At 38.4% G+C, this 72,089-nt stretch overlaps 2 protein-coding genes and 1 long non-coding RNA gene across 4 annotated transcripts in view; 1 reads left to right on the top strand and 2 right to left on the bottom strand.

Moving 5' to 3' along the window:
- LOC310642767 overlaps positions 1-4,644 on the top strand; it is a 6,224-nt gene extending 1,580 nt beyond the window's left edge. Inside the window, exons 2-3 of the long non-coding RNA XR_014492959.1 lie at positions 3,586-4,100; positions 4,529-4,644. This is a non-coding gene — a long non-coding RNA (uncharacterized lncRNA). The remainder of the gene's footprint in view (positions 1-3,585; positions 4,101-4,528) is intronic.
- A 21,538-nt stretch (positions 4,645-26,182) lies between these two features.
- Positions 26,183-42,954, bottom strand: ERP27 (endoplasmic reticulum protein 27; the record flags this gene model as incomplete). The annotated part of the gene is made up of 7 exons (XM_083366558.1): positions 26,183-26,230; positions 29,364-29,561; positions 31,194-31,319; positions 34,195-34,311; positions 37,957-38,094; positions 41,800-41,900; positions 42,870-42,954. 7 exons carry the CDS (start codon positions 42,952-42,954, stop codon positions 26,183-26,185), a joined length of 813 nt encoding a protein of 270 aa, XP_083222684.1.
- A 1,938-nt stretch (positions 42,955-44,892) lies between these two features.
- Positions 44,893-60,143, bottom strand: ARHGDIB (Rho GDP dissociation inhibitor beta). 2 transcript variants are annotated; one of them, XM_083366832.1, is made up of 6 exons: positions 60,105-60,143; positions 54,907-55,093; positions 52,568-52,651; positions 48,061-48,137; positions 46,585-46,648; positions 44,893-45,600 (listed from the first exon to the last, which is right to left on the bottom strand). In XM_083366832.1, the coding sequence occupies exons 2-6, from the start codon at positions 55,082-55,084 to the stop codon at positions 45,401-45,403; spliced, it is 603 nt and encodes a 200-aa protein (XP_083222958.1). In that variant the 5' UTR covers positions 55,085-55,093; positions 60,105-60,143; the 3' UTR covers positions 44,893-45,400. The 2 variants fall into 2 exon arrangements, with proteins under 2 accessions (XP_083222958.1, XP_083222957.1); XM_083366831.1 differs by lacking the exon at positions 60,105-60,143 and adding an exon at positions 59,976-60,084.
- Positions 60,144-72,089: the final 11,946 nt, after the last annotated feature.

Here is a 72,089-nt window from a genome sequence, read left to right as displayed (position 1 = left end):
GGCTAACTCCCACTTATGCGTACGAGTGTGTTGCTGCTCAGGCCTAGAACGTTGGCACAAATAGCAATTAGTAACGCATTCCTCAATGTCATTGTCTAGTCCTGGCCACCACAAGTGGCTCCTAGCCAATGCCTTCATACGTACTATTCCCGGGTGTCCCTCATGTAACTCTACTAAAATTGCGGGTCTGTGGATTTCGGGAATGACCACACGGTTCCCCCACAGTATGCATCCCAAATGAACTGACAGTTCATCTTTCCTTCTAAAATAAGGGATGTACTTGGCATCCGGGTTAGTATTTGGCCACCCACTAAGGACCCAGGCCATGATTCTCTTTAGAGTATGGTCATTATTTGTTGCCACAGCTATGTCTTTAGCGGTTAAAGGCCAGTCAGGAATGTCCAGTAGGGACATTATTTGTCCCACAGGGGCAGGGTCATCCTCAGTGATATTTAATGGCAGTCTGCTGAGGGCGTCAGCATGTCCCATGTCTTTGCCCGGTCTGTGTTGGAGAGAAAATGAATATGCTGAGAGGAAAATGGACCACCTCAGCATTCTAGGTGACATGATTTGGGGTGTCTGTTTATCCGTAGTAAACAGTCCCAATAGGGGCTTGTGGTCAGTGAGTATGGTAAAGTTCCTACCATAAAGGTAATCATGGAACTTTTTTACTCCTGCCATGATTGCTAATGCTTCCTTGTCTATCTGAGCATAATTCCGCTCTGCTTTGGTTAGCGTCCTTGAATAATATGCGATTGGTCTTTGGATACCTTGGCTGTCTAAGTGGCTGATAACAGCCCCCACACCATAAGGTGAAGCATCGCATGCTAAATAAATTGGTTTATTTTCAATAAAATGGGTTACTGTTGATTGGCTGGAAAGTATGTCTTTTAAAGTTTGGAAACTCACTCTATGTTTATTAAGCCACTGCCAAGGGGTCTTTTTATCTAAAAGTCTATGGAGGGGTTCTGCGATAGCAGCTTTGTGTGGCACAAATGTATGGTAGAAGTTTACTAAGCCAAGGAAGGCTTGTAGTTCAGCCTTGTTTTTAGGCTCAGGAGCCAATTTAATTGCTTTGATTTTATCAGGGGTAGGATGAATTCCATTTTTGTCAATTCTGAATCCAAGGAATTCAGTGGACTTGACCCCAATGCAACATTTTTCCTTTTTTAATTTCAATCCAGCCCTCCTAAATCTTTGCAATACCTGTTCTAGTCGCTCTGCTAATATTTCTTCATTTTTCCCAGCTATAAAGACATCATCAAAGTAAGGGCATACACCAGGTATGCCCTTTAAAGTCCTCTCCATCACTTCTTGAAAGATGCCTGGAGCTGCTGCAATACCAAATTGCAGTCTGTGGACTCGGAACGCCCCCTTGTGGGTAACTATCGTCTGAGCTTCTGCAGCCTCTTCAGAAACAGTTAATTGCAAGTACGCCTGCGCCAAGTCTAACTTGGCAAACATGGCGCCGTCCTGTATCGTGGCGAGGACCTGCTTCACCGTCGGGACCGGGTAAGCGTGTTTTTTCATTCCCAGGTTCAGGGTGGCTTTGTAGTCAGCGCAGATCCTCACATCCCCATTAGGTTTGAGGGGTGTGACAATCGGCGTTTCCCACAAACCTCCCTCGACTGGTTCTAAGACGCCTTGGCCTACAAGCTTGTCGAGCTCGGCCTCGATTTTTTGCTTCAGGGCGAAAGGCACCCTTCGGGCCTTAAGCCTGATAGGTTTGACTGATGGGTCTAGATTAAATTTAATTGGGGGCCCTTTGTATTTACCAAGAGACCCATCGAATACGTCTGCAAATTCATTGCAGACTGATTCGAGGGTCTTATTTTTAATAATTGAATTTATTTCCCCAATCCAAATGCCCAGGGCCGGGAACCAATTAAGGCCAATTAAACTAGTCCTTTGTCCCTCAGTAACAATTAAATCTAAGACCCCCTTAAACCCCTTAAATTTAACGCTAATGGTAATTTTTCCTTTTATTTTAATTGGGGTTTTTTGAAAATCAGTTAATTGGATTTTTGTTGAACTAAGTGGAATTTTTCTTCCACTTATTTGTTCAATCCTTTCAAGGGTTTCACTGGATATTATTGACACTGAAGCCCCTGAGTCTATTTCCATTTTGCAAGGAACCCCTTGCAAATGGACTATGATTTTTAATTTTCCTTCTGGAAAATTGTTATTTTTCCCCTTCCTACTGCGATTGACACGCACCACCACCCCTCGGTTTGGACTTCTAACCCTCGGTCTAGGGGTCTCTTTGCCACTAAAGTAAGGGGTTACCTTACCTTCGGGCCACACATCGACTTCATGAAGGCGGTTGTCGCGTGCACGACTCCTGCAGATGGCCTGGATGTGGCCGGTCTTCCCACACGCTCTACATCTGGCGGTACGGAATCGGCATGAGGCACGGGGATGGTTGCCCCCGCAGCTGCCGCACCGGTTGTCATTGTCGCGCGGTCTTGTTGTGGAGTCTCTCCATGGTCGTTGGGCCCCTGTCGCTTGTCGTTGCGGTGTTGCGGTTTGGTGACGGCAGTTTGGTTCAGGCCCCTCACTTCGGGATGGTTTTGGCGCCAATTTTCCGAATCGTCTGGAGACTTCGGCGATGTCTTCCTCCCATTGCTGGTCCACCTCCCCGCAGTCCACATAGCCTTCTTGGTTGATCTCGGTAGACACTACCATGCTACTGCGGGGGGGTCGCGATACCCGGTGGATTCGTATGTTAAAAGTTCATCCAGCACTTCTTGCAAATCGCCAGTGGGTTTGGCGATTATTCTGTTTTGCAGCTGCTTGTCTCGCAAGCCCAGTACTACTCGGTCCCGAATTCTTATTTCTAAATTGTCATATTTACATCTTACTGCGGCTTCCCTGACGGCAGCAACGAATTTTTGTATTGATTCGCCCGGTCTCTGGTTCCTTTTCTCAAAAATACGACGCCAAAAGAGTTCGGATCTCCTAGGCGTGAAGTGAACCTTTAGTTTGGCTAATAGGTCAGCATACGGCACACTTGAGACCGGCTGTGGTTGACACAGTCCTACAGCGATCCGATAAACTGGTGTGCCGCAAATTGTCAGTAACGCTGCCGCCTTTTTCCGATCGTCCGTAATTCCATTCACAAGCAGGAACCCTTCGACCTGTCCGATGTATTCTTCCCAATCCTCTGGGAAGTTTGGGTCGAACTCTTTCAATGACCCGATTTGCGCCATTCGGAGAATTTTTCTTTATTCCGCCGCGGCCGCTTGGTTGACTGTGACACCTTTTGAATTTGCCGCCTTTGCGCAGCTATTTCGCCAATCTTCTCTGGTCTACCGTCTATCTCACCTTCGTCGCCAATTTGTTTAGTTCTGATAGACGAGGACTCAGAGTGATTCACAATGAAAGAGTTTATTGAATACACATAAGTCAACTGTCAACTGTCAAATGTTGCAAGCTTATATAGTGGAACTGTTTGAACTGTAACCAATCATCAAACACTCTTTTCCCGCTTCTTGTTACTTTAACCAATGATTGCACCGGAATCTCCCGCTCTAAACCCTGCTTTTTGCAACCTGCAGATTTTCCCTGTTTGCAAACTATTTACAGACACAACAAGAAATGTGTATTTATCTACCATAGTAGAGAAAGAACATGTATGTTTCTGCCTTTTCATCTGCTGCTGGGTGCCCCTTGTTGTCAGGAAACTCCTAGGCCCAATATTCCCTTTTGGTTTTCAATCATTAAAGCATACTTTAGAAGAAGACTTTTTTATATAATTTATTAAAGACTGCATAGTATGGATAAAACTGATATAAAGTATGAAAAGGTGCAAAGAAAAAAATAAAAAATAAAAACAGAAAGAAACAAAAAAAAATAACTTCCCCCTTCATTCCAGCAAGTGTAAATAATGCTAACATTTTATCACTGTCTGTAGGCTCTTGGTGCTCTCTCAGCTTGGTTGTTTTCCTGCAGATATTTCATTACCAAACTAGGTAACATCATCAGTGCTAGAAAGGAATGGGGTTTGCCCTCATTTTATACATTAGCAGCTTGCCCTGTCAGTGTTAGTGGGAGTGGTCTTGAGGGTATTAAATCGTAGCCATTAAATTAGGGTAGTATAGGTGAAAGCTGGACCATAAGAAAGGCTGAGCGCCAAAGAATTGAAGCCTTTGAACTATGGTGCTGGAGAAGACTCCTGCGAGTTCTTTGGACTGCAAGGCGATCAAACCGGTCAGTCCTAGAGGAGATCAACCCTGACTGCTCTTTAGAAGGCCAGATCCTGAAGCTAAAACTCAAATACTTTGGCCACCTAATGAGAAGGAAGGACTCACTGGAGAAGAGCCTAATGCTGGGAAAGATTGAGGGCAATAGAAGAAGGGGACGACAGAGAATGAGGTGGCTGGATGGAGTCATTGAAGCAGTAGGCGTGAGCTTAGATGGACTCCAGAAGATGGTAGAGGACAGGAAGGCCTGGAGGAACATTGTCCATAGGGTCGCGATGGGTCGGACACGACTTCACAACTAACAACAACAACAACAACAAGTATAGGTTTAGCTTGGGTAGATTCTGTCTATATGGTATAAGCAAATAAAGAACTGAAGTTTAGCTGGATTGTATTGTCATTCTTGGACTAAGCCTAAAGATGGAATCCCTCAACTCCCAGCTGCTTATTGCCAAAACATTGGTTCCTGCAGTCAGTTCACACTATGCCCTTGTCCAGAATAGATTTGGGTGATCCCATGGTCTCTCCTTTTGCTGGCCCAGATCTTGCATCCAGCCACCAATTTCACCCATAATGACTCTGCTTCTTCACAGATATCTTCAGCTTCCATGTCCTCACTGGAAGCCCTAAGAAGAAGATTTTTAGATAAAATATCAGGGCTGGAGGCAAGAATGGGATGGTAGAAAAAGAAAATCTCCAAAGAAGTCAGTGGCAACGTCTTTAAAATACTACTTTTAGTATTTCTACCGAGGAAACATCATGTAAATGATGTCAACTTGGCTTGAAAGAAACTTCATCAAACTAAGCTATAATGTGCGATTTTAGTTTGGGTTTGGTTATTGTTTGAAATCAGTCATTATGTTTTATAATATTGTGCAACGTATTATGTAAACCTAGTCAGGCATAATATGTATGATATGGTCTTCTTACCATTTCCTCTACTTTTTTTCTTTTTTCAAAAAAATTACTAAGGAAAAAATACTTTTAAAAAATAGTTGCCAATATCTTCTTATTAGCAGGACATTACTCATTTGTCTGAAATTAGCCTTAGAAGGAGAGAACTTTCCACAAAGGACAACTTCAAACAAAGGTTTTCCACTGATAGCCCTTCAAAGTACAAATGCCAGACAAAAAGGCTCCTTAGTTCAAGATAATATAAGCAAAGACATATTTCATCAGTATATCAAACTATTGATCTTGGAAAGAAGAACATTAGATGGAGTAAGTGCTTCTAGTCCCTTCACCTGATAAATGGAATTAATTTATATTAGTTTAAAATCAGATACATGCTTAGGCATAAAAGCAGAATGCATCTTATTTGTAATATGTGGTGATGATGAATGCATTTACTATGTAGAGTGCTTTAGGGTAGTCATACCTCTCTACAGATCAAGAATATAGAACAAGGTGGAGTAATGCAATCCATAAAATGCACTTAATCAATTTTGCATTTTTAAGTGTGAGAAGCAATAACATCCCTGGATCCTGAATTTCAGTTAGCTTTATTTTCCTATGTATTACTGCAGACGATAATAAAAATTTAAACACTAAACAAAGTGTTTGGGTAGTTTCTTCAGAAAACTCTTTTTGCTTACTATAAAAGATATAATTCTTATTTGTATTCAGTTTACTAATCCTCATTAAAGCTCCCACATCTGGGTTGCAAAAGTCCAAACAACTGATTTTCTATATTTGTTTGCCTCCATCTAATGGCCATCCAAATTTTTAAAGCCTACATGTGGTAGGCTTTAACAAAAATTCTGATAATGTGGCAAAGATAAGTCATGTGGTAGTTTGGTGTAGTGATTAAGGACTATGATTGAGCAACAGAAGTCTATCTTTAGCCATGGAAATTCAGTGGATAACATTTGGCCAGTTATTGTCTCCCAGTCTAACTTCCTTCACAGGGTTGAATTTAAAATAAAGTGAGATCTACTTGCAAGAGTTCCTTAAGCTGGTGAAGGAACAGCAGGATATGTAAGTAATATATGCACACATACATATATTGCCCAAACTGTAAGCAGTTTTAATCTGTAACAGTAGCATTATACCTGTGGATGGAGAAACAGCATTTCAAGGCAATGCTGTTCAAAAACAGCAGCATATTTCTTCTCGTGTTTGAAGGAACAGCCTGTGCTCTTCCTGGACAGAATTCCTGGAATCCATCACAACAGCATGATAGAACAATTAGTTGAAAGAACCCAAATGCTGGATTGTTAGCAAAGTTTGGAAGGCAATAGACAGCAGGATGAAACAATCAGTTACCAGACAATAATCAGACACTGATTGGCTGACAGATCTGGGTGCTGAGCAACCATCTAATTGCCAGAATGGGAAATTGCTGATTAGCTGATAATACTGTTTTCTCAAGTATATAAACATTCCAACGTAGGTAGCAGAATGATATCCAGATGGATCTGAAAATAGTCAGAACATCCAGAACAGATTTGATTCTAGATTCTAGCTAGATTCAGAAAAATGGGGGCGGGAGAACGGGGAAGCTGGGTCATCTGAAAGAGCTTTTGTGTATTTGGGAAAACTGTCATTAGGAATAATAAACTATTTTTTCAGGCAACAGATTTTGGGTGAAGAGAAAGAAAATAGATGATGTAGGAATTACACTAAGAATTGAAGTTTCAGAGCAGGAATCACTAATTACAGTAGGTCGACAGCCAACTGCCACTTTGTACCATTTCTGAAAATCACAAGGAAAGGTGTCTGTTAAGCCAGGGGAAAGATGGGGAAAAGAACGGTTGGGTTTCAATTTCATTTCATATAGGAGAGCACCACAATCCCTGAATGACAGAAGGAATGAGTTACATAAGTGGCTTCATTCTAGCATGCATTAAAGATTCTTATCTAATAGTCCTATGATCTGTTCAGCTTTTAAGTAGCTTTTGTTCAGGTAAGCTGGGAATCCTGAGTAATATGACAAGTTGGCAGACAAGCTGTATATGTGCCCTGAGCAGTATATAGACCCTGTGTACGTATCCTTAGGCTAACCAGCTGCCTTCAAGTATGGAGCAGCCAGCCAATGACTGAAGGCAGACTCAACAGCCTGTCTGGCCAACTTCTAAATGAGGGAGGGTAGTGCCTTTTTTATTTGCTTTAGGCAGCAAAACATTTTTTTTGTTAGCCAAAGCTAGGAAGAGGAAAACAGGCAAGAACAAGGCATCAGCTGCAAAGCAACAAATTCACATCATCTGACTTGCCCAGCTTAAGGTGCAAAGTAACCAAGGCCACCCAAGTTCTGGCATCTGAGATGGAACATTCCAAGCTCATTTCTCTCTCTCCCTGATGTTAAAAATGTGTTGGTATGTAATAAGTAAGTTTGTTGACTTTCCAAGACACCCCAAAACTGATAGCTCTCCCTTGGGGTAGACCCAGATGACCAGATTGTTGTCTTTCAGTCCACAAGCTACAAAGTATACACAAATTTGTTCTGCTTACATACCTGATTTCTACCCCATTATGGTTCCTGGTCATTGCTTCTTTAATGAAGCCAGTGAATGGCATTGTTCTATCACTTTTGTTGTTGTTGTTGTTAGCTGCGAAGTCGTGTCTGACCCATCACGACCCCATGGACAATGTTCCTCCAGGTCTTCCTGTCCCCTACCATCTTCTCTATCACTTTATTATGGGGCAAATTAAGGTACGATGATTGATGGCTTTCCTAGGGCTAGAAAAGCATCTACCAATTTCTCTCCTTAATATGCTGGAGACTAAGGCTGGAGAAGTGAAATTTGATAGCTAGCTAGAGCACTGGGTTTAGCTTTGTCAAAGGCAAATCCATTGAGGCATTTGTGGGGTTCAATCCTCCTCTCCCAGGATACTCTGTAGATTCTGCCTGATGCAGAGGGATGGGATGGCAGAAGCTTAACCGGCTTCACTTAATAGAGCAACCAACTGTGAGTTCATGGCCTTTGGCCTGGACAGCTGTGCAAAGCAAACGTGTCTGTCAAGGATCACTCTGTGAGATAATGCAAACTCAAGTGTCTGCACCATCCCACTGCGTAAATGATCAGCAATGTGAAACGCTAAACGGCACAGGCCCTTTAATCTGCTACTTCCCATTAAATGATCTGATGGTCAGTTGGGGCACTTCTTTCTAATCAACTGGGTTAGGGGGGAAAAATGTCTTTAGAGCCCCACCATGCTCCCTGGCAAAAGCAGCCAAAAATCCAAAGAAAATATACATTTCTTTCTTTGTTTTCTTTGTTTCCATCTGGATTTGTTATCTCTGTTTTCTTTGTTTCTTTTTTGTTTTGGGTTGTTTTCTTGTTTTTAACATTTTAATCATTAATGAACTACCTAGAGTCACTAGGAGTTGAGCAGCACATAAATGTAATAAAATATTATTCATTAGATTTATATGCCCTTCATCCAAAATGGCACTCAAAAGATCTAGGAAATTCTTGATTTTTCCTTTAATAGATTGAGAGCATTTTGTCTCATCTAGATTAAGAATCAATGTACTTACTTCAGTGCAGTATATTATTGATACATCTTTTCAAACTCTCTTGGATAAATCTGTTGCTCCCAGAACAAGTGTGTAGATTTAAGAATATCTGCATGGTATAAAATTAAAGGAATGTAAAAATTGGATTTTTTAGCTGTTGGAAAAAAAGTAGCTTCTCATCAATTCATATCTAAACCAATGGAAAAAAGCACTGCACAAAAAGCCTCTGTTGCTACTCTTTACAAAATAACCAGCATCCTTTTCAAGAAAAAGACAGCTATAGAGTCTCTCCTCTGTGTGAAAAGGTTTCCAGAATCCATTTCCGACCTCTTCAGATAGGACCAAGAAAGATTCCCATTTGCTACTCTGAGGTGCCAGGGTGTTTCTATACGTCATCTGAATTAGTGGAAATAAAAAGGGAAACTCATAAGGTAGCTATAGGTTTTTCAGTGTTGCAAGAATGTCACAAGTGTGGTACATCAAGAGTCAGATTTGAGGAATTTTTGAAAATTGCTCCCAGGTCATTTTTGCTTCATGGAACAAAATATCCTGTTGCCACTGCTGAGCCTTTTATGATCTTAATCTGTATTGCAGAGTTTCTCCGCCTTGGTGACTTTTAGATGCCTAGACAACTCAACTCTTCAAATTCCTCAGCCAGTTTAGTACTGCACTAAACTGCACGGTGCTATCGACATTGACACTGACTAGATTGATCCTGTGTTAACCAACCATATTAAATGTGAAACTATCAAGATGAAATACAACCAGAATGGTCTTTTTCAACCAGGTTTGTACCCTTACAGCTGAAAAAAGGCAGTCCTGTGACTTGAATATACAACAGGATTTGTGCATGGTGCATTGACATGATTTGGGAGTCACGCCTGCATCAATGCCCTTTTGCATATAGCATATTCTGTATGCTGTTCGACTCACTCTGTAGGAAGTATGGTGTTCAGAACAGAATCCCAGATGATGCTGACCTTTTCTAATCTATTCCTTGAAGAGGAAAGGTTACCTGAGATAGTCATCCCAGCCCCCAGAAAAGTCACCAGATTGCTTAACCTTTGAGTTCCATGGTTGACAGGGGGGAAAAAATCACAGGCATGTCAAAACAATGCATGGATCTTATTTTTCAGTAAATACTGACATGTATACAGAACGAGGGTGAAATTATGCCAGCCTGAGGCTAAGTAAGAAGGGATGAAAGGGGGAAAAAAATCTCAGCTTCTCCTCTGCTTTACATCTGCTCATAAAGATTTCCTTAATATTTTGACTTCACTTTTTTCCCCATCATCTTAGCTCATTCAGCAATAAGGTATGAAAACTGTTTGCCAGATGCTTCTGGAAAAAATGTAGGCCAGGGAGTGACAAGAATTTGTATTATTTCTTTTCTGGGTTGCCAGTTATGAAATAATTCTTATCTTCTTGTGATTCCTTGCACTTGGGAACTATAGGTAGTCCTCAACTTACAACCATTTGTTTAGTGACTGTTCGAAGTTACCACAGCACTGAAAAAAGTGAGTTATGACTGTTTTTCACACCTACAACCATTGCAGCACCTTCCATGGTCACATGATCAAATTCTGGATGCCTGGCAACTGACTCATATTTATGACGGTTGCAGTGTCCCGGGCTCATGTGATCACCTTTTGTGACCTTCTGACAAGCAAAGTCAAAGGGAAAGCTAGATTCACTTAACCGTGTTAATAACTTAATTGCTGTGATTCACTTAACTGTGGAAGAAAAGTCATAAAATGGGGCAAAACTCACTTGACTACCTCACTTAGCAACAGAAATGTTGGGCTCAATTGTGATGTAAGTCAAGGACTACCTCTATATTTGAATGTTCATGCCTCCTGAACTGTCTCTTGGATTAAAACAGTCTTTCAGAAAAATGGAATCAAGGTCAGAAAAGAGAAGAATATGTACAGATAATCTAAAACTTTTCAACTATATCAATAGGAAAAGATACGATTTTTATTTATAATAATAAATGTATTTACAGCCAAAGGATCCATGTAGGAAATTACAAATATAAACTAAAATTTGGCATTAGATAAAACAGTTTAACAAAATAAGTAAGAAACACTACACAAAACATTTAAAACTCTAGGTTGTTGATGCATTAAAAAAGACCTTGTTTTTATAGCTATAGTTAAAAATCTGTTGCCTCTATAATTATAGGAATTTCATCTGCAAGCAAAATTTTAGCATACTGAGAAATATCTCTTCTTGTCTTGGTTTTAAAATAGGCCAGATAATAGCCTGCCTAAAATTCTTGTAAAATTCGCAGTACAATGAGTGTACTGACCAGCTGGCCACTGTTCTCACAGACATCTTCAATCTCTCGTTGCATCAGGCTATGGTTCCACCATGTTTTAAGACTGCAATCATTGTACCAATGCTCCAAAAACTAAAATCACATGCCTTAATGATTACTGTCCGGTTGCACTCACTTTCGTTATGATGTTTTGAGAGATTGGTAAAGGACTACATGGTTTCATGCCTTCCCCCTACATCGGACTCTAGAAGATGCACTTTCCTGTGTGCTTCATCTTAGCCTGGCGTACCTGGAGGGGAAGAATACTCATGTGCAAAGGCTATTTGTGGATTTTAGTTCAGCATTCAACACAATCATCCCTCAGCATCTGGTGAGCAAACTGGGCTTATTAGGTTTTAATACTCCTTTATGTAATTGGATACTTGATTTCCTTATTGATAAGCCCCAGGTTGTGCAAGTTGGAAAGAAAGTTTCCAGTTCCACCTCCTTGAGTACAGGTTCTCCACAGGGCTGTGTCCTGAGGCTACTACTGTTCACCTTGATGACCCATGATTGCTTCAAATCATATTGTGAAGTATGCAGATGACATGGCAGTGGTGGATCTTATCCGGGATGACAATGAAGATGCTTATAGGGAAGAGGTGAAGACTCTGATGGACTGGTGCAATAAAAGTAACCTGGTTCTAAATGTTGATAAAAACAAAGGAGATCATTGTAGAATTCAGAAAGAGCTGGAATAGTCATACTCCACTCAGTATCAAGGATGCAGCTACAGAGATGGTAAACAATATTAAGTATCTGGGCATGCAGATAACTAACAATCTGAATTGGTCTCTCCACATGTCATCCTTAGTGAAGCTTGTAAACCAGCATCTGCATTTCCTGTGTCAGATGAGGAGAGCACATTTTTCTCCTTCTGTCCTGGCCATTTTTTACAGAGGGATGATTGAAAGCATTTTAACAAACTGCATCACTGTCTGGTTTGATGGCAGCAGTGCCTCAGATAGAAAGTCCATACAGAGAATGGTAAGGACAGTTGAGAAGATCATAGGAAATTCACTTCTTCATATCCAGGATGCTGCTTATAAGTGCTATATTCTTAGAGATCAAAGCATTGTTATAGATCCCACAGACCCACTTTACGGCCTGTTTCTGTTGCTCCCCCCCCCCCCGGGAGGAGGTTTCAAAGTATTTCTAGCAGAACTACCCAATTCTGTAATAGCTTTGTTCCCTATGCTATCTGTCTGGTAAACTCACAAGATTTGTTTTTCTCTCCATGCACATGTATACATAATCTAAACTAGAGCATTGTTGCTCTGTGTCGTATAATATATCTGGGTATGAGTATAATTCTGTATTTGTTTATTTTTGTCATATTTATGTAGTGTATATTGGAGGTGGTGACCCTTTGAGAGCTGAATGCAATAAATGTATTATTCTATTCTATTCTATTCTATTCTATTCTATTCTATTCTATTCTATTCTATTCTATTCTATTAATTGACTGTTCCAAAATGAATACCACTACAGGGACAACATCTTTGAGAGAGAGGAATCTTTTGAAATCTATCATGTATCATATGTTTTTTAAGACTTATTGTGTCCTGCCTTTATTATTTTTATAAATCTCAAGGAGGTAAACATTCTTAATACTTCTTCTTCCTAATTTTCCCACAACAAAAACCGTGTGAGTTGGGTTAAGCTGAGAGAGAGAGCTCCAAGTCATCCAACTGGCTTTCTTGACTATGGCAGGACTAGAACTCAAAGTCTCCTGACTTCCAGCCTGGTGTCTTAACCACTGGACCAAATCGGCTTTATTTATCTATTTAATGGCAACACATTTAATCTGGCTTTTGAAAAGGCTGTTCTGTATTTACTTACATGTAAACTAAAGATAAATATGGAGCTGAACAATGTATTTGCAATTAATTCCAAAAGTAGATGTGAGGGTGATTTGGTTGCAACATCAGCCACCTGATTGAATGCCAGTGATTTTTACTTATTATTTGTTTTCTTTTATTAAGGAATCTTCATGCTTCACTTAAGAATATCATTTGTACTAACAATTGTTGGATTTTATATTTTCAAAAATGTGCATCAACCATTGCTTACTTGTTTCCAAACAAGAAATGTTTTACCAAGCTAGTTTTCAGCATCTGTATCCTTTCACATACTCTATAAATAAATGCAGATTATGTGATTTCAGCAGCATCATTTGGCTGTTTGTTATGTTTTTTTAAGCAACTTGTCTGATTGATATTTCTGGGTAATCTGGAAGTTTCCATACTTTATCATGATCTTTGAGCTGCTAAGTGACTGGCTTCAAAATAGTTCTTGGATAAGGAGTTGTCCCAGAATCTGAGGGCTGGAGACTAGATTGGAAAGTTAAAAAAAAAATCCCTGAAGAAGGCAAAAATGAACCATTTCTGATGTATTGCCAAGGGAAAAAATGTGTTCATGAAATCATTAGGAGTTGAGCCCAGTATATTCTAATACAAAATAAGCACAACAAACTTTGCATTCTTAAACTAATTTAAGAAACTTGCATTTTCAGATAGTAAAGCCAAAACTGAAGACTTCATGATTGTTCTGAGCTTCCTAAAGATATCTGTGCTAATGGGAGAGTTTGTTCTGTGAATGAAAACTCTTTGTATTCCTCCACTTTTGACTAGGATATAGCAGGAACTGAGTTTGCCTTCTGAATATTTTTTTATGTGTACAAATAACAACTCATCTTGGCATTAGAAAATACATGTTAGTAGAACAATGGAAAACTTATGCTGATGAGTTGCATCCCATAATGAGGTTATCATTGCAATGATAATCAATATGTCGTATTTTAATATCATGCTGTACCTTAACTGCAAACTAGTATGGGAAACATTGGAAATGCTTTATCCAAGAGAGGCCCAAGTGCGACAAATATCTGAGGTTTTTCATTGATAATCATTTGAGGCCCTAGAAATTAAGTGATGCATTGGTGGCTCTATTTGAAAGCATGAACCAGAACAAAACAAAAACTAAATTTAATATAATTTAAATTTATTGTACTTATCCATTCCTAGCATTTAATAATTTTCCCCTTCTATAACATTAACATTTACAGTTCACTGACAATTTTTGAGCTGCCTTGCCTGGTCTTATTTCTAGATCCTGCTATTATGCTAACCCGGAAATCTACTCAGTCTCTAAGCCCAACAATTGGGTTCGTTGTTCATTAAACCACTTTCTCACAGTTAGAGTTGTACAAACTAGAAATCCAAATACTTCTAAGTCACTGGCCTTGCGCTGCCATTTAAGAAATGAGACCCTAGGTAAAAAGCAGCTGAAATTCTGTTGTCATGCCATTACATGATGTACTGCAAAGGCTAAGGAGCCATAGAAATGTTTCCCAAATATTGATTAGTTGCAGCTTTCAAATCATTCTCACTACTCTCAAAGGTGCTTTTTCAAAAGACAACTGGACTTTCTTGTTTTTCCTTGAAGACATTTCACTTCTCATCCAAAAAGCTTCTTCAATTCTGTCTGTCAGAATAGAAGCTTCTTGAATGAGAAACTAAATGTCTTCAAGAAAGAACAAAGGAAGTCTTTGAAAGCCTTTTGAAAAAACACCTTTGGGACAACCATGACCTTGTTGACCGAGAATATCCATAGACATTCTCACTACTGGCTGCCTGACCATTTTGGAAGGGTGTGTTGATAAAATGAAGGCCTACTTGTACTTTCTGGCACAAAGGCCTGTGGGATACCAGGCCAGGCTATTTCCTAAAATTGTAATCCTTGAGGCAGTCCACATTATTGTGTGCTGCTAGAGCTAATATAAAGGAGTTTATACTGAGTAAATAGCTGTGGGTTAAGCATATTGTGTATTTGTGTGTGTGTTTGACTGGTCTTAGATTAATTCTTGGAACTGTACCCAAGCTCTGCAGTCAGATTTATACACCCTTATGTAAGTATATTTTATTCCCTATAGAGTTAATATCAGAAATACTGAGAAAATACTTAACAGGTAGGAATACACATTTGTATGGTTACTGCTGCAGTACTTTAGAAGGATCTTTTGCATCACTAATGCCAGCTGTGTTTGCACAAAAGGTGAAGTGGAAAGATGGAAAACAACAAGAAGTTGTGGTCCTGCTATTTGACAACAAACCAAAACAAGTGAGTCAGAACATATATACGGAAATAAGGCAGGTTGAATTTTATGAGCAACTTCACCCAAATCTGGCATCAACATTGCTGATTCTCAGCAGGGTTCAGTTAGGCAGAACATATACTTCATGTTACATTATGCATCAATATGTGCTTATTTTGAAAAGCACACAGCTGGGTTAAAATGTAAAACTGGATTAGATTTGCCTCTTTCAAATTTTTCCATTTTTGTGTTTTCAAATGCTTAAGAAAATATGAGCTCCACAAATATTTTCAAAGTCATGGGTGTTGTAATCTGTATTTGTAACTGATTTAATGAAGAAATAATATATTGACTATTTTAAATTTAGGTTGTTTTAAACTATAGGATAAAGCAAAAATATAGCCCAAGTTGATAGTATGAACCAGCTGATTTCTGTGAGGATTTGTGGCAGAATATGGCAAAATGGTGACAGAGAGGAACAGATATAATGACTTCATCAACTCTCAGCCCTTCTGTTTTTCCAGCCTTTACACTGCATATTAAATATAATGGGAATTCTTTGAGAGATCTAAGCTAACATTCATAGCTTATAGAGCATGTCATCTAACAAGTCTTTGTTCTTGCCATTTTTAGACTGCTCAGTAGGGAAGTCCCCTTTCTTCCAATCTGCAGATCCTGCCCACTGTGCATTTGAACTTTTACAATTACTTTTTACAAGCAAAAAAAAGCCTTAATCCCCCACTTCAGAAAAGTAAAACAATTTAGTTTTTCTTCCCCCTTTTAACTGCTAATCCATATATTTGTATGGATCTATTTTGTTTAGTGTTTGCAAGAGGGAAGAAAAAAAACCCTTCTGAGAGGCTCTTGATGGAGAAGGGAAATAATTACAACATGTAAACAAATACCTCTGGATGGAGCAGCAGGGTGGCAATATAGTATATGAAAACGTCCTGGAGAAGCTGTAATGTATTGGGCTTTGTCTTGCTTTGGAATATCACGTGGGGTTAATTGCTGGAAGGTTGCTTAAGCAGAGAAGCTGGCTAATGGCTCCTAGCTCCTCAGACAACCCGTCTCCAGCACCGCCATTGGCTGCCTCTAGGGCGGCAATAGGTTGCTTTAAACCTATTGGCCACCACCTAGAGGCCAGAGTATAAATTGCTGCATTTGCAGCCCTTTTCCTCAGTTCAGTTCCTGCAACCAAATAAATAATAATTCTTGCTGAACTCACTCACCTCATCTCGTCAATCAAGCAACGAACCCAGTATCTAACAGAAGCATTCCTAAATAGCAACAAATATGATATGACACCAGCAAGAAAGCTACATTTAGAAGCCCTCCCACGTGACAGCAAAATTGATGGTATCACTTTAAGCACAAAACAAAAATATTTCTGTGAAAAGTAATGAATACACAAATACCAATAGATGGCTGCTCCATGAATGAGGGGGTAGATGCAATACTTTTACAGGTTCAGGGATAGAATTGATTACATATCTGTAACTTCTGGTTACAGATGAAAATAAAATTCTGAAGCTTTGTACAGGCATAGGGAGATAGGATTTTAAGGATGGCCAATAGGACCAGACCCATTTAAACATAAGGAGAAATGATTTTCCATAGGGCTGCACTCCAACTGTGAAGGCATACCTCCTGAGTCCTGCCAGATGACATTATTTGTCTGAAATGGTATAGGGTTTCCTGCCTGAGCAGGGGTTGGACTAGATGACCTCCAAGGTCCCTTCCAACAACAACTTCTTCTTCTTCTTCTTCTTCTTCTTCTTCTTCTTCTTCTTCTTCTTCTTCTTCTTCTTCTTCTTCTTCTTCTTCATCATCATCATCATCATCATCATCATCATTATTATTATTATTATTATTATTATTATTATTATTTAGAGGAGGCCCAAAGTTGCCCATCCTGCTGGATGAGATAAACAAAGACAATTTTAGTTTGGGAGTCCTGGAAATAATCTGGCATTATGCCATGAAGAGTGATATAGGTGATAACCAGCAACTTGAATGTCATCCAGAAATCTACAGGAGGTAGTGCAGTTCACAAAGTAGAATGTTACATCAAGGTGCACCCATAACTATTTCGGCCATGCGGTCTGGATCATTTGCAGCTTCTTGAAGGTTTTCAACAGCAGATTCATGTAAAGAGCATTATATGGTTCAAACAGAAATGTGTGATTGTAGACAGGGCTTCTTTATCTAGGAACAAATACAGTTGGTGTTTAAAGTGGATCTATGCAAACCTCTTCCCTCCAGCAGCAGCCAAGAATTCAAGAAAAACCCCTAATAGTGCACCAGTTCAGTCTGGGGGAGTGCAGCCCCATTCAGAATTAAAGGAAGAGATTCCCCTGAATAAGGCATCATGAAGTCCTCAGCCACTTGATGTTTTCTATGCTTGTCTACAGATGCTCACCATCTGTACGATCTTTTAGACATTAATTTAGAAATTCTGTTGTGTATACTGAACAGAAAGTATCTATAACATGATGTACATATATCCATGTAAAACAGCGGCTCCCAACTTTTACTATACCCCACACTTCTAGAACGCTTCTGATATATTCTCACATGCCTTACAAAAGTTCGAAATAACATCAACGAATTATGCACATACACTATAATTTTGAAAACCCAATTTTTCGCACCCCACAATATTGTCTCACATCCCCAGGGAGTGCGAGCACCCCCGGTTGGGAACCCCTGATATAAAAGGTCATGTATGCTAGAGTTATTAAATCTAGACTACAGAAATCTGGATGACCTGCATCTGGGAGCAATGGTGTATAGTTTTCTTTATCTCTTTGTTACTGCCTCATGATCATCTGGATTTTTGCAGCCCTAATGTATAACATAGGCATTCCCCTAAATATCTTCTGTGCTCATGAACACAGGAGCAAATCTGTTCCCTGAATAGTTTTATAGCTTTCTCTTACTATCAAATGCCAGAGGCCACTTTAATACACAATTATAGAGATGCTCTTATGATATATTTTGGACCACTTTAAGTGATTGATTTTGTCTTGAATGGTAATTTTTTTTCCTCACCAATGGCAATAATGAATCTTCTGTTGGTTTCATAATCACTTGTGTGCTTGAAAGAAAGGCCAGTTGTCTCTTGCTGGAGTTGTTGATTCTTGCAGCACATCAATTTTTATTCATCCCTTGAATACATAAAAAACCTTGAGGTTTAAACAAATCGCAGTTCGTATCTTACTTTAATGTGCAAATGCTTTGAAATGTATCACTCTTGTTTAAAAACCAAAACAAACAAAAAGTATTTATATGAGAATTGTCCAGAGCTTGGAGAAGTTATTGGGGAAGAGCGAAAGAGGTTGACTTAAATTACCCTCAAATTCTCCCTTCCCCTTTTGTTGAATCCTGGCCCTCCCCTTGCAAGACTAACATAGAGTGGAGGAATGGATTGGGAAAATGTCAGAATTTACAGAAATGGAAAAGTAGATCTGTTTGGTCCGGGGAAAAATGGACTTTTTGCTTAAAAAGAAAGAAAGAAAAAATGATATAATGATTTATAGGTTCAAAATTTTTAAAAGATGTACTGTAGATTAAATGAGGGCTGAAGGGAAATGCATAATATCTAAGAGGGGATTATAAAATTGTACTCATCTCTTGAAAAGAAAGTCAGTAGTCATTATTTTTCATAACTTTAGTTTCCTTCCTTCCATTCATCTTTATTTTAAATAAATAAATAAATAAATAAATAAATAAATAAATAAATAAATAAATAAATAAATAAATAAATAAATAAGTTTAATCTGCAGATTTTAAAGGCAAAAAGTTACAGAATATTACCTTATGGATTTTGTTAACATGTATGACAGATTGGAATCTTTATCTTGAAATGTTAATCCCCCAAAACATTCACAGCACGCAAGTCTTAAGGCATAATAACATTACATGGTCTGGACTCTAAATTTGTTTTTCAGTCACAGTAAATTCTCTGACATGGCATTAATGCATTAAAAAAATAAACCATGGTCTGAGATTTCATTTTTACCATTAGAAATAGAAGCTCTCTTTTTCTCAGTTTGGGGTTTGGATGTTCTGATTTGTTAAAACAGGGGAGGGAAAAAATTAAACACAGCTTATATTAAACAGCATACACCCACATTTTTAGAACAGGATAAGTTTTCAAAATACTCAGCTTCCAGGACATATGACTAATATAAACTGATATTTTTCAGTGCTTTCATTAGGAGATTGTTTCCTCCCAAGTTGGGTTCAAGAAAACATATTGGAAGGTTGTTTTAATAGACCTAATAAGATTTGTGAGCATAACACTGGAGTGCCATTCAGAGGTCAAATTTATGACTTATCTTACTTTAAATGGCCCCTTCATACTCTATTATGATATGACCCAGGGAAAATTATTATGGCAGATTTCTATATGGTTTCTTGGAAGGCCAGAATTATGTATATCTTTGACATACACACATATACGTATTTGCCAGAAATATTAGTCCTGTTATCTCTTTGTTAATTTAGGTTGGTTTTGCTTTTAAAAGAAGGAATGCTTTTAAGGATTATATATCAAGTTGGTGTTCACTCAAAAGCAGATTTTCTCCATGACAATTTGTCCCTAACCTGGTCCTTCAGGTTTCCAAAAAGTGATGGTTATCCTCTTCTTCTCAAGGTATTTGCATAATATGCCTTACTTAGGCTGAGAGAAAGTGACCAGGCTGTTTCATGCCCTAAGGCAGGATTAGAATTCACAGCCTCCAGGTTCCTAGCCTGATGTCATAACCACTACACCAAACTGGCTGGTGGTTGAAATTATCTATGATTTCAATATCTTTGTTGTCACTTCTAAAGCTGATAGGTCTGCCTATTATCATTAGTTTGGTCTTCTTCTTCATACTGTGACTTCCTGACCTGTGTATTACATTTCCCTTGAGGACAATGAGATCTTCTGGGATTCCCATTTTTCTAAGCACTTTTCACAGCTTGATATAATCAATACAATCAAACACTTTTCTATTTTCTACTGACTCTTTTTTATATTCTTGGCTTTCCCAACTAACTAGCATGCATCAGCAGTAATACCTTCTGTTGTTCTGCATTTTCTGCATAGAACTGTAATCTGTATTGCATGATCCTAAGCATTAGTTAGGGACTCGGTGGCTCAGTGGGTTAGGACGCTGAGCTTGTCGATCAGAAGGTCGGCAGTTTGGCGGGTCGAATCCCGAGTGCCGCGTAGCAGAGTGAGCGCCTGTTACTCGTCCCAGCTTCTGCCCACCTAGCAGTTCGAAAGCACGTAAAAAATGCAAGTAGAAAAATAGGGACCACTACGGTGGGAAGGTAACAGCGTTCCGTGCGCCTTTGGCGTCTAGTCATGCCGGCCACATGACCACGGAGACGTCCTCGGACAAGCGCTGGCTCTTCGGCTTTGAAACGGAGATGAGCACCGGCCCCTAGAGTCGGAAACGACTAGCACACATGTGCGGGGGAACCTTTACCTTTACCTTTAAGCATTAGTTTGTTAGCATGTAAAAATAAGATTACCAAGGGACAGTTTGCCTACTCTGTTAAATCTCCTTTTCTTATATTGGAATTTGATTTTTTCCAGTCTGTTGGCTATTGTGTCATTCCCCAGATTTGTTGCCATAGCTTGGTTAAAATCTTTACTGCCTCTTCTTTTGTTGCTTGCCATGTTTCTGTGGGTATTCCATCAGTTCCTGTAGCCTTCTTACTTGGTAAAGACCGAAGAATTAATCTAACTTCGTCCTTTAGCACTAGCGGTTCTTGTTATTAGGGAATATCTTTTGAAACATATTGAATGTTGACATATTTCAGTATTCGCCTTCCATATTTGTTTGATCACCTATGAATTAGTTACTATTTGTTCACTGATATCCTGCAGGATAGCAATTCAAGGTTGCAAACTTCTTCTGAGTTCTGTGATCTTTGGAAGGCTTTCCTTGTTTTTCTATTCCATCTTCTAATCTGTATCTTTACATATGTTGTTGTAATACTACTACTTTTTTCTTCTGATTGGTTTCTGAAACTCATTGTTAAGTATCTTCTTGAGATTTCCGTCTTTCTTGGCTTTGGTTTCTATTCTCTTCTTGACAATTACTATGGTTGGTTTGATTTCTTCTGTTTCTTCATTTTTAGTATTTTCTTTTCATAGTCATGCTTGATAACATATTTAAATTCCTCTCGTTATTAATGAGGTTAAAGACATCAAAGTGATTCATGATGTTCTCCTTGGAAGGGTGGGCATATGCTCAAGAACACATTATGGAAACTGGTTGGCTTTCTTCTGCTTTAGCTTAACTTGGAACTTGCATATAAGCAGTTTATGGCCTGTTTCACAGTCAGCACCTGGTCATCCCTTTGATGTTGTAACTAAGTTCCTCTATCTTGTTTTAGCAATAATGTAGTCAATTAGACATCTATATGTTCAATACAATCAACATTTTGGTTGTTTGAAGACAGTGTTAGCAATGAACGCAACACTACAGTGGCTGAAATTGATAAATCTTTCTCCTGCCTCATTTTGGTTTCCTACACTACAGTACATAGTCCAATGTTTTCCTTCTTAATATTTCCAGTCACCATTCACAAGAGGCATATCTTGCTTACATATTATGCCAATTTTAAATTGAACCTGGTCATAAAACTCATCCATCTCCTCTTCATTTGCATCAGAGATCCGAATTCACTGAGATGTCAGTTTGTAGTCATTTTATTTCATCTTTCATCGTGTTGAATTTTCTTGCATTCATACATCTTATATTCCGTATTTCCACTGAGTTTGTTTTTGCAGCTTTAGATTTTTTTCCCTTTATGGAACATCATCAACATGATGTCCAAAAGGTTTTAACGTAGCCACATCATTAGTAATCCAAAATATTATCAGCTTTTCCTCAGTAGGATTTTGAGTGCCATCTGATCTGAGGAACCGTCATAGAGTAGTATATTGCCAGTTATTTTATGTTTTCTATCCATGTGTTTTTCTCGGTAGAAAATATAGTAGTGGTTTACTATTGCCTTATTCCATACAAATAAATAAACAAATGTTGTGTCTCATAGTGTGTTCTTCCTGTCACAAAACGTCTTCAAAAAGAAGAAGCGTGGGATGATGAGGCTTTGGCATTTAACCAAAGTGACACCATGCACAAGCTAATGCAGTAGGAAACTCTCTTGAGCCTATGTCACTTTTTCCCTTAAAAATAATTGCTATGTAGCTAAGGTTTTATTTTTACTTGCTGGTGCAGAATAAGGGTCTGTTATTTGACAGTATAATGACACTTAGGAAATGTTTCTTCCTGTGTAGAGATTCTGGTAAGTCACTGAATATCTCCAAGAACATGTTAATATTGCATCTTTTATGTTCATGTTTCACTTTTATATCCAAGCAATTATCACTTGCTTACAATTCATTTTCAACTAAAAATTTGGTGTTCAGGCATCCTTGATTTAATAGGGTAGTAGAATATCCTATCTTTTGTTTTAGTACAGTTTCTAAAATTATCAAGGAATCACTCAATCACTCTTTTGACACAGGAAAATAATCATAAACAATCATTCAATTATTCAGTGTCCCTTTTATCACATGAGAACTGAAAATCATGCTTGATATTCAGGAAGTTCAGAAAATATAAATATAAATCGAATAAAATAAATAAATAAATAAATTCTATTTCAAAAATTGTAAGTTCAAAAGATTGTAAATTGCTGGAAAAATATATTTTAAATAGAAGCAATTTCTAAAAGTAAGCATCTTTGTTGTATCATATTAATTGTCTTGCTACATCTTTTCAGGCTTCTATCTTACTTTCAAGTTCTACTTTGTCTTAATTTTAACAAGTAAATTCCTTCAAACAGTAGCATTTTCTTTTTTCAGTCTCATCCAGGAGCCTGAATAAAAGGTTAGGTTCCTTTGACAAATAACAGAGAGATGCTATGCTTGCACAAGATCCTCATCACTTGTCTGATTTTTGAAGGATGCACAGCTCAGGTGTCTAGACATGTTGATTCCATATCTCAAAAATGTAGTTTTGAAATTCTAAAGAATTCACTATCTTCTAGTTGAACTCTTCATAATTATTCCAGGGTCTTCTGAGGACATCATATTACAGCTTTCTATGTTTTAGTACAAGTTGGTCATGGACAATGTAGGAGTATTGGGGCCTTCTTAGTCAGACTGTGGTTCAGGGGTTTACTGTTTGAGATGTGCTCATCTAGACAAAAAGTAGAGTGGATTAAACTTACCAGTGTGCACAACAAGCTTCTTTAAAAAGTTGTCTCTATAATTATCTGTGTAGACGTGCAGTATTGTGCCATGTATAATTCTTCTTCCAAGAACATAAGCATAGCCACAAGGCCCTGTTACAGTCTCTTTTATTTTCCCTCTAGTTTGCATGTCTAAAAGTGATTTTCATTATTATACATGAGAGGCTAATCAATAAAGCGGTTCTATCCCTTCTTTTGTTAGGATGTCACTCTTCTCTACTGCTTACAGGGTACTTTTGGCCAAGCCATTTCCCTATTTATAAATATTGCAAGTATTTCATGAAACTGAAATATTAAAGATTCTTTCAATACCTAGTGTTCAGATCAAGGAAACAATTTTAGATTCAATGTGGAAGATATCCCACACGGCAGACACAAAACATATTAGTGAAGAAGTTCACCAAATTGTTGGATTAATTTTGCATACATATATGGCCCTTTCTTTCAGGTGTTTGGAGTTGAAGGGGATTCAAAATTTCTCTGGGGAAAGGAAAAATTCTTTAACCATTTCTTAAGAGTAGAATTTCCTATAACACCACTGCTGAAGTAATCTAACTAAATGAATTCCTTCTTAATCGCTTTCCCTGGGATTTAATGGACATGAAGAAAGGATTATATAATAAATGTCAGGCCATTCAAACATAGCCTTCAACTACCTGGTAACAAATAATGTAGAAGAAAATCACAATCCACCATAAAAAATTCTCCTTTGATAGAATTTCTAAAGCAAATTCTCTTTCCTCTAATTGAATGATAATTTCTAGGGGAAAGGAAGAGCATCATTTATCTGCAGAATGCTACTCCACAGGAAGTTTGCAAGTCTGCAAGTCTACTCTGAAGCTGACTCAGGAATTCTGGGAATTGAAGTCCATGAGTCATAAAAGAGCCGAGGTTGCCTACCCCTGACATAGGGGGGGGGAAATCCTTCCTGATCAAAATTTACTGTTGCTTCCCCAAGAGGAGAAGGGTTATTTTATTACTCTTTAAAGAACTGAGCCTTGGAAATCTTTACTGTTTTATTACTCAGAATTCTATCAATAGATCCTGATCAATCTCCCAATCAATCTTGGTGTTTATTAGTAAATTATTAGAATCAAATTAAACCCACTAGTTAAAAAGTGGAGATATTTTCTATATTTTATTTATCTATTTGGGGATCAGATTTGCATGTATTGTGTGTGACAGTGCATGCAACTGCTATGTGTGCCTATGTATATTGCTGAGTGTTTTTCAGATTGGATGCTCAGGGCAAATTACAAGAGATTTGCTTTCACAGGTCTAAGCATCGAACAATCCAATCCTCAGCTGTACCACTTTGATTCGTGCAGCCCTGCCAAAATACCATAATTTTGGCTTAACGATTCTGGTTGTTGATTAGTTCAACAAAGAGTAGAAAAATGAAGTTTGGGGATGAAAAAAATTAATGAGATAAAAATGAGACACCAAATGCATATAAAAGATTACTTTTATGACCCCTCGTTTTTTCTCTTTTTCATCCTAGAACTTCATGTGGTAAGATAAAGCTTTCCTTCAGAACCATTTTGCTTACCTGGATTATTATCATACATTAATTTTGGAAACTTCAGGCTTCAAAGAAGGTGACTGAAGAAGATAAAGAGAACAAACCTGTTTTTTACTCTCAGCTGTGCTCTTTGGGCCAATCTCACACAGGAGCTGTTCTGTGATTTCTACTTTTGCCAGTTCTGAGCAGCTCTCTTAAAGCTGAACCCTTTTCAAAGAGACAGTGTGGTGACTGTTTGATGGCAATAGCAAACATTCCGGCTAGAAAGGGCTAACCATTCATGAGGCAAACACTTTGGCAAGGCTTCAATGGAATGAATCAATTTAAAGGAACAGAACAGGCTGCTTAATGTTCCAGTGACAAACATTTTTTGCAAAGGCCTTTCCATTTACAACATAACATTTCCAAAGAAGGTGCTTTTATGGGACCCTGATTTCCTTTGTTCTAAGAGCGATGTAGAAAAACAAACAACACATCCCTTCACGATGGATATGAGAAAACAAAAGCCTGTTACCCAGTGCTTTTTTTGTAAAAGAAAAAGGTGCTGGAACTCACACATGTCATACAACCCGCCGTGCCTACCCTACAAGGTTCCATCCAAAAAAGGTGCTGGAACTCCGTTCTGAGCATTCTATGAAAAAAAGCCCTGCTGTTACCCATTTTTTTTCTTTTTTGCTACTTAGCCTTTTTTATTATTTTTTTCATTCTGAAAATGACAAAATTCTCAATGGCTTTCTTTATCTGATGTTTCTTTGCCTTTTTCATATTTCTTATTCCCACATTTTGATCTTTTGTACTTCCTATTCATTTGATTGAAATATCTTGGATTCATTTATTTCATATTAACTCAAAAGAAAATTTTAAAAGATTCCTCATCATGAGAAATTTCTGTAAAAGTTCCTCACCTTTTTAAATGTATACAAGACAAGCAGAAATCCTAGGTCAAGCTACAGTATATTCAATACTATGTAAAAAGCTATTGTCTATTTCTACCATTGCATATTAACGTTCCCACAATATAGAACATATTTTGGGAATATGAGATTTTTATTTAATATACAAACTCACAGCTTTATTTATTCAGCCATATAATATAATTTATTCAAAATATAATGCAAAAAGTGTGTAGTATCTCCAAAATTGAAATGAAAGAACACAGTGTTTGAAAAATCAGTCAACACTTCTATGGAAATTGATTCCAGAACAGAATCATAATCTGATTTAAATGACAACCTCATACAGAGAAGACATTTTCCTAGGTTGCTGTTAATTACAGTAATTATAGTTGTCATATTTCTGTTATGGAGCTGAAAAAAATTCAGAGTTCCTCTCTGAAGAGTTTGTCCTCTGGTTTAGAGGTTTTTTCCTGAAACAAAGAAGAATAAAGAGAAACACATCAAATCAAATACACACACACACACACACACACACACACACACACACAGAGTTAAGCTTAAGCCCTTCCACCTCCAATTTATTTTTTAATTTTAGCTCAGTGTCACTTGCACAAATCAGAAAAATGTAATCCTGAAAATTAAACCACCTTACCATAAAAATGAATTCCTGATCACTTCTTCTAGCTTAATGACAAAATAGATGTTACGTATTTCAAAAGCCCCAGATTCACTTTCTATCATCATCAGGTAGGACTGGGAAAGTCTTATCTCTAAAAACTTGTAGAACTTTATGCATTAACCTTCATTAACTGGACCAATGGCCTCCTTCAGGAACAAAGCATTTTCCTCATTTCATACATAAATGGGATATTGAAGCTTAATTCTAATACTTTAAAAGTAGCGTTTTTAAAAAAATTAATTCTCCTTATGAAATGAACATATAACTTTCATGGGAGCTTTCTCTTTAGGACTCAAAGACATATTACTGACACTAAAGTTATGTTTAGATCTTCTTAATCTTAAATGGACAAATGCTGGAACAAATGCTGGAAAATATGCATGTGGTACTTAACCATCACTCAATTATATATTCCTTGATAAAAGCAATTTCTCCCATTGTCCTCATGATATTCTCATTTCATTCCCAGCCTCTGGCAAGCCCATGTTAAGTTGTCTCTAAGTGTTCAGGTATTAAAGTAGTCCCCACCCCACCCCACCCTATTTCAACACCATCCAACAACAGATGGCAGGTAAGTAAAATCTTGTGTGTTTTGCCACCTATTCAAGGAGAAGGGTATTCAGGTGAACAGTAGTGGGTATGAGCTTCTTCAGCTGCTATTCTGTAACTTAAAGAGGTAGTGTATATATACTGGCATGTGCAATCTCAAAAAAAACTTACAAAGAATCAAACAGTAACAGACAAAGCAGCCTCGGGAAAACAAAGCCTTGAACTCAGATCCTCTCCATTTCTTTTCATTGGCGGGTATTTTTCTTGCTAGCTGATGTAATGTGAAGATGGAGGAGGACACAGCCAGAGGATTAAACTAGTTACTTTGCATACCAAAAGTGTTACACAAAAAATTAGGATAACATCATTGGCAATGGTGGCATTAGGGACTGTATATTGCATACCAATATTGTTTTCTAACAACAGAGTAATTGATGGAGAGCATTTGTATTTAATAGTGGAGAGAGGTCCTAAGGCAGGGCTTTTCAACCAGTGGTAGGGGTACCACCTTTGGTACTTTGGCACCCAGCAGGTGGTACGTGACCATCCTAGAAAAGTGGCAGCTGGGGAGGGGAATGAGCTGAACCAGTGGCAGCATTGCACAAGCCTGAGCAAGAGAGGGCTGGAGCTTCAGGGTTGTCAGGGCTCAGCGGAAGTGCCAGGATCAGTGCCACTTTCCAGCTGATTGGGGCTTCTTCGGGGCTGTCATGGCTCAGCGGAAGTGCCAGGATCAGCGTCAGGCTCCAGCTGGAGCTCAGCGCTGATCCTGGTGCTTCTGAGCCCAGAAGAATCACCAATCAGCTAGAATGTTGCAGCATCTCCAGGGTCTTGTGATTTATATTCAGATGCTTGACAACTGATTCATATTTATGACAGGCACAGTGTCCCAGGGTCATGTGAAGTGACCAAAACCTGCTGCAACCACCCAGCAGACAGAGAGAATAAAAACGAAATACCGCCCACCCCACCCCCGCTGCCAATCCTCAACAGAAATGCTCACAACAATGAAAACCTTGGAAAGGAGGAAGAGTGTCGCCAGGCGGGCAGGCAGGCGTCTTGCTCAGCTGTGGCTTGGGGGGCACTTTTTTCAGTGCCATTATAACTTCAAACAGTCACTAAGCGAACTGTTTTAAGTTGAGGACTACCTGTACTTCATCACTTTTTTCCTTTTTTTTTTTTGGTCGTCAAGTTTTTGACACCTTGCTAGGTGACTGGTGGTACTCGGATGTTGCCATATCCTAAAAGTGGTACAATGGGTGAAAAGGTTGAAAAGCCCTGTCCTAAGGTACTTAATTAGCAGATTGTTGCCTTTTTTGGCTAACACTCTTAGCTTAAGAATTTGTGCAATGACAGCATTTGTATGACACATGGCATCTGATATGCTGAAGTAGTAGTACCCATGAATCAACTACCAGGCTGCAAAAGCAGGTTTGAAAGGAGTAAGCTAATTATTGTTCAGTGATGAAGTATTTTATAAAACCGTTAAGCCTAATACCTTTTCCTTAAAGCAGGTGGCCTCCTAAATGTTCCTGTTTTTTATAATAGAGACATTGTAATAGAAATGCACAATAGATGTATTTTGCCTCTAACAAAACACAATTCCTTGGTGGGAGACAGTGGTAGGCAACCTGGTAATTTAGGGAACAGAGAGCATCAGGGCTTTTGACAACAAACGCATGTCATTTCTGATTCTTTACATTAGAAGAATAGGTCTTCCTTTTTAACAACATGGGTAAGATTTATAATTAATTGTTAAGATTGCTTCTGTCAAAGAAGTGAACCAATTTTATGCCTACTAATTCCCAAACATTGCCCATGGTCTGAAGTATCTGTACACACAAAGTTTACCACAGTTCTCTATTTTTCCATGAGTCTAAAGCTTCCTTTCTCCAATCCTTAGAAACACATAAATAAACACCAGAACCCAGAATTTCCAGAGAGGTAGGGAAAACAAATTGTGCAAAGGAGAAAAAACATAACACACTGAATATAATCATTCACACTAGTTCAATTTGTATTACATAGTCCCATTCTAGAGTTTCAGGTTTAAAGATTAATAACCAATAGAAAATTTCTATATGTTATGGAATTGCACAGCTTTTCAAGAGGAGAAAGCAGTTCTTTTCATGTGAGCATTTTTATGGATAAGCATGAGCTCCAAAGACACTTAGAGAACACTAGATTTGAGAAAGAGATTGGATCAAGGATAGGAAGAAATGTTTTGAAATTCTACAGTTTTTTCAGGCATAAAGTTGGAAATGATATTGACAGGGAGAGAAAAGCTTGCACCAAATTACCAGAATGATGTCAAGGGAACAGCAAGTGGTTGACTAGTCAAGGAATCATGTGTGCAAAAACTCATTCTGTACACTCACTCCTTCCTTTCTCTCCAAGAAGGCATTACAAAAATCTGTTATTTTCTCCACAGAGACTTCATCCAGAAGCTGCACATCCTGCTCCTCATCTGCAGTATAGTAGGCAGCCAGGGCAGGTAGTTGGGACTTCTTTAAGTGGAAATAAGACAGAACGCGATCATTACCTTTGACACTGATGTCCACCAGGATAAATAGAGCCTTCAAAGAAAGAACAAAAACATAATTTTAAAAAGTTCATGGAGCAAATAAATATGATAACACAGATTTATAATGATGAAGAATTAAAGGATGATAATGTTTTGCCAGAGTTGTCTTTCCATACCCAATTACTAAGGCTTCCAAATTTGTCCAAAGAAGTGTAAACCTGATGCAAGTTTATTCATTAATTTTATTTATAAGTAATCATAAAGAGTATTGTAGACTTAATTCCACTATTGAAAAAGCCAGATTTCACCATTGGAAAAATATTTATATCAGTAATGTTATTTTACCATTATTCCCTATTTTAATAAGCTTTACATTCCTCTATGCATCAAAATATATATATTTGCTTTGTTAATGCAAATTAATTCTCTCTCTCTCTCTCTCTCTCTCTCTCTCTCTCTCTCTCTCTCTCTCTATATATATATATATATATATATATATATATATATATATATATATATATATATATATATATATATATATATAGGCTCACATTTGATGAATTGGACCATTTTGTTCAACAAAAGATTTGTTAATTTTAAATTCTTTAAAGTTACAATTATTTTCATAGTCACATGCCCCAGATACTGTATAATAGAAAAGCTGAAGAAATAGAAACATAGAAAAGTATAGCCTGAATGTGCTATAAGATACGCAATATTTTTACAGCTGCAGTTGACTAACAATGTTAAACAAAAATGACCCAATTAACTTGTCTTTTCACTGACAAAATAATTTATCATTGTAGCATGGAGCCATTGGGTGGTAGAATGGAACAGCTGAATGATGAGCCTTCTTCATTCCATCAGCTTTCCTCTAGACTAGAAAATGTATGTGGACGGAGCATATGTTCCAACTCTGTGTTTACAAAACTTTCCTACCCATTGATAACTTTATGGAAAATGAACAAATTCTGCTTCACCATAAATAACAGGGGTGTGTGTGTGTGTGTATACACATATACATTTAGTACACACACACAAACAAACAAACACACAAACCTGTTATTTATGGTGAAGCAGAATTTGTTCATTTTCCATAAAGTTATCAAAGTTATAAGGTTATTATATACGTATTAGTATACGTATATGTATATGCGTATATGTGTGTGTGAAAATATGATGAAGCTTATAATTTAATTTAATAATATGAAATGAGAGTAAGAGAAAGAAATGTGCACTTAAAATTGGGTCCTTCCACCTCCATGCATTTGTTATATATGTTTTTAAAAGTGTTCTGTGTCAAACTGTTTTCCCCAAACAAAATGCTTAACCTGGATTGGTGGACAGTGGACACTACACAGCCTGGGGAAAGGAAATGGGGGGTTTACTATGCTATGCTTCGTGCCAAAACCTTAGAACTGGCTTTGCTTCTTCTGTACTTATATGGATCTGTCAGTAAAGTTATAAAATGAAAAATGTCCAAGGAGTTTCTTTTAATGTATATGCCAGTGGGAAAGTTGGCAGTCGTAAAAATTCACTTAACTAATGTTTCACTTAGCAACAGAAATTTTGGGCCCAACTGTGGATGTAAGTTGAGGGCTACCTGTATATGAAATTTGATATAAGCAGTATTACCACTTCTAAAAATCTTGTGTGGTATTGACTAGGTTTATTTCAGACTTACCTTGCCTTGAAAGGCTACTGCTGCTTCACGGTACTTGTTCATCCTCTCAGTGTGCAGTGGGGAAGTCTTGTCACTGAACAGAAGAAGATGGAGCTGAACTGCACTATCAAAAAGGCCTACTGCAGTCTGTCATGATTAACAAAACAGATGAAGGAATATGTTGATTAGAGAATTTAAGCATTAATCCTTGCATGTTCAAAATAACCCTGATCCATGAATGAATTTATAGTCAAGGGTTAGAAGAGAATACAACTGAGTTGAAGGTCTAGAGCAGGGGTCAGCAACCTGAAACAGTGAAAGAGCCACTCGGAACTGGTTCCCTCACAAAAGGAAAAACTGGGAGCCGCAGAAAATGTGTGCGCATGCGCATACATGCGCGCATGCGCAGAACAGGGTTTGACTGAAGAGTGGAGCCAAGGCGAGATATGCACCTACCCTGCATATTTGAATTGATTGGTTGAACTTTTTTAGTCCCACTTTTTTTTGGGGGGGGGACTGCACATGGCAGAGGACTGGGAGCCGCAGGAGATGGCTGAAAGAGCCGCATGCGGCTCCGGAGCCATGGGTTGCAGACCTGTGGTCTAGAGAAACAACAAACACAGATGATGTTTAGCATCAGAGGCAGGCATTGTAGAAGTCACAAACACCCGTTTTGGTATTTACAAACCTTCGCTTTTGTTTTATTTTTTACTGTCCTTTAAATAACATTTACTTTTTTAAAAGTGGGAAGTTGGTATGTTCTAGTTGGATCTGAAACTGCAAATAGAAAATAAAATTGGTGAGTGACTGCAGATAAGGGCTTATTTTGGAACTGCAATGATATAGCTACATCTATTATAACAGGACCAAAGATTTTCCCAGCATGTCTGCTAATCTTTGAAAGACAGACTGAACTGACTCAAAATTGGTTATTCTTCTGAAGTTTGCCTGACGTTTGATCTGTTTCATTTTGTTAAATCTCTTTTTTTTTAAATCATTTGCTAGTGGCATTGTTGATATAAACACTATTTCCAAATGATGTATTCAAAACTATTGAACCAAGATGTGAGAGAAGTTAGGTCAAAGACTAAATCACATTCTTCAACATAGGGCTTGCTGCATTCCACACTGGAGGTGGCAAATTTTCTTTAACATTCATTTTAATGTTAGTTTTTGTATTTGCCATAGTTGTTGCAGATGTTCATCTAAATACTTATTTGTAGATTTCCATCCCACACTTGACTTGACTTGACTTTGGTACCTTGGTACTTATCCAACTAATTGGTTCCAGGAGGCATGAAAACTACTAAAAACAATGAGTACCAAACAAATTTTTCCCATAAGAAATAATGTAGCAAATCACAAGGCAGCCAACACCAAGTTCTAGCTTCTGCGTTGAGTACCAAACAAATGATGATTACCGGGACAAAATTTTCATGTCAAAATGCATTGAGTACCAAATCTGATGAATTTCAAAGCAGCTGAGTACCAAGGTAGGTTAACTTAATTTACTTTATTTTACCTTACCTTACCTTACTTTACTATTCAACAGAAGGAAGTTACGCTGAGTTCAATGCTACATTTCTTTCAATTGCAGTCTTCTTCATTTCTTACTGATTTAAATTCCTTGCAATTTCATGTTCCAGGAATTTTTAATAAATGGATTGTTTGCTTTCATCATGAATTTAGCTAAATTTGCTATATGGCATAGTCGGAACAGAGTGAAAGCAAACCTTCTGAAAATACTGGCGCTGAAATGACCACGTGTGTGTTCTCTCTAATATTACAATCATAACTTATAAAAACACAGCAGAAACCTGGAAAACATCATCTGGAACTGGAAGCCACAAGGTTGAGGCAGCTTGGATGAGAACACTAAAAGAAGGCACATATCACCTGGGGGGCGGGGGGGGCGGGATGATAGAGTGGCACACACTAACTCTCTGTGAGCATCCTCCAGTCACCTGGCACTGCCAGTGGTCTTATTGCATAGTCTCTAGGTGGTGGGTGATTTGTCATATGACTTTTCCTTTCCCCTTTCTCCCCCTAACACTTCCTGGACTGCAGCTGCTGCTCCCACAAGCCAAACAGAGGACTGGAGAGTCTGCAGCTGACTTGCTGCTCCTTCATAGGCCTCATAGAACCACAGTGAGAGAAAGAGAAAGACCTCTGTGTCAGACCCTGCCAGCTTTTCCATTAAAAAAAAAGAAATATGTGAGAGGATTCCAGAATTAATAAGAAAAGTTCACTGAGTGCACTTCTTGAAGAACCTTCCAGCTCAGACCTCTGGGACTCTACGTTGTGGGAGGTCCAGAATATTCTGACCTTCAGTTTCAAAACTCCATTTCTCTTTCCATGAAAACAGCTAGACTACAAAACTCAAGAAAAGACCAAGTCAGACATAGGCAATGCTCTGACTATTAACCCCCAACAGGGACAAAAAAGAAATTTCAGCAAGAGATGTTTTCCTCACATGCAGAGTTGAAATGCAAATATCTATTATAAATCTTAAATGACACCTGGGCAACTTTTTCATAGAGCAAGGACTGCAATTTCCTTTTGAAAGGCATTGCTTACAGGTCATATTTCAAAAAGAAGACATTAAGGCAAGGAGCAAAAGAAAATAAATGTATGTTTACATTTAATTACAATTAAATATACTTAATACAGTTGTTTCTCTTTTAGAATTAAAAGTCATTAATTCTGGAGGTCTCTGGAAGCCACACGCAAGGCTTGGTAGGGTCAGCCTAATTCGGAGCTCAGTCTAACTCTGAGGTCTCCCCTTCTGCTCACAGGACATGCGCCAAGCATATGTCATTGTGAATTAGGATAACAAATAATCTGACAGTAAAACTCTCCTCCTAATATGTATAATAATAATAACAATAAAGTTGGAAGGGACCTTGGAGGTCATCTAGTCCATATCTTTCTTTATAAGAATAAATCATACCTATATAAATCATTATAAACTCAGCAATCAAATAAACTGAACTAGTTAGGTTTTAGAAAATTCCTTTGTTACCATGGGGTTGTACTCAGTCACCCAGCGGAGTTCATTAATCCGGACAAAGCGACTCAACTTGTCAACATCGACTTTGTTGCTGTCCTGGATTTCCAAATCTTGCCTTTTGTTATCCACCTGAATTAAAGCAAATAATCTTGCTATCACCTTTGCACTTCAGTCATCCTTGTTCTTTAAAACACTTGCAGAAAGCATTTCAAATGCAACAAGAAAGAATAGCCAATATAATCCTTCAAGATCCAGACATTACTTCCCCACTTCTGAACAGTATGTTTTCTACATGGATTTTTAGCCTTCTGCCTCTCTCCAAACAAGTTTCTCATTTCATTCATTTCCCATCCCATATACATATAAACTATGCTTTTGCTTAAGATTTTCATAGTACTGACTCTCCTAGAAAATCAAAGCTATAAAGTCTTTGCTTTTTGGTTTAGCTGGAGAAATAGCTAACAAATTTCTGAACTATTAGCAGTTGAATTAAACCATCCTGGATTCTAAATAATAAGGTGAAATATTAAGCAGTTGTGGGACTTTTGTAATGAGGTCTTTAAAAAAACTAAATTCTACTTTTTGCAAAAGATTCTAAATAATAAGGTGAAATATTAAGCAGTTGTGGGACTTTTGTAATGAGGTCTTTAAAAAACTAAATTCTACTTTTTGCAAAAGTTCATCTGCTAATTTCATTACTTCTAGATTTAATAAACACTGGCATAAGCATGTATGGATTTCCTGGAAACTTTGTGCAAGCAAGAATCTTCTCCAATAAATACAGGCATTTTTCCAGAAGATCAAGGAAAAATATTCAGACTCCAAAAACTCCATTTTGGGGAACAGATCTCCCACTGACATCTTCCTGGATCTTTCAGACAGTCCCCAAACAGACAGGCAAGTAACAAAATTTAACAGCAAATCCCAGAGGATTAAGTCAATGCTCAGTTAAATTTCCTAATTGATGTATGCATAGCTATATAGAGTATAAGTGAATGATTTGTATGAGGGAGAGAGGGGAGGAAGAGGGAGATCCTAGGCAATGCATATCACTATGATTATTATATCCACCAAGCAAATGTGTTCTTTTCCCCAGAAATACCTGCCTCACTCTTTTCTTATAGAAAGTCTTTTGACTTTATTGTTACTAAAGTAAAGGTAAAGGTTCCCCCACACATGCGTGCTAGTTATTTCCAACTCTAGGGGCCAGTGCTCGTCTCCGTTTCAAAGCCGAAGAGCCAGCGCTTGTCCGAGGATGTCTCCGTGGTCATGTGGCCGGCATGACTAGAAGCCAAAGGCGCACAGAACGCTGTTACCTTCCCACTGTAGTGGTCCCTATTTTTCTACTTGCATTTTTACGTGCTTTCGAACTGCTAGGTTGGCAGAAGCTGGGACAAGTAACAGGCGCTCACTCTGTTACACGGCACTCGGGATTCGACCCGCCAAACTGCCAACCATCTGGTCGACAAGCTCAGCATCCTAACCCACTGCGTCCCTGTTGTTACTATATGCCTTCAAATATCAAAGCAACTGTTAACATCAAATCAAGGTTCATAGTAGAGAAACAAAATAGGGTGAAGGCCCTAAAATATGCAAATGGAAATATACCATTATAAATCATATTAGATAATAAATACACATCACTGTCAAGTAGATCTATGCAAAAGGTTTCATGGTGAAAACTCTGGAATGCATTGCTCCAACTCAACCAGACGCATTCTGATTTTCAGTTCAACCGCCTCAACATTTCTTTCTGTATTGTCATAATGGTCTATTTTGAGGCTGAAATGTTGGTATTAAAGTCAAAATAATGTTGGAATACTTCTGCTAAGACAGAAACAGCCAGTTGGAACAGCACTTTTTAGAACTGGGTCATTTCAACCACAAAAACCTCTTATAGACAGTGCCAGTTGGTGCCTTTTCATATTACAGAAAAGCAACTGGCTTGTTTAATGCTTTTGCATGTTTAGACATACAAAGATATGTAAATGCAGAGGCAATCCATGCCAAACCTATCAAAAAAGATGTTTTATAATAGAATACTAGTGCAATATGCTAGAATACTAGTGCAATAAATAACTAATACTAGCACTGTAACTCAGCCAATCATTCAACAGACTTGCTATTTCTCTCGCTTTCACTTTTCAAATTCTGAATGAGAACATTTAGGAAAAAAGATATCATATGCTACTTTGGGTTTCATGGGCCCAAGTTTGATAAAGCAGATCATTTATTTCTTCATAAAGTACATAACGCCCATATAGTTTGGAGAATTCTCCTGGGATGTAACTAAGCACAAATTCTCCAAGGGAAAGTGGGGATGCGTAGATTTTGGGGCACAAGGCAATGAACAAGCATATTTTAGAGAATAAGCACAGCAGAAATGTTATTATTACTTCTGCTGACTGCTGGCTGCCAGCAGTTCGGCAGTTCAAATCTCACCAGGCTCAAGGTTGATCTCAGCCTTCTATCTTTCCGAGGTCAGTAAAATGAGGATCCAGATTGTTGGAGGCAATATACTGACTTTGTAAGCTGCTTAGAGCGGGCTGTAAAGCACTGTGAAGCGGTATATAAGTCTAAGTGCTATTACTATTGCTTTTATTTAATTTTGAAAAAAAATATAAGTTACCCAAATTTATAAAAATATGTACTGATTAATATCATTTGATCCTGCTTTTTTAAATGCTAGAGTGATTCCAAAATATTCTACTGACTTTGAAGAGAGAAGTTCTTGTTTTAAAAAGAAGCATCCCCACTGGATATCTTTTCTATGCAATATGTTGATAATTTATTTCTACTACTCTTGGAAACATCTCTTCATACCTCTCTCTCTGCCTGCATCCAGATGATGTTTTAATGAGGTAATTGCTTTGCCATATTTATGGTATCTTAAACCAGACTAAACAATATTGTTATCCTTTAGCTGTAACACTCCCATCTGGGATAGTTACAGAGTATTTTGATTGTTTGCACTTAAAGTTTTCCCCCTGGAAGTACTCTTGGGTTGCATTCATGCTTCAGCCAGTCAATGATCAGTGAAACACATAGTCATGGAAACTTATTTCACAGTTGCCATTTGGGTAAACCAAGAGTTCATACCAACTATGTTCAGTCCTGCCTTTGTCCCATAAGTCCTTGTGCCAGGAGAACACTGGTAATTTTTTGTTCCGTAAATAGTGCCTCCTCACTGATAATATTGTTGTTTTTAATATTTGTTCTACTTCGTTGTACAGTTTCCTTTTTTTGTATTTGAGCCACCTAGTTCTAGATAGCATGGTACTCAACAGGTTTAGTTTTTTAGATGACTTGATACAGTGTCTAATTCTACTTTGGGGATTTGACTGGTTTTGGGGCACTTGGTCTCTAAAAGGTTTGCCATCACTGGGATATAACACGTTTTGTAATGAAACATCTTGTGGTTTGGGCAACTTTTCACAACTTCCTCACTTTACCTTTGATGACTACCTGAGCAGGATGCTCAACAGTCTACTGAGTTTTTGAATTCATACAGCACAGCTGAATCTAATGGAAGAAATATAAAACAAAAACTGTCCTAATATTGTTTGGAGTTAAAACTAATTTGTTCTTACTCCAAAATTGGTTGGGTTAGCAAGTTGCTAGACATTATCCTTTTATGAACCAAACTTTAGAATATCATATAGATTCCTACGTACCATAAGCATGGCTAAAGAAAAGTCCCAGTTTATACCTATTAGCAGCTATAGCATTTAGATATGATTCAAGGAAGAAGCAGAACTGCAAAACAAAACCTACCATACGAAAGAGGGAGATGGTATTTTTCGTGATATTATAGTGAGAAAGAACTTGAGAACTGGTGCAGATCCCAAATGGTACATCTGGTATATTTTTTACCATAGTAAGGAACTTTAAAGTTTCGGGTTTTTCTGAATCCTGAAAAAATAGTGAACAAGTTGAGAAAGATTTTGTGACACTATGATGTATATAGAGATTGGTTTTTATCCCCAGAGCTATCCCATTCATAATTCTAAGAAAAGGAAAAGGTATAAAAATTCTCTTAGAGCTTTTCCTGCAATGCAATTCTGTCACCACAGAGCAGGTCCCACTTCAGAAATTTAATTTAAAGTATTGTTTAAATAATGGTTTATCTGCCACTGTCATTCAATACAGCAGCTCCCAGAGCAAGAAGCAAATTAAACAGAAGTACATTTGAGGCTTTACCAAGTTTTATTTTATGTTAGGGTACAATGATAGATGATGATGATGATGATGATGATGATGATGATGATGATGATATAGATAGAAAGATAGATTAAAAGTAAACAATGAATGAGAATGTCCCTACATCCCACATCACATCAAAAGATACCCTGATTATTGCCAACTAGACAATCTGTGTTCCCTTGGGTCATTGTTCCAGAGATAGTTTCTTACCAGATTCCTCCATACCTTCAACAGTGGCAGAGCTTCTAATGTACTGCCTTCACTGAAAAAATTATTCAGGGAAATTTTCAGACATGTAGCTGTCTTGAAAACAGCCTATGTTGAGCTATATAACACAGTCAAACATCTACAATTGATCACAGGAAATGTTTTGTGATCATTTTTATGTCATAAAATGTTTTATAAAATTTGCAAAATTTCAACTTTTCAGGAGCCATGGGTCCAGAATTTTGGATACATTCTGTAGTTAGCCATTTAATATACCTTGGTTCAAAAAATGCTGCCTTATGATGCACCGTTTCACCCAGTTAAAGGTTACAGAGTTTAAACAGTGTGTGTATGTACACATATACACACAGAGAGAGCTTCCAGGGAATGGTGGAAAGAGACAAAGAGACATCAACCTGCAACAGCCTTTCCCAATATTGGGTTCTTCAGAGGGCCAGTTAGGAGACAAGACTGGTTATAAGCCAGCTCTTGACTGTATTTATTAAGAAAGGCTGGCCTATGTTACAAAGAGGACTGTGTGGTGTTGGTGAATTAGAACTCCCAGCATCTTCTTTACTAGTGGTCATCATGGTAGGATTTTGGTAATTGTGGTTCAATAATATCTAAAGGGATACAGTTTCCCTACAGCATTTCTGAGTAGGATGGCTATTCTTTAGTGGGAGGAAAAGATAGAAAAAACAAAAAGAGGACAGGAATAGGAAGATGGTGCAGAGGAAAGGCCAAATGGAGAGAACCAGAATTTAATTTAAAAAATGCAACATACAATGAAAGCAAAACATATTCTAAATGAAAGTTGTAGTTCAGTAAGAATTTCTTCCAATTTGGCTATGACTTTTACACTTAGCAGCAATTTAAGGGGAGAATGCTGACATCTGGTGGCTATTTATTTTCACAGACTCCGTTGCAGATTCATTTACGATCACTTAAAATGCACAAAACCTCAGAAAGGTCTTTTACATTTGTAATTTGTTGTAATTTCTCTTATAAGAATGAAACTGCATACTTTAAACAGTTAAAACTGACATATTGGTTTATTACAAATTGTTTATTATTGTTGTGGTATTTTTATTTTTAGAGAGAAGCATTCTTGGAATATTTTAGAACTGCTGTCAACTTTATTTAGCTACATTCAGATATAATGTGCTTGGTACAGGAAAGGGGATTCTGGTTCCTCCCTCAAAGAGCAAAATGTTTTGGATTATCTTTATGAAAAGAACAGCAGGTTTCTGCCATTTTAAAACCATAGTAGAAAAATGTCTAATGTGCACACATTCTTGTGGGTAGAATTTACATGGGCCTTCCTTAACTTCACACCTGTTTGATAAACTGGACCATAATTTTCATAATTCCCAAACAATGTGGATTGAGATTGTGAGTTGTAAGTCAATAATGTCTAACGGGATTTATTGATGCCCTTTGAGGAGACTGCGGGGGAGACCCTCTTCTAGCTCTGGCATCTGCAGGAAGGTATCATGTGCTCAGCTGGCTCTGATTATGAGAAACAACCTTCAGAAAACATGTTGAGAAAATAGACAAGCATATTATGTGCCCTTGAGGTTAGTTTGGCACTGATTCAATAATACAGCCTTCCCCTAACCTGATGTCCTCCATATGTTTTTGACCTAGTACATCTTGGAGGGTAGTAAGTTGGAAAATATGGCTGTAATACAGTAATTTTTAACATGGATTTGTCTTGAATCCCTGCAACAGGCAGATGACTCTTTCCTGGATCAATTAATATCACATCATTCTCTAACATGCTAATTATACCTTTTCAGCTTCCCACAGTGAGCTCCTCAATTAGCAAAAACTTGTTAGCTTAAAAAACTTCTGTGGCATTTTTAAGTCCTTACAAACAGAATAATAATAATAATAATAATAATAATAATAATAATAATAATAATAATAAGAAGAAGAAGAAGAAGAAGAAGAAGAAGAAGAAGAAGAAGAAGAAGAAGAAGAAGAAGAAGAAGAAGAAGAAGAAGAAGAAGAAGAAGAAGAAGAAGTTGTTGGAAGGGACTTTGGAGGTCATCTAGTCCAACCCCCTGTTCTGGCAGGAAACCCTATACCATTTCAGACAAATGGCTGGCCAGTCTCTTCTTAAAAACTTCCAGTGTTGGAGCATTCACCACTTCTGGAGGCAGGTTGTTCCACTGGTTAATTGTTCTAACTGTCAGGAAGTTTCTCCTTAGTTCTAGGTTGCTTCTCTCCTTGACTAGTTTCCATCCGTTGCTTCTTGTCCTGCTTTCAGGTGCTTTGGAGAATAGCTTGACTCCCTCTTCTTTGTGGTAGCCCCTGAGATATTGGAACACTGCTATCATGTCACCCCTAGTCCTTCTCTTCATTAAACTACACATACCCAATTCCAGCAACCGTTCCCTATATGTTTTAGCCTCCAGTCCCCCAATACAGAAATAATAATATAGAATGTTAATAAGCTGTTTTCAAAACAGTGTTAAAGTAGGAAGGACCAGTGCTTTTTTGTAAAAAAAAAAAGGTGCCGGAACTCACACACATCATACAACCTGCCTTGCCTACCCTACAAGGTTCCATCCAAAAAAGGTGCCGGAACTCCGTTCTGGGCTTTCTATGACAAAAAAAGCCCTGGGAAGGACTGTTTAAAAGTCTAAATTAAAAAGATAAATCTTGATTCTTTTTTAAAGCAATGAGTAAAAAATCCTTTCTGTGAGATTGAAAACTGAAACTGGCCAGCCAGGATATCTTCAAAAATCTCCTTTGGCAGACTTCAAAATATGGCCAGAAGAAAGATGGTCCCTCAGATCAGTGTTTCTCAACACAGCAACTTTAAGATGCATAGGTGAATTGAAGTCCAATATTTAAAGTTTCTGAGGTTGAGAAACACTGCCTCAGATCCCCAGTTACTAAGCTGGTTAGTATTTAAGCTTCCAGATACTTACTATAAAGTAAATCATATTTGTTAATACTATATTCTTCAATATATTATATATTATTATAAGAGACTTATAATATATGAAAATAAACTATCTTTGGGAGGATGATATAGCATGCTAAATATGGTTACCTTAAATATAGTTTATGAAATCACATTTTTCATAGTTGACACAATTGTACTAAGCTACAATTCATAGCTAATAGCCATAATGCAAACCATTGTGCCCTTTCTGTAAAACCAATCACTCAGTATCTTGTTACATTTCAACAGACCTGAAAGAATCCAACAACTGCCACCTCAGCTCCATCAATGAAGGCTGCAGTACTTGGGATATCTTCCAGAAGCACAGGATTCCTTTCCTCTCTGATAGTACCTGGAGGAAATAGAAGGAAAGTACTGTTTAGCCAGCATCTTTTTATGGTCCAATTTCTGCCCACTATCATAACAACCTGCTTCGAATATTCCTATCAGCAAACCTTCAGCTGGACAAATTGTTTTTCACATATTTGAACACTGCCTGGGAATAACATAACCAATAGAAAAATGTCCTTTTCTGGTTTTGGTGCCAGCCTGCCATGATGCAAGAACTGTTGCAGCATGGAGCATTTTTGGACGAAGTACCGGATGTTTAAAATTCCACTTCTCAAGTAAGGCCTAAAGCCACCTGATTCTTCGGATGGGGTGCTTGTTCCATCTGGTTTTTAAGGGACAGATGGAGCTGAGGGATGATTAACTGCATTTAGGCTTCAAGTCTTATCCATGACAAAGATATTTCCTCTTAGTGTTTCTTTTACGCTGTTGGATTTTATTCTTCTTTGTGAACTCTTTTTCCAATACAAGACCAAAGCATGAATTGCTTTACTATGATCAATGCTATTATTTCCCACCATGAAAACTGAGACTGCTGTCTGAGTGATTTTGTAATAAACAGGAATTTGGAATGAAATAAATAGCAATTGGGTTTGTGGTGATCCCACGTGATTCTACCAATGAAGGGGACCCGTCTGTGCTACAATCTCTTTTCAAGGTTTCCTAGGAAAATCATGCTTCTGATTTTCCCTGAGGTTTTCTTAACTTACTTGGCTATTGAGAATTGTGTTTTAGCTAGGAGTTGAGTGTGCTGCCTACTACAATAGCATTCCCACAGTATCCCTCAGATGGGTTACTTTTCCTTAATCCAAGCTACTATAGCCATGCTTACTGCAGGTGATGAAGGCAGGAATCTAGTACCTTTGAACAGCATCAGCTTCAGAAAGCTGTTTTAGATGTTGTTCTTGTCCACTGGTATGTTTCTTGGTCTATTCACTTTCCCTTTTTCTAAACTTGAGACAGGTTTTCTTACCTTCAGATGAAGAATTTCTCTCTCCAGATCCTAACAGGAACACACCACTGAGGAAAAGAATTGTATGCAAGAGGGAGTTTTCCATTGCTCTGACTTCTCTTCTCCTTGCCAGCTCTTCTGTTTCAGGCAGGAAAAAACTGTCATTTAATCAGATCCCAAAAGCTGTGGGAGTGAAACAGTTGGGAATGGCCACCTGTACCTTTTCTTTCTTCTGATAAGAAATTAGTGGGCACATGAACTCCCAAACGTTTCCTCTCATGTAATAAATCTTATTATTACATTATAAAGACAAGCTCCACTTTCATAGCTTAGCAAATAAAAAGCAAAACCACTAGCATTCAGGTAAGTTAACATAAACAGAACTCTTATTTCTGTACAACCAGGAATCCTTGGCTAGCATTAAAACCTGTTTTGAAGAGTTCATTTAATTAAAAAATCACTAGAGATTTTGAATTGAATAAAATCTTCATATTGTCATGAATTCCAACCCACCGACTGGTGCCTGGTGAGACACAGAGGAAAGGGAAAGAAACCTTCTCAAGGAAGCTTGCATAGGAGGAGATACCAGCATGTTGTCAAACATTATCTTTAGAACTTCGTTATCTTTGAAACTAGATAGCACTACTTTAATTATAAAAATTAAATCACCAATTTCATTACAGACATATTTTCAATTGAAACAAATATGTCCATTGGTTCAATATTGCAGTCCCATTTTCATAGATGTTGTTTGTAACTTGTTTGCTGGCCTTTACTAATATCACCTAGAAATCTTATGGACTGAAATTTAGAGAGTCTAATAAATCTTTTTCCTAAAAAAATTGTTTTGTGGCTGATTTATTTAACCTCTCTTATCTCATGCACATTTTGCCTGCACCATCTCCCATCGCTGTATTTTAGGTTTCTATTAAATGAGCAGTGCTTTCTCTTACAGAATCCCAGTATTTTCTGCCTATTAGACAGAATAGCATTTGTAAAGCAAAGATTCTTCAAGTTGTTTGCTTAGTCATTTTGTTCCTTAATTCAGTGATTCTGAATGTAGCCTTAAATTATCAACTAGTCCTTGTTTCACCTTACCTCTCAGGTTACAAACTGGGGGGGGGGCATGCATCCCCTTCCCTGATTTTGCAGGTCTGTCAGGCACAGCCAAGATCAAACTTCAAAATCCAGAGCAAACTGTTGCTTTTTTGTGGCAAAATGGTTTATATTTTAGAGGAGAGAATGTTACACAGATGCACTAACTCCTGCAAAGAAAACTCCCAGCCAGACATTTCAGCTCTACAGGTTCAGAGTTGTCATTGACCATTTTAAAAAAGGTCCTGCCTCCTCCCCAGAAGCAAAATGTACCGCCTACACCTATCTTAAATAAAAGAATCAAAATAGTCCCATATACCGATGACAAAACAACTTATTTCTCTGTACAATCTACTTCTCATAATACCCTGAGAGTGATCCAGTGGCAATACCCATTATGTTTTGTATAATCCTAATCACTAGAGAGGGACGCGGTGGCTCAGTGGGTTAGGATGCTGAGCTTGTCGATCAGAAGGTCGGCAGTTTGGTGGGTCGAATCCAGAGTGCCGCGTAGCAGAGTGAGCGCCTGTTACTCGTCCCAGCTTCTGCCAACCTAGCAGTTCGAAAGCACGTAAAAATGCAAGTAGAAAAATAGAGACCACTACGGTGGGAAGGTAACAGCGTTCCGTGTGCCTTTGGCATCTAGTCATGCCAGCCACATGACCATGGAGACGTCCTTGGACAAGCACTGGCTCTTCAGCTTTGAAACGGAGATGAGCACCGACCCCTAGAGTTGGAAACGACTAGCACGCATGTGCAGGGGAACCTTTACCTTTAATCACTAGAGATCTGCTTATTCCTTAAACTATTAAAATGAGGCCAGAAGACTAAAGTGCCTGGATCTGAGGGCAAGAGACGTGTGTGGCAAGAATTGAAGTTTGATATCCTTGTGTGTAAAGAGCAAAATAAATCTATGTATTGTGAGAAACACAAGAAGCTTACTCTGAACCAAAGGACAAAATTGGCTTTATTTTCAAAGACACTGTTATCTTTACAGACCAGGTCAGGAACTGTATCTTATATTGCTAGACAAGGCAACTCCAAATGCAATTCTGGGAAACAGATTTAAACAAGACATTATCTGCTGACAGAACTTTTCATATAAGGCAGGGGGAAAGAGAAATTCCAAAGCCAACTCTCTTTCAATCAACTGATGTGCCACGATAGCAATCGGTTTAAGTTGGTGACTGTGTATCTTCTGACCAAAGGCACTTCAAGAACTGATCCTGTGCAATCAGAGAAATGCTTTGTCCCTGTTGGTTTTTGTGTGATTATTTTCAAGGTAGCAGGAGGAGAGACAGAGTCTCTCCAATAGCCTCTATTGGCTAAATTTGTTTTTACAATAGAAGGGTTGGGTTATGTGGAAGAAGCATGGCATGCATGTGCCAGAAACTGACACACTTGGAATAAGCACAAGCAGCAGAAGAAGCAAAAAGAAAAAGAAAACCAGGTAAAATTCATTCTGTCCATTCCTTTTTAATAGCCAAGTTCCATTCCCAGGTGAGATGGTTGTGCTTATCATCGTCAGTGAAGAGAGACTTATTGCAGTAGTTTCCTCGGGCCACCAGGCCCTTTGGTGCTTCCTCCAGAGGTGTCATGAATTCATATTCTTCTGGCCGTGGCCCATAGCTGCCTACCATGAATACAGCCTTATCCACTAGGAAAAAACCAAGCCATAGAAAATCGGTGTATCAGAAGTTAGGACAGAATAGGATAGAACACAAAACACAAATGATTTTAAACACAATGCAAACGTTTAATGTAATAATGACTGCAGTTTTCCACCACATCAGCCTTTGGTAGAGTTATTATCTGCAGCTGCTACTGCAACTCACACACAGAAACTATCCCGGAAAGGAATTTGGAACAGACTGTAATTAATTTACAACAATAGCATCCCCCAAACTCCAAAATGCAGTAAAAATGTCCGAAATGTTACAAGATTATTAAATGTTTCCATATTTGAGTGTTGTCACATAGGTTTTCAACCTCCTTCAATTTCCCTAGTGATCAGATCGTTATTTCTTCAGAAAGTCATTAAAACTTGGCTATTTCAAAGGGTCATGAGAATGGATTTTTTTTCTTTTTTGTGATTTCTTTTTTGTTGATACAATTTATTGTTTTAAAACTTATTGTAAGCTATGTAAGCTTCTTAACAGTTTTTTCTGACAGTTTTATATAGGGAGGAAGGGAGGAAGGAAGGACTTTGGGGCAATTAAAATTAGATAGAAGAGACAGTTTAAGTTAGCTCAAGTTCTCTGAAGTTATACACATAAGAGAATTTTCTCTCTGATGTCTAAGCATACCGTACAAATGTCTATAGAAAAGGGGGTGTTCAGGCAATTAGCTATATGCCCAGCGTTTACCTTGCAAGTAGAAATATCAACAGAACAATTTCTGCTCCTATAGATAACAGTCTCTGTATTACAACTTAGAGGCAAAGGATTTCTGCAAGATTTGCACTATACAAACAGGGAAAGGATCACTTTATCTATAAAGTTTGAAGGTGAGCTATTCAGCACAACCACATCAAGGTGATTTTTGAAAAAAAACACCTAAGCAAGACTATGTTTATAGCAGTATCATCTACAAGTACGGGAAAGAGAAGAAAAGAGAAGAAGAAATTATTTTATATATTCACCTTTCACTCCTTTCCGGTAAGTGTTCTGGACATATTTCAAACCAGATACAATGTCTTTGTTTACCTGTAAGAAAAACAGCCCATTGAGTGAGGTAATTCAATTTAGGTTTCCACTAACCTTACTTTGGGATATTGTAGGGAGAAAACACCATTCTGTCACTACAATAAATAATTTATTCATTTATTATTTCAGTTTATGATGCTCCTGTAATTAATCATCAAACCCTAAATTCAAAATACTGTAAAAGGTAAAGTTAACAGCCCAAATCTTCATACGCTCAACCATAAAGGCCTGTAGTTCAATTTAAGATAGATTACTCACAGCAGCTTGAACAAGTCATGTTAAATCTTCAACTAGTTTTTATGTTGTGCCAACAAATGAAACTGCTGATATCTCTTTGTGAGACATTTAGAATGTGAGTTAATGTAATCATCAGTAGGAATGAAATGCTACATCCAGCCTAATTACTAGTTATATTTGTTCCATTTTGGTTGCTCTTCTTTAAGAGAAACAGGAAATAAAGCAGTTTTTAGCAAATTAGCCTATCAGTATAACCACTTCTGCATTTTGCCCAGATCTGTTAAAAAGCACCATTTTACATTTTAGTGATCAAATAAAGATTTTGGGCAAGGCCATATTATGAACAGGTTTTTAAAGACCAGCAGTTGGATATGTACTGCTGGGGGGAAAAAGGGAACAGAAGATAAGACATCCTACTATTAAATACAGTGTGTTGTGTTGTTTAAGTGTTCCCTTTATTTTTTTTGAGCAGTATATTTAGGATTAAATACATTTGGGGAAAAACCTAATATATTTTGGGACAATACACTTAGTAATGATATTTGTTCTGATGCGCTGTTCTGAAATATACTAACAGATTTGCAACTCAAACAATTATATATATTAAACTAAAACAATAAAAAGCCTATTTAAGAAAAGTAATCAAATTCATGTTTCTTTTTTCTGTTTCTAATTAAGTTGCACCATGAAAAAAATAAAACCTTTTTATCAGTTTTGTTGCACAATACATCGTAATGTAAGAATAATATATCATTTCATTTAATGAATGAAGGTGAATATACAGTATGTGTCCCAGGATAATGTTGCAGAATCCAATCTGGGTGGGTCACCAGGACCAGAGAGTTTTATCTTCCAAGCTTGCAGACTCGTGCTGGAGCCCATCTTCAGGGAACTTCATTTAAGGGTTGTTTTTTTTTTGTAATTATAATTAGTCCAGCCAAAAGAATTAAAGAATACAAGATTCACTGGGAATGCTTTCCTTTCTGCAACGGTCTGCTGTTCTGCCTGTAGACAATGTGAACTTCTTATTTGGGTTAATGCTTTATTATTTAAATTGACAGATGTGTCATTTATGAACCGCAATGTACACATTTGCACTGTAAGAGGCTGCAATAAAGATATGCAGAATGGAATAGAATCCAGCTCTGGAAAATTTCCATAGGAAAGTCACTCACTTTGAAGTGGATCTTGACTCTATATTCAGCTCCTTCTTTTAATACAAAGGTCTCTTTCTTCAGGGCTTCAAGGTCCCCTGGAACAGAGAAAATGCCTCAATCAATCATGTTAAAAGATGTGGAAGAGAACAGCTTTCTTCCCATGGATTCATTTGATAGCTGAACACTGGAGTACGGTACAAATGCATAAGCAGTGGTGTGCTTGTACACATTTAACAAAAGGCTCTGCTGGCTCCATTGCTACCACACAGCTATTACTAAATAGCTGACAGGCACGCTAGTTGCGGTGGCTCAGCTCTGCTCTCAACCATTACCTGGCAAAATTCCAGAAAATCAGTTCTTACAAGCCAATATAAGCCAGTTCCAGCACTCGGTTGCATATAAGCATATCTGTGTTGCAAATATATGTATTATGCTTGTTTTAAGCAGCATATGGTAGTTTAAAAATAAACAAACAAATAAAGAAAATAACTTCCCTCAAAGAAATCTAGAAATTACATGAAAAGAGGTGGAGGTTTGTTAGTTCTATCTCCCTATTCTTTCACTGCAACATAGTGTTTTTCCAAGGAAACAAAAAACCCCTTTTTATGTTTAATTTATTTAATATGTTCTTTAGATGTAGCAAATAAGTATGCAGTCAGTATCTTGCCAATGAACATAAAATGTGAAAGTCCATGCATTAATGAGCCAGAAATGTCTATATCTGTGAATTTGTGCATATGAGCACACTTGTGTCATTCCAATTAACTAAAAAGAGCCTATGCACTGGAAACATTCTTGCATAGCTACAGTATCAGTATGCATATTTGTGTAAGTAAAAGCTAGCAGCATTCATACAGATTGTATAATGCATTTATCAACAAAACATTTGTGGACTTGCTTCCCCTGGAGATTTCAGTTACAGAGGAAGCATCTGTGCTTTTCTAAGCCATGACTTCCTCTCTTATCAAGCAAAAATCCATATAAGGCAAACTATGACTACTTCTTGCTGATATTAAACTCCTAGGAACACAGATTCTTACTCAAGTATGCAGAAGGAATTATTGCCCTGGTGCTGTGCCAACAATGAAGAGATCTAAAGCAGGCAGCCTTCTGGCTGTACTTGAATACACTAAAAACTTGAGCTGTGAGAAGATTGACTATATCCACTACCACTATATTTTAGTTATTTAGCTAATTTATATTACATACTCTCTCAACATACAGGACAGTGTATAATTAAAACAACAACAATGCTATAAAATATTTATTATGCCAGAGGCACAATTGAACAAACAAAGATAAACTCTCCAGAAAGATTCAGAAAACCATCTGATTCAGTGCCTGGAAGAAAAGCAAGGATGAGAGCTATCCAGTTCTTATAACATTTCTCAAAGGATATGGAGCATGTCAACTCTGTTAGAGCTTATCAGAACTGGCAGAGATAACCAGAGACAGGTGGTTCCATAAATAACTAGGCTCTGTTCCATGAAGAGCTTTGCCAGTGATAACCAGCACATTGAGTTGTATCCAGAAGCTTATTGACAACCAATGCAGGTCATAAAATAACAGTATAATGTAGGTATACAAAGATGAGCCCATGACATTACATTCTGGACTAGCTATTAGCTTTAGAGTAGATTTCAAGGGCAACCACACAACTAATCCAAAGGAGAGGTGATGAAGGTATGAGTGACTATGAGTTGGGCAAGATAGATTTCTGCAAAGGGCCTTTCAATGATGATTTCCAACTTCTCTTCAACAGATGTCATGAGCTTAGAGGTTCCTAGTCTGAACACTGGGTCTGCCGGGCAGAAATCAACCCCATTCAGAACTAAAGGTGGAAGATCTCCAAGTTCATCAAGCCTCAACATCTTCACCCACATGATCTTGTTTAGGATTGAAGTTGACTCTGTCCCTCCCCATACAGACCACAGAACTCTAGACATTGAGTCAGTGACTTGATAATGTTGCTTGAGCAACTAGAGGCTGAGATGTATAATTGACATCATAAGCATATGGGCAGTCTTACTCTATGCCAAAGAATGACATAAACCAGAGCCTCATGTAGATGTCATACAAAATCAGGGAGATAACTGAGCCATGAAGCACCTCATCCCCAACAAGGGTGAAGGGCTGGACCTCTTCCCCCCATCAACACTAACTGGAACTGGCCCTGGGGAAAGGAGGAAAACCATTGCAGAACACTATTTCTCCCAATCCCAGCCTAGAATGATATCTTGATCCATGATGCCAAAGCTGCTGGGAGATTAAGGATAGCCAGGATGGGCACACCACCCCCACTATGTCCATCCTGGTCTCACCACAGGTCATCCACAAGCAACCTAGGCCTAATCCAGACAGAAAGATAGTCCATTTCTTCCTCTGAAGCTGCAGCCAAATACCTCCTTGCCAATCCTTCCAAAGAAGATTTGGAAATAGGTCAAAAATTACCCAATAGCTTTTTGGGGAGGGGCAGACTATTGTTTCCTTAAGAGCAGACGGACAACCCCTCACTCAAGTATTAATCACCCCTGAACTCAGCCATATGACATCTTCCGAGAAGCCTTGATCTAATAATCATGTAGCCACACTAAGAGATCTAAAGAAACCTGCCATCTTCCTTGGGATTAACAGGTTTAAACGCTTGCCATTTTATCCTCCAGAGTTCCTCTGAAAACCAGGGGATCCCTCCAGGATTCATGTACAAAGAGGCCACAGGTAGACATAAAGACCAATCCAATGCTAAAGACATCCGATCATTCCAAGAGGAGACTAAGGGTGAATTGGGTATTAGAGCCTTACAAACCTCTACAGGCATTGTCTGAAAGCCAGTGGGGTCCATCAGATACCTGAGGCAGACCAGTGACTTTCAGAGAGTTCCTGGGGAAGTTCCTAAGGTGGACATGAGCTCCTAAGCCACTTCACACACTGCACCCAGGGAAGGCTGAGGGAAGTTTTTCAGTGCCATAGTTCTAGGAAACTCCAAACCCAGTCAAAGCATCATGCAGCTGAGAAGGGAAAGCCACAACACAGCAAAGAGGCTGGCAGCAGCAATCCCATCTGTTCTTTGGAACCAGCTACACAAACATCTATAGAAAACTGCCTCTGAAAGCCACAAGAGATTTCCAGACAGCAATATCCATCCTCCTATTCCTGCCTTGAACATGTAGCTGGTGCCACACCCCAGGCACAATTGGAAACATTTCTAAGAGCCTCATTCTTATCCACTAAGTGTCAGTAATACATACCAGGTTGGGTCTCATAAGGGCTTTCATTAATGCCAAGCTGACCTGGCATTAAGCAGCAACTGCTTGAGCATTTCATATCCTGGCATGGGAGCTAAGCCAAGGAGGCTAAAAAGCAGTATTGGTACCAGCCACTAAGTGCACTTTCCCAGAGAGTGGCCCACCCTGCTTTCTACCTTATCACTCTCTGCCCATCTCTACTAAGATGTCGCTGTCTGCCACTACACTCCAATCAAGTCAACATAATCCAAACCTGGTCTCTTTTTCCCAGATCGATGGATCCCATCCCATCCAACAATCATGTGTCACCAACTAATTCCAACTAATCCCAGACTAGCTGGTCAACCACCACAGACACACCATCCATTAAGGATTCTAAAGTTGGAAAGAGCCCCATAGATCATCTTATGTAATCTTCAGCCGAGTGTAGGATCTTTACGAAAAATCCAGCTTTAACATCTCTAACAGATGGCCATCCAGCCTCTACTTAGATACCTCCTACACTTTGTTAGTTCCCTTTAAATTTTACTTTTAATTCTTTTTAAAAATAGGAAATAACTCATGGTGGCCAGAGGAGATAATAATATTAGGACATTAGACAGATTAAAAGTCAGAAGTCCCCTGTTCGAAACCTCTCCACCTGGAATCTCAAGAAACAGGCAATAAGCTGTTTCTAAGATTTATCATATTCTGCTCCCAGCCCATCTGCAACAGATATAAATTATCAAAAGCTTGAAACACCTTTCTTATAAGGAAAAGATGGAAGAATTAGTGTTTTTAATTGGTCATGAGGAAATGAATTAACTGAAAGGTTTACTTTTCTGTCATAATTACTACGACCAACATAATTAAACTGGTTGATAATGGATTCAAGTCACTGCCACAAGAGTTGTTCACTCAGAGCCAATGAAATGTGGTGGTTTAAGGCACTGGACTAATAAATCTGAAATTCACAAGTTCAGTTTTGGACTATTTTTAGATAGTGGTTTAAGGGGAAGAATAATATAGGCCAGGAGGCTACCCATTCCCACTTCTGCTTTTAATTCCCTCCCACCAACTGTACAAGAACCTCACATTCCTTCAAGTTACATCACTGAATCACCAGTTGACCTTAAGTAGTCTTCCAAAAGGTTGAGGACTGAGTTGCACTATCTAATACTTCAAGAGGTTATTCATCCCAATCCGACTTAACTCAACATTCACAAAATCAACTTCAAAATGAAGCAAGGACCAGGAATTCCATTCAACCTGCTATAAAATGAAAAGAGAATGTTTCCTACCAGTGAGGTCCATGGTGATTGGTCCTGGGGCAGTGTCACATACAAGAGTAAGTCGAGTGACGGTCACATTCGGAAGTGTTGGGTCTGTGGTGTCAGGAAAAGGACAAAAGGTTTAGTAACCAAAAATTGAGAAACCAGGGGTGCTTCCTTGTCTTTTTAATGCAAAAAATTATCTTCAGAAAGCCTTCATGTGCACAGTAAATTAGCATGTCACTTAATAGCTAAGATAAACCTTTTTCTGACACATTATTAGTTTCTGTCATGCAGGGAAATTCAATCATACCTCACTGTTCCCACTCACACCCTCCATAGAGGACAATAACATTATCTCTCTTCTAATTTGTTTCTTTAATAAATTTACAAGACTGTCATATCTCTGGCTAACAATTAAAAAAAATAAAAGCTAAATAAAAACACAACCAATAATTAAAAATATAAATAATATGACACAGTGTAAAATAGTTGCCAAGAATAATCAAATACCTTCCAAGAATAAATGTAATTAATAAGTAGCAGTCAGCATAACCAAAAGTTATATGAGTTGCATGAATTATCTTTGCTGAAATAACCACGAGCAGTAACTAAATAATGCTTCAGGTTTTGTTGCTAACTTCAAGCATAAATAATATAAATATGTCTCAACTAATTTCTTCATATACTAAGAAATACACCAATAAGAGTCTGCCTAGCATTGTTGTCAACTTGACTGGAAGCTTTACTCCAGAACTTTTCTAGAAGCCTCTCTCAGTATTGCTGGTTTGATCCTTTTAAGCTATGTTCTTGCTCCTGTGCTGACTAGCAAAGTCTTCCACCCAACTAAGATGACAGAAGTTGACTTGCATAATGAAAATAGAATCCATGTCATCTTAAAAACAACTTTGAAAGTTGATCTTCAATAATGGTAAAAATATACCGTATTTTCCGGCGTATAAGATGACTGGGCGTATAAGACGACCCCCTACTTTTCCTGTTAAATTATAGGGTTTGGGCTATACTCGCCGTATAAGACTACCCCACTGCATACAAAGTCTGCTAGGATTGGGTGGGTCAGCTCTCCCTCCCTCCCTGCCTGCCCAGCCCTCCCTGTCTCCAAGACGCAATTTTTTTAAAAAAAATTCCCATTTATATCCCGCCCTTCTCCAAAGACTCAGGGCAGCTTACAATCTAAAGAACAAATCAATGTGCTTAGCAACGTACAAAGTACACTTCCGGCATCCAGAGCCTGCCTGCATTTCTTTAACCTCCACATGCTTCCGACTCTCGACAACTTCAGCGTTGTAAACCTTGCTGCTGTTAGTATCCTGGGTGACTCTTCTCCAAACCCCCTCTACCCCAACCTGGGTGAAAACGCTAACGTCCTCCCAGTGTGTGCCTATCTCTCTCCAACCAAATGCCCCCCCTCATCCGTATCTGGCTCCAGCGGGCTCCTCCACACGTCCCAGGGCCGCCCTCCAGCAGTCCCCAGCTCCGGTCCATCTGACACCTACGGAAAACAGCCGGCCCTTGCCTCCAGCACGCAGGCTATAGCATGCAGTCCCGGCACAGGTCCGTCGGCAGGCAAGGGAACAGCTAGCATGTTTTGTAGTGCCCAGGCTCCCTGTACGGCAAGGCAGACTGGGCTGTCCTCCTGAGTGCCTGCGGGGTGCTCAGCAAAGCCCTGTGATGCAGGCGCGTGCAAACACCATGAAGCAGCTGGTCGTCGGGTTTGCAGAGCCAGGAACCGGCGATCAGCTGATAGTCGGGCTTGCTGATTACGGGTGACCTCCTCCCTTGTTTGTCGGAGCGCCGGGTCATGGAGCAAGCCGTGTGCAGTGGGGGGGGGTGAGTAGGTGAAGCAGGGCTTGTTTTTGGAACGAGACCCCCTGCGTAGTGTCGGGCCTGCAGGGCTCGACAACAGACAGCAATTTTGTGATTCTCTCCCCCTTCCTCCCCCCCTATCAATGAGCTGCCAAGGTTGCCTGCGTGTGTGTATGTGTGGAGGGGTGTTGCCTCTGGTTTTTCCTGTAACATCGGACAATAAAACCGCCCCTAACCCTAACACCCAGTGTATAAGACAACCCCCGACTTTTGAGAAGGTTTTCATGGGTTAAAAAGTCATCTTATACGCCGGAAAATACGGTACTCAGATCAACGTAATACAGCACTTGGAGTCATTTTATCAGTAGGATGGGCAGCACAGAAATTAATAGATAATCTTTTCTCTTTCATTTTTAGGTTCAGATTTAATGTTCTCCACCATTAACAATATTAACCTCATAACAAAGCAAATACAAATACTGCCTTTTTTCTGCCCCAAAAGATGGTTTTTCCAAAGGGCCAAAACCTTTTCCCAGCTGTACCTGCAGCCACTGGTGCATCCCCCAGCAAAGATTTCTTGTACTTTGCAAGGCTTTCATCATCTTTGTCCAGCTCCTGTAATTCCTGAAGTGTCTTTTGAGGTGGAGGCTTGTAGTTTAGTTTATTGTCTAGCTCATCATCATCTTCTTCCACATGTACCTCGGGGTCTTTCTCAGTCATGACTGTGGGCTTCAGAAGAAAGATTTGCCAGTTAAGGGCACTGTGTAAGATACTGATTACAGAGAACAATTGTGGGAGTGAGGGTCACAGGCACAGCCATTTAAATATTTTCATAAGCAAAAGGATCAGAGACATTTAATTTGTCAAATTCAGATATCCAGTAGATGGACTGGTTGTTTTTTCTATTAGGAGAGATGCCATTTCTAGATGGAAGGATATAGTCGCTCTTAACTATTGGACCAAGAAGAGCTGAATATTCTTCTCACCTGTATTTGCTCATCCCAGATTCATGGCATTGGCAGTATAAAAGAACATGAACTGATCCCCAGAATTTGTCAATCATTCCAGCTCTCAAACACTTTAATGGTGGGGGACATAGCAAAAGAAAGCACCTGATCTGGCCAGTGAAACAGCCACTGATACTCATGACTTCCAAAAATAGATTTAATCAATAACTACAGCAAGGTAATTTTTAAACTATATTCTCTCTCTTTCTGTTTACCCACACGGATAGAAACACATGCATATATGTAAAATACTATACAAGCTGAGTTCTCTTAACAAAGCCAATATGAGCTATAAAATATGAGCCATGGTGGTGCAGAGTTTAGAATGCAGTACTGCAGGATACTTCTGCTGACTGTTGGCTGCCTGCAGTTTGGTGGTTTGATTCTCACCGGCTCAAGGTTGACTCAGCCTTCCATCCTTCCGAAGTCGGTAAAATGAGGACCCAGATTGTTGGGGGAAATATGCTGATTCTCTAAACCACTTAGAGAGGGCTGTAAAGCACTGTAAAGCAGTATGTAAGTCTAAGTGCTATTTCTATTGCTATAACCATTTTAAGGTGTGTGGACTTTAATTCCTAGAATTCTCTAGCCAGCATTTTCTAGGTTGAGAATAGTGTACTAGATTCATGCATCAAGATCAGCTCATGAGGGAAGACTCTACCTCTGGACCACAAATTAAGGGACATCCATCAACACCTCTTTCTTTTTACCATTCACACCTTCATATATCAACAGAAACAGCAGCAGAGTCTCAACTGCTGCTGTAAAAGCTTGATAATTTTTTTTGACATCTATATTTATGCTACAGTAACCAAAAAAGAAGTCTCTGTTCTCTGCAAAATACAAATTCTGAAATATGAGCTATTTGTCCTCATCTTACACAACAACGCATGAATGCATATTAAGGCATCTTTCCCAATCTGGTATCTCCAGATGTGCAGAATTTCAGTTCCTATATTCCTGGAATTCTCCTGGCTGACAATTCTGGAGAAGGCTGTTAATGTGAGTTTGCGCTCATTTACTTCCCACAATATACTCACCTTCCCTTAAGACATAAATCTAAACACGGTCATACATGAGAATTTGTATCGGTAACAAAATACTTCATACTGCTTCCAGGATGACCAGCAAACCCTCTAATTAAAGAACCTCTTTGTGTCACATTGACAAAGACAAATGACCTTCAGAAGCCAGAGTAGTCACATTACTGAACAACAATTATTTCAAATCTTCATTGATATGACAGCAATAGAAATAAATCGAATAGTTCATGCAGTAACATACAGAGATTTACATCAAAAGCAGACAATGAAGGAAAATACCTGAATGGAACTTATTAACAGTTTTTTTAAAGCTGATCAGTCCAATTGCTAATATCATGTAATTTCCCGACTGCACAATATTTAAAATAGCTGTTGTCTGTGTGGTGACCAAGTCCCCTTTTTATGTAGGAAGGAAACATGTGCCTTGTTCCTATGACAACCCATGCCCTGGCTATAGACTCCAAGGAGCTACCACAGTCTATAACACTGAAACTTCTCTGAAATGGAGGGAAGCAAAACAAAATTCAGTAAGCAATACGCTCAAGAAGGACTTAAAATGAAACTCCCTTTTCAGCACTAGAAGAATCAGTCTGCTGTTAGGTCCTTGGCCAAGGAAGGGTAAACAAAATACAAAGTAAAAAAACATAAAAAGCTGAGTAGAAAATTATTGCTAATCCACGGTAGACAGTATCATTTGCTCTTGTTTTTAATCTGAGTTCTTGAACAATTGCAATACAGGAAATATATGATATTTGGCTCAAGACCCGATGCTCTGTTCTAATACCCCCCCAATTTCATATGTTTCAGATGCATCAGGGTTGCCAAAATTCATGCGTGCAATGATAAAGAATGGCATAAATTTTTGCTAATCGTTCATGCCCTTGCATGGATAACAGGAATAATACATAAAGGCACAATAGGACAGGCAACCTATTTTGCTCAGAAGAACCAAATATATTTATTTGAATTTATTTGAATTTGAGATTCAAGGTACTAGTCATGGTGTTTAAAGCCCTACATGGCAGGGGTCCGGAGTACCTCAGGGAACACCTGCTGCCGGCGTCAACTTCCCTCCGCCCTGTGCGTTCCCACAGAGAGGGCCTCCTCAGGGTGCCACCGGTCAGAGAATGTAGATTGGTGGCCCCCAGGGGGAGGTCTTTCTCTGTGGGCGCCTCGGAGCTATGGAACCAGTTACCGGTTGAGCTCCGGACGGCGCCCGATCTTCGCTCCTTTCGCCGCGATCTGAAAACATACCTGTTCAAACAAGCCGGCCTGGCCTGAGGGGGGATTGGTGGGGTTTTTACTATCATTTTATTGGGGTTTTATTAATGTATTTATTGTTTTTATGGGCATGTATTTAATTACTTTTTAATTTTTGTAGCTTTGTGTTTTATTCTTGCCCTGTACACCGCCCTGAGTCCTTCGGGAGAAGGGCGGTATAGAAATATTAATAAATTAAATTAAATTAAATTTACCAGGCTGCAGCCCATTGGGAACCAGGCCACGCAAGCAGAGGGTGAGCATGCTCTCTTTGTGCAAGCAGTGGGCACATGGGTGCAAAACCATCCCCCTCTTCCCCCTTTCCCCCCCCTGCTGCTACCAGCACCGCCACTGCTGCCAATCCACAAACCTTCCTGGCTCTATTGCAGTGATCCCCAACCTTTCTGGCATTGCAGTCCAGGGCTGGGGACCCCTGCTCTAATGTATGTTTGGATGTGGATATTTTTCAGTGCAGATCATAATTTGAATTATGGCTAGTTTAAAGCAAGAGTTATTCATGAATCATAGTAAGAAGTTGGTTTGTTTGAATCCTTAATTTGTCAGATTCAAGCAATACAAACTAACTAATCTAGGCTAGAAGTAAAAGTTCTCAAACTTGCAAATAAATGCAAATTCAGCAACCTACAGGATACTGAAAGTTGTAATCCAATACCAAGAGTCTGGACCTCAGATTCTTTACCCGCATATGATAGTAGCTAACTTAGTATAAGACTCCAACCATTATAATCCTCCAGCTTCACTTTAAATGAACATAAGTGATTTGTTTTTCATTCAAATAGGCCTAATATGGTGTTATGGCTTGCTCAACATCACAGAGTGATGCCTAGCCAGTTTCTGAAGAACCTGTTCTGATCTCATGAAAATACAAATCTGAGATTTCATATTTCAGTTTTTTTTCTTACAGTCCAAAAGCAGTTTATAAAAAAAACCTCATTTTTAATTGTAAGAATGGTTCAGAAGATATGCAAATGAAGTTCCTGTTAATCTGAAGCAGATACTGCAGAGAGAGTTGGGATTGTGTGATAGATAGATCATTAAAATGTAAAGAATGACAAGAAATATTAAGGAGTTAATTGTGCCTCGGATAGTGCAGACAGCTACTGATCCCCCAGTGATCTCATTTTAATTATGGAGGATTTTGGGATGGCGTTTTACAAGCAGGGTAGCTTGGGATCTCTTGGAAACAGATTGCATCCAGGAATGGCTAAGAACCAACAGGGTTTAGGATTTATGATATGGATTGCACGTAGCCCATTTTTATGAAGGAAGCAATTTCTTAAATTAGAGGGTCTGAAGTAACATGCAAACTAGCTAGTATTTGGGAGCAAAAGAGTTCTTAGAAAAGCTACAGGTTAGTCCAGAATCCACATATTTGTCCTGTAACTAACATCTGTGAACTGTCAGGAGTCAGCACATCTCCTAAGCTATAGAAGTTAAAATCTTCCACAGAAGACTTTACTGTCAGTCAATAAGCCCAGTTAAGGAGCTTGCTCCATCAGCTTCCTACTAATGCTCTTAAGCTTATTATGTCATTTGAGCTTACATTAGATGCCATTTGGAGCTTCTCAGACATAGAATTTATCATCGCTATCACTGTTGGTGGTCATAAATTATGGTACACCTCATCCAAAAATGCGGTTGCTTCAGATTTGGCTGCCACTGCATGCCAAGCATGAAGGGGAGAAAGGATGAGGAAGAAGCAGGCATGTGCTAACCAGACCTTTTGGTTAAGAATGCCATAGGAAGTCAGCCACACCCTCACCCTTTGCAGCCAACAAGCAGTTGCTGCTTCCTGTCTGAAAGTCAGTTAAGAATAGGCAATAGGTTGGCAAATTTCTCAGCCCCTAACTCTAGGTTATTTGTTCTGGTGCTTCCTGGGTGCTTGCTGACTGCAACCCCAAAAATTCAAAGGTCACCAGATCACCCATCATTACCCCACACTAATGTTCACTGAATATCTATAAAAATAATGGAAAAATAGAAGCATTCAGTCTATATAGGAACGAAGGAACCGGATGCGCAATAGAATTTTCTCTGGGCGAGGACTGCTCCTTTCCCCCTCCCCTCGCCTCCGAATTGTGGAGCAAGCAAAATTCGTCAGTTTCTTGCACCAAAGACGCCAAGCAGTGCTTTTTGCAATCTTCCTGCGGCCGGGTCTCCAAGAAGTGACCCCCTCCCAGCAGCGGATTGTGCTGAGGCTTTCCCTGCATTGCAGAGCCATCGCCCTGAAGGCGTTGCTCCTCCTAACCTCCCCCCTTCCCTTTTGCTCTAGAGAACCACCTTTCTGCCCGGTTTCCCCGGCTTGAGGGACTCCTTCCAGGGGGCTTCAAGAGCTTCCCCCCCCCCCATCGGGAGCGCCGGGACGCGTCGCTTTTCGCCTCTTCTTCCACTTGCCCTGCTCGTACTTACTTGCTGGCGGCTGCGTCCGGGGTTCCTCTCCGTCTCAGCGTTGGCAGTTAAAAGCAGGAAGGAAGTTGGTTAAAAAAATAATAATCATTTGCAAAAAAAAAAAATCCGACTCGAAGAGGAAGCTGCGGCGTTACTACTACTTCTTCTGTCGCGCACAGTTCATTTAGAGCCTCTCTGAACCGGGCACAGATATACACAAAAGTACAATAAAGCATAAAAGATGATTAGCTGTATGTGTGAACTCCTTCAGTATCCTCACTTGTGATCCTTAGGAATTCGTGCATTATTTCCCCTTGCTTATGATACGTATGCGTTCCTTCTGTATGTAGATATTGGAAACTGTACAAACAATGGTTAGGTGCCTTGGATGATATTCGGGTTTGGCTGCGATAATGCCGAGGTTTCTAAAGGATGCTATTTCTGGGGAGAGAGAGTTATTAGAGTAGAAAAATCACACGGCTCATTTTCCACCCTCTCCATCAGCTAGTGTTTCATTTCTCTGCCATCTGGATGTTCTGCCTTATCTATAATCAAACAGTTGAATCAGAAGCATTAGGTATTTGGGGAGGAGAGAAGTAATGAGCTATGTTTTTGTTAAATCCTAATGCAATAGAACAATTATTTTATTTTATTTGTATATGTATCTGAATGCAACCTATTTCATGAATGTGTTTTGCAAAAATCTATACAAACTTAACTACTGTCTAGGCTGTATTTCAACAGTGTCCAGTCATGAATGCTTTCATTCTGAATAAAATTTGAAAACAGGAAAATTATTGCTGAAAGCCCTGGTAAATACATCCCAAAAAGTAATTCTGCTATTAATTGTAGTGGGACAGAAACTTGTTTTCATTAAGATCAACCGACACAAGAAATTCCTTATAGAGATGAATCCAAAATTTTTTCCTTGGGGAAAAAATTGACATCTGTAATGCTGTACAGCTTAACACTTTGGGTATTGATTCATAAACAAGTCTTATGCATTTCTTGGATTTTATTTAGAAGAATAAACTTAACATTTACAGATTACACTACAGTGGAATATTTCAATTCCTTGACTGAAACAATCTTAGATTGTTTTTTAGTGTATCAGTATTAATGTTTCCATCACAAGCCAATAGCATCCAAAGGCAGCCAAGAAATGTATGAACTTAAGACCTCTCGTCCATTATGCTGAAGCAGAAATCAGGGGACCAGCACTGTGTGATAACAGAACTGGGCCTAAAGGCTGATTCAAGCTAATGTGGACATGCCCTTCCTCTCATGTTCCTAGCCAGCCTTATCTGCCAACATTCTCAACTCCTAAAAGAGCTGGCACAGCAGCCTCAGGCCAATGGCCTGTCAAAATATGTATTAACAATTGACTGCTCAGCCAGCAGTATTGCACATGCTCTAGCTCTGTGGCCCAAGTGGTTAGCTCAAGGCGGAAATAGTGCAATAAAGGAGGACCAGACAATGTGGAAACCAGTATTTGTTGCATATAGGATGGGGGTGGGGATCCTAAACAGTCTTGTAACGCAACTCCTTTATGACTCCAATTTTTTGGCGGGCTTATGATGATGTGGAGCTTAAGCACCTAGAGATGAGTGACAGAATTCTGCAGCCAGAATCTTTCCATTCCTGCCAAAGCACCGTGATAGGAAGATTTTTCCCACTCATTGTTCATACACAGAAGAGGGAATACAGCAAAGCAGGAGGAATCAAACAATTGCTTTGCTTATCATGTGCTGCACATGCCAAACCAAGACAAAACCATTCAAAGCCCAAAACTCATTAACAGAGGCAAGATAAGTGTTGCTAATAGGCACAGCGTATGCATATAATGTTTGGTTGACTCAATGAGGGATGGATAACATTCAGAAGGAGAATGCTCATTCACCAAACTTGAGGTCACTTTAAAATAGAAGTCCTTCCTTTTTTAATTGATGTATTCAAACAAACGTAAGTGTAGGGTTATAGTATCTCTGCTGAACAGTAGAAACATCTGTAGTGGGCTTTGATTCTGTCAGTGTTGACAGTGTCTTGACACCCACAGATACCACAGATTCACAGCATTCATTCTTTGGTCTCATCTATGAATTAAAGTGAATAGATGTACAATAAGAGATTTCAGGGCTCTTATTCTCTATATTCAACAGCTATAGAGAAGATATTTCAGTTAGTATAGGTCGTCATACCAGTTTTTCTATAAAGGGAATGTATATTTTTTATAATTTATAAATTTTATTTTATTTTATAATTTTTTAATAAAAAATTATATTTTATTTTATAAAATTTTAAGGTGCAGATATCCTGTTCTTCACCTCCAGCAGTTCCATTATCAATTGAGACATTCAGCATTTAATTGGAAGAGTAATTAAAATAACTGAAACAATTTGAGGTGTGTTACTTTTTATGATTCACTTTCTATGACTTTCTATGACTTTCTATGATTTAGAACTATGATTTTATTTCCAAATGTCCTACATTACAGCATAAGAAATGTAAATGGGAACAGTTTTATCAATATCAACTGCTCCTAAAAGACTGGAAAATTTGGAGAAATTATGTCTCTGGAAAACATGTCTGGAAAATAGAGTCCCTACATAAGTGAGATGGATGGTTAAGAAGTTTGATAGATAGATAGATAGATAGATAGATAGATAGATAGATAGATAGATAGATAGATAGATCCAGATTAAATCCTGCCAATTTCAAAGTTTAGCAACATTTTACAAGTCAAATGGAAACCTATCTCCCCCTATTATTATTAATTATAATCACTCCCTTATGAAGAAATAGAATCACTGTAAAAGCGCAATGGTGCAAATCCAACATTTTACAAGTAAATGTGAATCTTTAATTCACAGGTAAACGATAGACTAAAACAAGACTTTTAAAAGTAACCCCAAAAATATGAGTGTTATTAATGTAAATTCCTTGACCTTGAAAAAATAAATTATGCAGTTGTTCAGGAATGTTAACAGTTTTCGCTAAAAACAGCCTCAAATTCATATGAAATCTCATGGACATTCTCAATTCTCAAAAATAACCAATATTATATGTGTAGTTTATTTGTAGTATGTCTATCTTTTCACCAGTAGAATAATTCTCTGGAAAATAAACAGAAGTGAACCAAATTTGGCCTGGAGAAGAGAAATTGGCAAAGGAAAAATCAAGTTCAAATATAGGAAGAATCAGCAAGTCTGCAAAGGGAAAATAGGGCAAAGCTTGTTGCTGATTCCTTCATTCTAAACCCCTTCCTTCCTTCCCACTCATATGACCCAGAATGGATCTATTTATTATTAAAAGCTTGGAAGAATTCCAGAAGTCATACCCTACACATTTTCCTTCCTTGTTTGCAAAACACATTTTTCTAATGTTAACTATTACAATTGCCTCACATGGAGATTTCTCTGAGTTCTTTGACATTCAGTTCACTTTCAGGAAAATAACTTAGTGATATGCATCAGTGTGCAAGCTTCTCTTATTGCTAGTTTCCTGTTTGCAAATTGTACAAATGATTTGTAAAATATGGCAAGCTGTTCAACTCTTGGGTATTCCTTTTGAATACATGTACAATTAACCTACATTAAGAGCCATAGAAGAATCCCTTATGTATGTATATTAGAAGGCAATTGGTGTATCAAATTGTTTTCTAGTCACTTAGCAGTTGATAACTGTGTATCTTAGTTAATTACCAGTTTAACAGTATCATAAGCTTTCTAACTTACAAGAAGCAGCAGGTAAAGCTAGGCAAAATCTTAACAGATACCTCTACAATTAGCACACACACACAGACACACACACACACCGGGCTGTGAGCTCTCTTCACTTCTCTTATCTCTCTATACCAACAACTGCATCTCAAAGGATCGCTCTGTTAAAGTAATGAAGTCTGCAGATATACAACAGTGATTGATCTCATTCAAGACAATGACGAATATGCATACACTCAAAGCTGTAGAACTGATAGTAGATTTTATTTATTTATTTTATTTATTTATTTATCTAATTGGATTTGTATACCGCCCTTTCCCGAAGGACTCAGGGCGGTTAACAGGGTAATTAAAACAAGAAATACAAAAATTAAAAATAATTTAAAAGATTATAACAGTCCCTGAAAAAGTAAAAAAAACCCAATTAAAATTAGAATTAAAATTCTCAGCCTGGGCCAGAGAGCTCGAAGAGCCAGGTCTTCAGGTCCCGGCGGAATGAACGGAGGTCGGGGGCAGTCCTCAGCTCCACGGGCAGCCACTGAGAAGGCCCTCCCCCTGGGTGTTACCCGCCGGCAGGAGATTTTAGAATTTTAAGAGAAACCCCCTTATTCTATCACCTCTACCACCTCCTACGATACTAGACAACACAGTATCAACAGTAGAGGCCTTCAGGTTTCTAGGTTCTATAATATCTCAAGACTTAAAATGGACATCTAACATCTAACATTAAAAAAGCACAACAAAGAATGTTCTTCCTGTGCCAACTCAGAAAGCTCAGACTGCCCAATGAGCTGCTGATACAGTTCTACAAAGGAATTATTGAATCTGTCATTTACACCTCTATAACTGGTTTGGAACTGCAACCAAACAAGACAGACACAGACTTCAACAGATGGTTAGAAGTGCAGAAAAAAAAACAATTGCTACCAGCCTGCCTTCCATTGAGGACTTGTATACTGCACGAGCCAGAAAGAGGGCTGTGAAAATATCTACAGACCTCTCACATCCTGGACATAAACTGTTTCAACTTCTTCCCTCAAAACGATGCTATAGGGCATGGCACACCAGAACAACTAAACACAAGGACCGTTTTTCCCCCCATGCCATTACTCTGCTAAACAACTAATTCCCACAACACTGTTAAACCTAGTAAAGCTATATTACTATTCTTCTTCTCATCTTTCCTATTACCAATCCTTATCTTCTTATGACTATAACTTTGTTACTTGTATCTTACAATGTATATTGTTTTATTTAGTATCTTAGTATGATTTATGTTGTTTGTTTATTTTGTATCCTATGACTAAGTGTTGTATCTTATGATTTATGATGAATGTATTTTTATTATGATTATTGTCATGATTTATCACCTGTTGCTTATAAGTACACTGAGAGCTTATGTAAAGGTAAAGTAAAGGTAAAGTTTCCCCCGCACATGCATGCTAGTCGTTTCCGACTCTAGGGGCCGGTGCTCATCTCCGTTTCAAAGCCGAAGAGCCAGCGCTTGTCCGAGGACGTCTCCATGGTCATGTGGCCGGCATGACTAGACGCCAAAGGCACACGGAACGCTGTTACCTTCCCACTGTAGTGGTCCCTATTTTTCTACTTGCATTTTGACGTGCTTTCGAACTACTAGGTTGGCAGAAGCTGGGACGAGTAACAGGCGCTCACTCTGCTACGCGGCACTCGGGATTCGACCCGCCAAACTGCCGACCTTTTGATCGACAAGCTCAGCGTCCTAACCCACTGAGCCACCACGTCCCTGAGAGCTTATGTAGCTGAGACAAATTCCTTGTGTGTCCAACCACACTTGGCCAATAAAGAATTCTATTCTGTTCTGTTCTGTTTTGTTCTGTTCTGTTCTATACAAACCTTAGGATGTAGCAGGAATTGTGTCCAAATGAAGATTGGTACAGCAATGAGACTGCTGCTAACTCATGTATAATAGATACATGCTTAAATAAACCCATATAAAATAATAAAGGCTCTATATTTTACATTAGCTCATTTGATAATTTCATAAACTGCTTTATCATTCCAAGACCACTGGGCTATCTTGCTCAGTTTAATTTTTCCTGAATGCTCACAATGCATTGAACTACATCTGAACCCTAATATAAATTTCTTTTATGGTTTAGTAAGTAATGCAAACTTTTAAAATGGATTAATTCAATAAACAACAATTAATTTTAGTTGTTAATTTAATTTTTAATTGTTAATTTAATTAATTTCACTATGAGTTAGCAAGTTGACAAACACCAATAACATATTAATCTATAATGTTTGAGTTAAATGTAATGAATAAATCCAACCACTGATCTGTGTACATTATGGGATGCGCACAAGATGGTGTGACTTGCTCAACAAACAATGATTATGAACCAAGCTACTGATTCTGGTCTACAGACTTTAAGAAAAAAGATGGTTTTAGCTTTACTCTAAAATATTTCAATTAAAATATCCCAAGTTCAACAACATATTTTCCTCAGTCACGTACTCTAGATCTGGCAATGAAAGAGGAGTCATCTACCAAGAAGTAAGTATCCCTGAAACATCTAACAATTACTTTTGGTTAACTGAAAAACAAGATATTGCAACTGAACTTTTGTTATAGAGGAAACTGCTCTATTTTGGTGACAACCTTTGATTCCTCCTCTTACCGTAGTTACAGATGTTTAGCCTCTGATTCATGTCATTACAAGGCAGCTGCTTAATTCCTGTCCAAAACTTAAAACTGAGTAAAATTCATAAGATAAGTGACTATCCTTGAGCATGCTGATTAATTACCCAACAAAAAATTTGATGAATATCCTTTTTGAAAAATTGTTTGGTTAATTGAATGGAGAGCATTATGGAGGGTAAGAATCACACTGCAGTCTTTTACCACTCTAAATAAAGTAGAAAATTCCATTGATTTTAATAGAACATATTTCCAAGTAGACATATATAGAACTTCAAACTTATTTTCTTCTCTTGACATATACAGTATTTTGATCTTATTTTCTTCCTATTAAGTCTTGTATGGAAAATATTCCGTATTCTAATATTGCTTCAGTAATTTCTTTTAAAACTGTCAATTCTTTGCATTTTAAAATTATAGTATGAAGTAATTGCAATATAAAGTTCACATTTTCTTCTAATTTGAACATATTTTTACTGGACAGTATAACTCATGCACATTATTTTTGTACAATACATTAATAAACAAAACTGGGAAGAAGATAGGTAAGTAAAGAAGATAAATATCAAATACATAGCATTATAAAATGTTGATTTCTTAAGGCTATTTTTATTACTGAGCATTTTCAGATTTTACAACATCAGTAAGAAACAAAAAAAAAGTCATACTCTGGGTATGGGAACAACCATTTAACCAAGTAAAAAAAAGATTTTGAGCAAGTACTATTTTAAGTTTCCTTTCTCCCATATAATTTATCACAGATAGCAAGCTGCAATTTTATTATAGCAGCTTTCAGCTTCTGTATAAATCAATCTAACTAACCTACATTATTGTCTAAAAATAACACTGCTGCTGCTAGTGCTAAATGCCAGATTGCTATGTAATAAGGACTCCTACATCCATGATTTAATAGCATGGATAAGGCCAACCTGGCATGGATAAATGAAATCTGGATGGGCATAGAGGGAGCTGGTAATGTGAAGCTTTACATCTCTACTCTTGGCTGATGAAGTCCTTTCCCAATTATATGGAGGGGGGGTCTGGATGAGGAAGAACCCACAGAGGACTTAGTAACTGTGAGTTTTAGGGCTTTCCCCCAGGATGTAAAGATTTTCCACTTCAAGGGGATTGATCTCCCCCAGACTGAAATGGTGCACAATTTAGGGCTTTTCTTTAATTCTCAACTTCTGATTGAAGAGCAGGTGGCAGATATAGCTAAAGGGCCTTTGAAGTCCATTATGTGCCTCATTTGCACTTACTTCCTGGATCCACATTCAGATGGCTCCAGCCTGCTGGCCTTCTGCAAATAAATATTTGTTGTTTGCACACCTTTGAGTTATACATCAGTTGTGCCCACTCTTGGACTGCTAATGGTCACTCAAGCTCTCATGACCTCCAACATACTGTACACAGGGTTGTTTTAAAAAGTGTTTAGGAGATTCAGCTGGTGCAGAATGCAACAGTGCAAGCAGTTAATGGCAGCATGTGACATACTACTCCATGAGCTGTATTAGTTTTCAGAGTGCTGCTGGGGGCAATTTAAGGTGCTAGTAGTAAAGTCTTTCAGGGATGGAGACTGGGCAACTATAAGACCATCTCTCTCCAATTGTTTTTACCTGTCCCACTTGGTCCAGCAGGCAGGGCATGCTCTGGGTGACATTGGCTAAGGACTGTAAACTGCCAGAGCTAAAAATGAGAGCCTTTTCTGCCGTGCTGCCCACCCTGTTTAATACCATTCTTCTTGAGATTAGGGTAGCCCTGGCCTTGCTGGTTGTTCAGAAATTTGGTTTTCTGCCTAGCAGAGGCCCAGATGTGTGATAGAGCCTATCTCTTGACTTTGTTCATATTTTATGAAGCCCTGCTGTCACATGTTTTCATTTTATATTATGTATTTTATTTATTTTATGGTAACCTGTGTAAAGTCACATATGTGAGACAGGTGGTCCAGCTCAATGTTCTGATGAGCTTATCAGTCATCAGGGATGCTTTAATTTAAATTCCTGCGTGGAACAGGATGGTGAACTGAATACCCCTTTTCAACTGAACAGTTCTATGATCTTGGCTTTAGCTTCAGGCATCAGAATTTATTAGACTGTCACTGAACAAAGCAAATTTGCAGTTGCTAAAAGGCAATAACTGTGTAATTTCTTAGACTCTTACAGTACATATTATTTGCCAACATCATGGTCTCAATCCTTTTGGTCACACAGCAGGGAGACACTTTCAGTGCTTGCTATATACAAGCACACAAATTTACAATTTCTTCATCCTGCGTAAGTGCTATAAATATTAGGTGGACTCTCAAAAATGTAACTAGCGAAGAGAGAAGAAATAATAGCTAGAGTTTTAATCACACAAAGTTAATTTTGTCCTTGCTGCTTAGCTTGAACAAAATGGCTTATAGACTGTTTGGACGTTGTTAAATTCTTTATTACAGTGGAATTTGACAAAGATAAAAAAATAAAACTGGAAGATATCTTGTATATACAGTAACAGCCCGCTCCTATCTCAGGAGAAGTCTGCTCTGGCTTCCATTTACTCCCTGGGTGCAATTCAAGGTGTAGGTTATCACCTTTAAAGCCCTGTATATGGCACAGTTGCAATGTATGGCAGTGAAAGCTGGACCATAAAAAAGGCTGAGCGCCAAAGAATTGAGGCCTTTGAGCTATGGTGCTGGAGAAGACTCCTGTGAGTCCCTTGGACTGCAAGGCTATCAAACCGGTCAGTCCTAGAGGAGATCAACCCCCTTTAGAAGGCCAGATCCTGAAGCTAAAACTCAAATACTTTGGCCACCTAATGAGAAGGAAGGACTCACTGGAGAAGAACCTAATGCTGGGAAAGATTGAGGGCAATAGAAGAAGGGGACGACAGAGAATGAGGTGGCTGGATGGAGTTGCTGAAGCAGTAGGCGTGAGCTTAAATGGACTCCAGAAGATAGTAGAGGACAGGAAGGCCTGGAGGAACATTGTCCATAGGCTCGCAATGGGTCGGACATGACTTTGCAGCTAACAACAACAACAATATGGCACAGGGCCAGGCTATCTGCAGGATTGCCTTTCCCTAAGGGCACCGATCTATCCTATCAGATCATATAGTGTGGGCGTGCTCCTAATCTCTTCCCCTAAATATTGCCATCTAATGGAAGCTAGGAAGCATGCCTTTTCTGTGGAAGCTCCTGCCCTATAAAACACTCTGCCCCCTAAAGTTTGGCAGCCTCTGTTGCAAGTCTCTACCCTCCTAGCCTTCCTTAAAACTTTGAAGACCTGGCTTTTCCTCCAAGTGCTGGAATAAGACTAAATAACTGCACATTAGAAGATTAACATGGCTCCAGGTCTTTGTTGTTGTTGTTGTTTATTTGTTTTATATGTTCTCTTAACTTTTAATTGAGAGATGCTCAGAATTAGAAGATGGGTGGCTATGTTATTTATTCTAAATAAATAAATCTCAGATACAGCTTGCAAATTTTCTTTAGACTGGAATATTCGACAAACAGGCAAGAACAAAATAATAAGGAAATCTATCATAGCTATGACCAATCAAACTGCCCAGGCAAGGAATTTGAATTTAAGTCCTAATATAATCCACCTGAAAGGATTCAAAAGTTAATCCTATAGAGTAGGGTGGCAGGAGGGGGGTGGGTGTTCATTCCAGTACCTAAAAAAAATAATTTAACTAGATGTTGTAACGTGCAGATCAGTAGCTCAGTATATGTGGCAGTTTTAGTGGGCTCACATGTTGCTCCTTTTCAATGTGGAACATAATATTTGACAGTGGGAAAACTCTCTAACACATATTATGTATTTTTCTCTAAATGGTTCTGAGAGATGGTTTTCCATTAGATTTGTTGTTTGCTCTTTTAACCAAATAAAATTTTCCTCAGTCTTGTGCTTCCTTAGAAAGCTAAACAGCAACACTTGAAATGATCAAGATTTGGCCAAAATAATTTTTGATGTCATTATTATCGCCTTTCACTTATTTCGTTATTACACTTTTGAAAAAATGTCTGTGTCTTTCCAGCAACCTGTGAAGATTAAGAAATTCCCAATTGTCTTGGGCTTTGAAATATAAGCTCTCTGAAGGTTTTCCCATTATGTAGCTTTAAGCCACATGAGTCCTGGCTAAAAACTAGCTGGAAATTAATCCAGCTTTAAAATTCACTTTCATTTTCAGCCCTTTTCTCTGCTTTAGCTACAATGATTCTCTCTGGACCAGCTGATTACAGTTGTGGTCTAATCCCTTGCACCCTGCTAGGACAGCAAATAACTATTGCTTTCTTTTCTGCCCTTTCCATAGACAGAACCTTTGTGTGCACACCTTTAGGTGAATCCTGTCCAGAGCATTTATAAATAGACCAGTAAAAAGAAAATATCAGCCTTTTATTATTCTTTTGGTAAGTGCTTCAGCTAAAAGAGGAAGCTGGCAAAATTCTTGCTAATTTCAAGGAAGAAAGGACTGACTCAGCATTCCACTATTTCATGTGTGAACTTGTGCAAAAAAATTCAGAAGCTCACTGGTGAAATCAGCTCAGCAGCCCAGATGAAAATGACCGTGTAGGACAGCTATTGTGGGAGGGGATACTCTTGCCATAGCACATAATAGCCAAGCCAAAAGTCTTCGCCTACTGAAGTATGCCAGGTTAATCAGCCAGAAAGGAAAACTTGTTTTGGCACAAGTTAGAAAACTTTACTTTGTAGTAGGGAAAAAAAATAGGCATAAATTAAATTACCAGTGGGCTGGAACAGATAGAAATTATGGTTAACTCAAGAAATAGATAGTAGGTGGTATTCACACTTAAAAGACAACCATGTAATTTATTTATTTTATTTATTTAATTAGTTTTCTATACCGCCCTATTCCCGAAGGACTCAGGGCGGTTTACAGGGCAGCATATAAAAGACAATATAAAAGATAATATAAAATTAAAATGAATTAAATTAATTAAAGCCCAACAATTAAAACAATATTAAAAAGCTAAAACCCCTTCAGTCCAGGCCTGATAGATCGAAAAGCCAGGTTTTCAGGTCCAAACAGCTTTTCCTTTTCTTGCCCTCCTGCCCTTAAAATAGTTGTGGTTTCTGATTATGGATTGTTAATATAATCACCATAATTTAACCAAGATTTTAGACAATCTGATGGAATTGTTTACCCGTTGCAAATATACAGAGATTGAAAACCACCATTGGCATTGACAAAATCATCATCAGGCAATTGCAAAAGGCAGCTTTATTCACAACAGCTTACATCCCACCATAATACGTTTAAACGCTATCAAACATTGAGATCTACCTATCCCAGGTCCTTAGGAAGGGTTCGATAGGTAGATAAATAAGTCAAATCCATTCTGAACACCTGGCTGACTGTGTGATGAACCATAAGTAAATTTATTTGTTGCCCATCTTGGCTTTTCTAAACTGATGCTGTATAGTGTACCTGACTTGCACCATAAGTCTGGACATGATAGGAGTTACATTTCGTATCAAGAAAATACAACATGGGGTAAAGGACTGATTAGGATTACAAAGAAGCTCATTGTGATCAGTAAAAGATAATGCCAGAGGATGAGAGAAGAGGTTTCTGCCCAGGATTCTCATTATTAAGATAATTACA

Source organism: Vipera ursinii (assembly GCF_947247035.1).
Source record: "Vipera ursinii genome assembly, chromosome: 6".
Taxonomy (NCBI): domain Eukaryota; kingdom Metazoa; phylum Chordata; class Lepidosauria; order Squamata; family Viperidae; genus Vipera; species Vipera ursinii.
Note: the sequence above shows the minus strand (reverse complement) of the source record. Positions and strands in the feature narration are given on the sequence as shown.

Coding starts and splice junctions, on each gene's coding strand:
- ARHGDIB (XM_083366831.1), bottom strand. CDS start 60,044: ATGGGGGGGGGGGAAGCTCTTGAAGCCCCCTGGAAGGAGTCCCTCAAG. Junction 55,094..59,975: donor CGGGGAAACCGGGCAGAAAG/GTGGTTCTCTAG, acceptor TTTCTTCTGAAG/CCCACAGTCATGACTGAGAA. Junction 48,138..52,567: donor AATCACCATGGACCTCACTG/GTAGGAAACATT, acceptor TCTCTGTTCCAG/GGGACCTTGAAGCCCTGAAG.